At 41.5% G+C, this 72089-nt stretch overlaps 1 protein-coding gene across 1 annotated transcript; it reads left to right on the forward strand.

Moving 5' to 3' along the window:
* Positions 1 to 968: 968 nt before the first annotated feature.
* On the forward strand, positions 969 to 32308 carry LOC133562392 (SE-cephalotoxin-like). Its single transcript, XM_061916569.1, has 2 exons — positions 969 to 1130; positions 29008 to 32308. The coding sequence occupies exons 1-2, from the start codon at positions 990 to 992 to the stop codon at positions 30232 to 30234; spliced, it is 1368 nt and encodes a 455-aa protein (XP_061772553.1). The 5' UTR covers positions 969 to 989; the 3' UTR covers positions 30235 to 32308.
* The last annotated feature ends 39781 nt before the right edge of the window (positions 32309 to 72089 follow it).

Genomic DNA, 72089 nt, shown 5'->3' on the forward strand with positions numbered 1-72089 from the left:
ATTCCAATTGAATTTTCCTAAAATGACAACTTTTCCTCGTGATATTCCGACTTTATTCTCATTAAATTATGACTTTTATCATTGTGATATTCCAACTATATCCTTTATGACTTGATTTTGATTGTATTATGAATGTATGTTGATCAAATGTCGAGTCGTTGTTGTCGTCGTACGATGTAAATGCTGTAAATTGTTGACTTACAACATCATTTCAATTTTCCTGAAGGAACTCTCGTGAAGGAATCAATAAAGTTCTATCCATCTATCTATCAGGATGACATTGTGGTATAATATTTGTGCTGTAACAACTTCAATGGTGTAAAACCACCACTTCCTCTCAAAACAACTTAACAGTCCTAAAACTACATTTTTCCCCCAAAAATGTGTTTCTTTTCCTATTACAACACTTCTCATACAACCCCAACTTTCTCTTGTGACATTGCGACTCTGTTAGGAACTGACAAGCTGGCTCATGCAGATTGTGGCTTAATTGAGTCTGCTAACGACCTGACTTGACTCTCCCTTCTTTTCCTCCTCTATTGGTCCGGATCCTCCTTTGTCATTTCAAAATAAAAGCTGTACCATTTTAATGACATCAACGCAAGTCGATGAAGAAGCCCCGGTAGAGCGGACAAGAAGAAGGGATGCTTCCAGAAGGCTGCGACGACACAGGCGCTCTTTCATGGGGCGGCGCTGTGACCGACTGATTCTTTGCCCGCATCCGAGTCGTCAAAGCGTGACGCCGCCCACCAATAGCCGTCCATCCCTAATGGCTTCCAGTGAATTTGTTGTCGAAGTTGCTGAACAACAAGAAGTGAAGGCCGCCATGCATGCTGGGAAGTTGGAGCAGAGCCGGTGCGGTTGCCGTGGCGACCAGCTGCCAGCCACAACAAGGGGGTGTTTGTCTCGAGGGCGACCCGGCTGCAAGTGGCCCCCCACCTCCCTCTTTGACACGGCCACCGGCTTCTCCCCTGGAATGCTGGGAAAGGATGGAGGAGTTCCAGCCGAGGGGGAGTGACGAGACCCAGGGAGGGCGAGAGAGAGAGAGAGAGAGAGAGAGAATATATATCTACATCCCAAGGAGGCTGGCGCTCACATTCCCAGCTGGATTACTTGGGACAACACTTGAGGTGAGTTTTATTCCTTCTTTCCATCATTAACTCTTCAAAGCTTTCTTATTTCACAAAGTAGGAATAGAAAGAATAGAAGACTTCCTTTTCCCCTTTTATTTGCATTTGTGACCTTTTTGATGTGACAACCAAAAATGTCTAAACAGACATTAAAATAGCACCAACAGCATCGTGTGTCTCACTTAAGTTCCCTCAAATAGAGACTTAAAGACATTTTACCCTGGAGTTGTTGGAGACTTAAGGTGTGAGACCTCCTGTGATGACCACACCTAGGATTGGAAAGTCCACTTTCAGCAAGTGTCAAAGTCATACAAGTTGAAAAGAATGAGGAAGACTTGTTGAAGAGTCCTTGCAGATGTTGTTGAGGCGCTGGGAAGAGTAGATCTGAAGGCCACAGTCTGCTGGCTCACTCCTCAGGGATTTGATTGCATGTTTGAAAAGCACACAGAGAGCCTCGCCCTTTCTAGCTCGCATCAACAATTACCTTCAAAGGACTTTTTATGCTTCACTGCATTTCTGCCTGACACACAAAGTGCCCAAAATCCACACTAAAACCCTAATGGTAATCCTAAAACCCTAATCCATAAAAATAACCCTCACCTAAATTCTACACCCCAAAAAATGTGCTAACCCCAATGCCTAACCTTGATGCTAAACTTAACCCCGACTCCAAAGCTAACCCTCATGCTAAACCCACCCTTCTGATGACCCGAATCATACAGTTTTTCCTAACCCTAATCCTAATTTCTAATGCTAAACATAAACCTAATCTTCAACTTTACTGCAAACACTGATCCTTAACCCTAAAACTATCTTGAACCTAAACTCTAAACCCAACCCTTTTGCTAATCTTAAACCCAAACCCTTCTGTTAACCCTCATCAAAATCCTTAACCCTGATGCTAAAGCTAACCCCAACTCTAGACGTAACTCTAGCGCAGACCCGAGTGTTAAAGCTAACACTGACCCCAAACCCTAAATCTAAACCTAACCCCAGTTTGAAACTTAAGTCTAACCCAAACTTTAATGCTAAACATAACCCTCATGCAATTCTTAATTCCTAACCCTAATCTTAAACCCTAACCCTTTTGTGGGTTCTTCCGAGGATGTCGTAGTCGTAATGATTTGTGCAGTCCTTTGAGACATTTGTGATTTGGGGCTATATAAACAAACATTCATTGATTGATTGATTGATTGACTGAAAACCAAACTTATCCCCAACTATTTTGCTAATCTTAAACTCGAACCAAAATGCTAAACCTAACCTCGCAACTTTAAATGTTATTTTAAAAATAGCCATACTGCTAACCTTAATCCCCAGAAGTAGGATTAAAGCAACACCAAGTAACTTTTCAACCTTCATTAAAAATTGGGAAGATAGACAACCAGTTGAATGACACCTGTGTCGTGGCCTGAGCGGGTCTGTGTCGCTCTCACTGGCACTTAGAACTTGGAGCAGGAACCCGGCCACACAACAAACTACAAATGTGATGCCTTGCTTCACGGCTATGTCACTCTCCCTTTCCACATTTCTTACTATCATGCTCGAAGCTGCAAAATAACCAAAGAAATGAGAAGTTTTGCCCGAGGAGACAAACAAAGAGAAAAAGGGAGGCTACCCGGATAAAAGGACAATGAAGGATCAGCATTGGCCCGGCATTCTCCCGCTGGAGTGAGCTCAAACTTTCATGTCTTGCCATCATCTTTTCTTTACTTATGTTCTGTTACTTCAAGACTCCATTAGTTCCTGTTTTTGTGCACCCTTGTTTTTCGGGGGGTTTTTAGGACCAAGAGCTGTGCTGGTGGGGTGACTCAGCTGCACCCAGCCAGGCAGCAACCTCCGGCCCGGTCACCACCACCAGTTTTTCGGTCTAGGGCCATGAGCTTGGCGTGGTGGGGGTTGCTGCTTGGCAGGAGGAAAAACTGCTGCTGGTGGTGGTGACCGGGCCGGAGGTTGTTGTCCTGCTGGGTGCAGCTGAGTCACCCCACCAGCACAGCACGGGGCCCTGAAACCCCCCCAAAAAACAAGGAAGTGCAAACGGGAACTAACGGAGTCGTCATGGAAACTGAAGCAAACGAGGGTGCACAAAAACAGGAACTAATGGAGTCTTGAAGTAACAGAACATAACTCAAGAAAAGATGATCACAAGACATAACAAGTTTAAGAAAGAAGAAGAATCATGGGAAACATCGGGAGCTTCATTGATCAATGACATCATCGCATTGATCAATGACATCATCACATTGATCAATGACATCATCGCATTGATCAATGACATCATCGCATTGATCAATGACATCATCACATTGATCAATGACATCATTGCATTGATCAATGACATCATCGCATTGATAAATGACATCATCGCATTGATCAATGACATCATCGCATTGATCAATGACATCATCACATTGATAAATGACATCATCGCATTGATAAATGACATCATCACATTGATAAATGACATCATCACATTGATAAATGACATCATCACATTGATAAATGACATCATCACATTGATCAATGACATCATCACATTGATAAATGACATCATCACATTGATAAATGACATCATCGCATTGATAAATGACATCATCACATTGATAAATGACATCATCACATTGATAAATGACATCATCACATTGATAAATGACATCATCGCATTGATAAATGACATCATCACATTGATCAATGACATCATCACATTGATAAATGACATCGCATTGATAAATGACATCATCGCATTGATAAATGACATCATCGCATTGATAAATGACATCATCACATTGATAAATGACATCATCACATTGATAAATGACATCATCACATTGATAAATGACATCATCACATTGATCAATGACATCATCACATTCCTCTCAGTAAGTCAGCCACAAATGATGAACTATTTCATCAATCATTCTTCATGGATTTAAATTGTGTGCCAATTGACAACAGGAAGTAAATATAAATACAGACATCATCTAAATCAGGGGTCTCAAACATGCGGGCCAAGACGTTATTTTGCGGCCCCCACCTTGATATGAAAGTTTAATGTTAGTGCGGCCCACAAGTTTTATGTGAATGTGCTAGACAGCGTTGTGTTACTGGGCTCCAAAATGGCTCTTTCAACATTCTGGGTTGCCTACCCCTGCGTTAGTGGAAAAGCGGCAAATGAGTGAACGCAACAGAGACGTTGCCATGGCGACGAGGGTTTTCTTTCGTGCCTGGCTGCAGTCACACCGCGACACCTGTCTGTCGGTAATGACAGTCCTCGATAACCTGGACCAATTCAAACCGTTATTTGTAGAGATGTCCGACAATATCGAACTGCCAATATTATTATTACGGCTTTTCAGACACACAAGTGAATGCAAGGCATACTTGGTCAACAGCCATTCAGGTCACACTGAGGGTGGCCGTATAAACAACTTCAACACTGTTACAAATATGTGCCACACTTTGAAGCCACACCAAACAAGATTGACAAACACAATTCGGGACAACATCCGCACTGTAACACAACATAAACGCGACAGAACAAATACCCGGAACCCCTTGCAGCACTAACTCTTCCGGGACGCTACAATGTTTTCTTTTCTTGTGGCCCGGCCTCACCCAGACTCTGCACCCAGTGGCCCCCACGTCAATTGAGTTCCAGACCCCTGATCTAAATAGAAAAGGGGTAGGATTGAACCTGTTCTCTTGTACGTGGGCTTCGGCACAAAAGGTTTGTGCACTTCTGTTGTACAGTAGATGTACAGTAGATGTGCGATGTACAGTAGATGTACAGTAGATGTGTGATGTACAGTAAATGTACAGTAGATGTACAGTAGATGTGTGATGTACAGTAGATGTACAGTAGATGTGTGCGATACAGTGGATGTGTGATGTACAGTAGATTTACAGTAGATGTGTGCTGGAAAGACTGATTAAGGATCAAAGGCTACGTTTTATTATCAAGAGGTGTGTCTTCTCCTTCCTGATGTCATGAAATATAATGGTATGTACACTACCTGTTTGTCCTTTCACATAGCAAACTATGATGGTATGTACAGTACCTACAGTATTTGTCCTTTCACATAGCAAACTATGATGGTATGTACAGTACCTACAGTATTTGTCCTTTCACATAGCAAACTATGATGGTATGTACAGTACCTACAGTATTTGTCCTTTCACATAGCACACTATGATGGTATGTACAGTACCTACAGTATTTGTCCTTTCACATAGCACACTATGGTGGTATGTACAGTACCTGTTTGTCCTTTCACATAGCACACTATGATGGTATGTACAGTACCTACAGTATTTGTCCTTTCACATAGCACACTATGATGGTATGTACAGTACCTACAGTATTTGTCCTTTCACATAGCACACTATGGTGGTATGTACAGTACCTGTTTGTCCTTTCACATAGCACACTATGATGGTATGTACAGTACCTACAGTATTTGTCCTTTCACATAGCACACTATGATGGTATGTACAGTACCTACAGTATTTGTCCTTTCACATAGCACACTATGATGGTATGTACAGTACCTACAGTATTTGTCCTTTCACATAGCACACTATGATGGTATGTACAGTACCTACAGTATTTGTCCTTTCACATAGCAAACTATGATGGTATGTACAGTACCTACAGTATTTGTCCTTTCACATAGCACACTATGATGGTATGTACAGTACCTACAGTATTTGTCCTTTCACATAGCACACTATGATGGTATGTACAGTACCTACAGTATTTGTCCTTTCACATAGCAAAGCCCCAGCAGGGTGACGAGTGTGCTGCGGCCCGAGTGGCGACGTGACTTCCATGTTAGACAAGTGCAGCGCTGACTTTTGTCTTCTGTTGTTTTTGTATTATTCTGCCAGGCTTTTTGGGTGTGCCTTTTTTCCCTAAGACAATATTGACTCCCGCAGTGAAGCAGCAAGTTAGATCATGTCCCAGCGGAACTTCACATCCAGCAACTCCTCTGTGAACATCTGGCTTTGCTTTAGCCTTCGGGGGTGGACACTGACCAGAGAGAGCAGCCATTTTGGGTCACAACTCATGAGCTCCATGTTGATGTTTGCAGTGGGCGGACGGGATCACATGACAGCTTTATCAGTCATAGTCCACTTTCGTGTTCTGGTTGACGATTTGGTTGATAAGCATCAACTTTGTTTAGTTTGGAGGAAGCGTGAGTACATAAGACAAGAGCGAGGTCTTAAAGTGTCAGCAGTGCGGAACAACAAGTTGACTTCTTTTGCTTATTTAAGTTTCCTCGTGTGCATGAAAGTATATCCAACTGTATCTAAAAGGATATGAAAATACTATTTAAAAATCACAAATTTAGTCCGCTTTTTGGAATATTGCACTATGGCTATTTTTGGAGATTGACATCATTGTAGTAACGATTCTGCTCTCTAAACATATTATTGGATGAGTCATACAGGAAATACACACAAATGGTAAAGAAGTGTGCTGTTCATCATTAACAAACCTTATGTAAGATTACAACACATGTTTTTATTACGGCTGGGCAATGATTACAAATTTGAATCAAAGTTAATCGCACTATTTGTCCGATTAATCGCGATTAACTGCATTGTATACGCAAAGCCCAATAATGAATTCAAAAGTAGTGTGTAGTGCACCTTTATTGGAATATTCTCCCACATGAACAAAAGCGCCAAAACATTTGTGGTGCAAACACAATTTAAATCAGTCCTTGTTAAACAGTAGCAGTTAAATAGCATATTTGATGAAAATCAACTCCAAAAATGTAAATACAAACATTTAAGCTTATTGCCACTGCCAGGGTATTTAAGTTATCCTGTTTGTTATGGAAAATAAATATAATCTACATACAAATCTCTGAGCCACAATCATAACATCTGAACAGGCAATTTCTGAGGTAACAGCAGAAACATTTTTTTTATCAGGTATCTTATGTTTAAAAAACCTATATTATAGGTAGTGGGCTGTTTTAGGGAAGTTTTGATCAAATTATCCATAGTAGCAATATTAATAATGTTGTGTTTATTCTGCGTGGTGCACTTAAAATAATTATGACCATATCTAGGAATTGATATGATGGGAATTTTCCGATTGTTTGCTTGGTGCTTTGATAAACTGAAGGCATCATATACATGGTACTATATTGTGATGTTATGAGCCAGGGAAAAAAAGAACTACCCTACTCAGCATGCAACAGGAGTGAGGAGCATGTATAGGTTGTGTCGCCATGACGGCATCTTGTATGTTGTGATATGCACGCTCTGAAAGTAAAGGTTAAGAAGTCAGCCAACACTCCTGGTCTGCATTATTCATAAATAGACAGACAACACATATACTCCGCTGCTTGACAGGCCGCTGGATGTAGCCGGCAAAGTATTCCCATGCTAGCTAGCCGCTCTAGCAAGCACGCCTCATTCAGTCCAAAACGGCCCGATCTATCCACATCCAGAATTGTCTGGCGGTCGTAAGTGATCCCGGAGTGACCACGCTGTAAGCCAGCCAGGACATTTGCAGAATTGTCCGGTATTTTTGCCAAATGTTCCATCTTTACCAAGAGCCCCTCCATGCGGAAGCCCGTCCGGGCGCCACCATCTTGTTAAGAAAAGGCGTTAACAAAATAAAAGCATGTAAACAACATCCGCAAATGTGCGATAAAACAATTGTCGGCGTTAATAGTTTGATGAGTTAACTCGTAATTAACGCATTGATTTGCCCACCCCTAGTTTTTATGCATTCAAAATCCTAAATAAAAATCTAACAACTGAGTCAACGGACAGAAGCTCCTCCCATTTGACCAACAACAATACTCTGTTGACTGAAAAGGAAGCAAACATGAGTGATATTGTTATTAATAACATGAGTGATATTGTTATTACAAACATGAGTGATACTGTTATTACAAACATGAGTGATATTGTTATTACAAACATGAGTGATATTGTTATTACAAACATGAGTGATATTGTTATTACAAACATGAGTGATACTGTTATTAATAACATGAGTGATATTGTTATTACAAACATGAGTGATATTGTTATTACAAACATGAGTGATATTGTTATTACAAACATGACTGATATTGTTATTACAAACATGAGTGATATTGTTATTACAAACATGAGTGATATTGTTATTACAAACATGAGTGATATTGTTATTACAAACATGAGTGATATTGTTATTACAAACATGACTGATATTGTTATTACAAACATGAGTGATATTGTTATTACAAACATGAGTGATATTGTTATTACAAACATGAGTGATATTGTTATTACAAACATGAGTGATATTGTTATTACAAACATGAGTGATATTGTTATTACAAACATGAGTGATATTGTTATTACAAACATGAGTGATATTGTTATTACAAACATGAGTGATATTGTTATTACAAACATGAGTGATATTGTTATTACAAACATGAGTGATATTGTTATTACAAACATGAGTGATATTGTTATTACAAACATGAGTGATATTGTTATTACAAACATGAGTGATATTGTTATTACAAACATGAGTGATATTGTTATTAATAACATGAGTGATATTGTTATTACAAACATGAGTGATATTGTTATTACAAACATGAGTGATATTGTTATTACAAACATGAGTGATATTGTTATTACAAACATGAGTGATATTGTTATTACAAACATGAGTGATATTGTTATTACAAACATGAGTGATATTGTTATTACAAACATGAGTGATATTGTTATTACAAACATGAGTGATATTGTTATTACAAACATGAGTGATATTGTTATTACAAACATGAGTGATATTGTTATTACAAACATGAGTGATACTGTTATTACAAACATGAGTGATACTGTTATTACAAACATGAGTGATATTGTTATTAATAACATGAGTGATATTGTTATTACAAACATGAGTGATATTGTTATTACAAACATGAGTGATATTGTTATTACAAACATGAGTGATATTGTTATTACAAACATGAGTGATATTGTTATTACAAACATGAGTGATATTGTTATTACAAACATGAGTGATATTGTTATTACAAACATGAGTGATATTGTTATTACAAACATGAGTGATATTGTTATTACAAACATGAGTGATATTGTTATTACAAACATGAGTGATATTGTTATTACAAACATGAGTGATATTGTTATTACAAACATGAGTGATATTGTTATTACAAACATGAGTGATATTGTTATTACAAACATGAGTGATATTGTTATTACAAACATGAGTGATATTGTTATTACAAACATGAGTGATATTGTTATTACAAACATGAGTGATATTGTTATTACAAACATGAGTGATATTGTTATTACAAACATGAGTGATATTGTTATTACAAACATGAGTGATATTGTTATTACAAACATGAGTGATATTGTTATTACAAACATGAGTGATATTGTTATTACAAACATGAGTGATATTGTTATTACAAACATGAGTGATATTGTTATTACAAACATGAGTGATATTGTTATTACAAACATGAGTGATATTGTTATTACAAACATGAGTGATACTGTTATTACAAACATGAGTGATACTGTTATTACAAACATGAGTGATATTGTTATTACAAACATGAGTGATATTGTTATTACAAACATGAGTGATATTGTTATTACAAACATGAGTGATACTGTTATTACAAACATGAGTGATATTGTTATTACAAACATGAGTGATATTGTTATTACAAACATGAGTGATACTGTTATTACAAACATGAGTGATACTGTTATTACAAACATGAGTGATATTGTTATTAATAACATGAGTGATATTGTTATTACAAACATGAGTGATATTGTTATTACAAACATGAGTGATATTGTTATTACAAACATGAGTGATATTGTTATTACAAACATGAGTGATATTGTTATTACAAACATGAGTGATATTGTTATTACAAACATGAGTGATATTGTTATTACAAACATGAGTGATATTGTTATTACAAACATGAGTGATATTGTTATTACAAACATGAGTGATATTGTTATTACAAACATGAGTGATATTGTTATTACAAACATGAGTGATATTGTTATTACAAACATGAGTGATATTGTTATTAATAACATGAGTGATATTGTTATTACAAACATGAGTGATATTGTTATTACAAACATGAGTGATATTGTTATTACAAACATGAGTGATATTGTTATTACAAACATGAGTGATATTGTTATTACAAACATGAGTGATATTGTTATTACAAACATGAGTGATATTGTTATTACAAACATGAGTGATATTGTTATTACAAACATGAGTGATATTGTTATTACAAACATGAGTGATATTGTTATTACAAACATGAGTGATATTGTTATTACAAACATGAGTGATATTGTTATTACAAACATGAGTGATACTGTTATTACAAACATGAGTGATACTGTTATTACAAACATGAGTGATATTGTTATTAATAACATGAGTGATATTGTTATTACAAACATGAGTGATATTGTTATTACAAACATGAGTGATATTGTTATTACAAACATGAGTGATATTGTTATTACAAACATGAGTGATATTGTTATTACAAACATGAGTGATATTGTTATTACAAACATGAGTGATATTGTTATTACAAACATGAGTGATACTGTTATTACAAACATGAGTGATATTGTTATTACAAACATGACTGATATTGTTATTACAAACATGAGTGATATTGTTATTACAAACATGAGTGATATTGTTATTACAAACATGAGTGATATTGTTATTAATAACATGAGTGATATTGTTATTACAAACATGAGTGATATTGTTATTACAAACATGAGTGATATTGTTATTACAAACATGAGTGATATTGTTATTACAAACATGAGTGATATTGTTATTACAAACATGAGTGATATTGTTATTACAAACATGACTGATATTGTTATTACAAACATGAGTGATATTGTTATTACAAACATGAGTGATATTGTTATTACAAACATGAGTGATATTGTTATTACAAACATGAGTGATATTGTTATTACAAACATGAGTGATATTGTTATTACAAACATGAGTGATATTGTTATTACAAACATGAGTGATATTGTTATTACAAACATGAGTGATATTGTTATTACAAACATGAGTGATACTGTTATTACAAACATGAGTGATATTGTTATTACAAACATGAGTGATATTGTTATTACAAACATGAGTGATACTGTTATTACAAACATGAGTGATATTGTTATTACAAACATGACTGATATTGTTATTACAAACATGAGTGATATTGTTATTACAAACATGAGTGATATTGTTATTACAAACATGAGTGATATTGTTATTAATAACATGAGTGATATTGTTATTACAAACATGAGTGATATTGTTATTACAAACATGAGTGATATTGTTATTACAAACATGAGTGATATTGTTATTACAAACATGAGTGATATTGTTATTACAAACATGAGTGATATTGTTATTACAAACATGACTGATATTGTTATTACAAACATGAGTGATATTGTTATTACAAACATGAGTGATATTGTTATTACAAACATGAGTGATATTGTTATTACAAACATGAGTGATATTGTTATTACAAACATGAGTGATATTGTTATTACAAACATGAGTGATATTGTTATTACAAACATGAGTGATATTGTTATTACAAACATGAGTGATATTGTTATTACAAACATGAGTGATATTGTTATTACAAACATGAGTGATATTGTTATTACAAACATGAGTGATATTGTTATTACAAACATGAGTGATATTGTTATTACAAACATGAGTGATATTGTTATTACAAACATGAGTGATATTGTTATTACAAACATGAGTGATATTGTTATTACAAACATGAGTGATATTGTTATTACAAACATGAGTGATATTGTTATTACAAACATGAGTGATATTGTTATTACAAACATGAGTGATATTGTTATTACAAACATGAGTGATATTGTTATTACAAACATGAGTGATATTGTTATTACAAACATGAGTGATATTGTTATTACAAACATGAGTGATATTGTTATTACAAACATGAGTGATATTGTTATTACAAACATGAGTGATATTGTTATTACAAACATGAGTGATATTGTTATTACAAACATGAGTGATATTGTTATTACAAACATGAGTGATATTGTTATTACAAACATGAGTGATATTGTTATTACAAACATGAGTGATATTGTTATTACAAACATGAGTGATATTGTTATTAATAACATGAGTGATATTGTTATTACAAACATGAGTGATATTGTTATTACAAACATGAGTGATATTGTTATTACAAACATGAGTGATATTGTTATTACAAACATGAGTGATATTGTTATTAATAACATGAGTGATATTGTTATTACAAACATGAGTGATATTGTTATTACAAACATGAGTGATATTGTTATTACAAACATGAGTGATATTGTTATTAATAACATGAGTGATATTGTTATTACAAACATGAGTGATATTGTTATTACAAACATGAGTGATATTGTTATTACAAACATGAGTGATATTGTTATTACAAACATGAGTGATATTGTTATTACAAACATGAGTGATATTGTTATTACAAACATGAGTGATATTGTTATTACAAACATGAGTGATATTGTTATTACAAACATGAGTGATATTGTTATTACAAACATGAGTGATATTGTTATTACAAACATGAGTGATATTGTTATTACAAACATGAGTGATACTGTTATTACAAACATGAGTGATATTGTTATTACAAACATGAGTGATACTGTTATTACAAACATGAGTGATATTGTTATTACAAACATGAGTGATATTGTTATTACAAACATGAGTGATATTGTTATTACAAACATGAGTGATATTGTTATTACAAACATGAGTGATATTGTTATTACAAACATGAGTGATATTGTTATTACAAACATGAGTGATATTGTTATTACAAACATGAGTGATATTGTTATTACACACATGAGTGATATTGTTATTACAAACATGAGTGATATTGTTATTAATAACATGAGTGATATTGTTATCACAAACATGAGTGATATTGTTATTACAAACATGAGTGATATTGTTATTACAAACATGAGTGATATTGTTATTACAAACATGAGTGATATTGTTATTACAAACATGAGTGATATTGTTATTACAAACATGAGTGATATTGTTATTACAAACATGAGTGATATTGTTATTACAAACATGAGTGATATTGTTATTACAAACATGAGTGATATTGTTATTACAAACATGAGTGATATTGTTATTACAAACATGAGTGATATTGTTATTACAAACATGAGTGATATTGTTATTACAAACATGAGTGATATTGTTATTACAAACATGAGTGATATTGTTATTACAAACATGAGTGATATTGTTATTACAAACATGAGTGATATTGTTATTACAAACATGAGTGATATTGTTATTACAAACATGAGTGATATTGTTATTAATAACATGAGTGATATTGTTATTACAAACATGAGTGATATTGTTATTACAAACATGAGTGATATTGTTATTACAAACATGAGTGATATTGTTATTACAAACATGAGTGATATTGTTATTACAAACATGAGTGATATTGTTATTACAAACATGAGTGATATTGTTATTACAAACATGAGTGATATTGTTATTACAAACATGAGTGATATTGTTATTACAAACATGAGTGATATTGTTATTACAAACATGAGTGATATTGTTATTACAAGCGCTGACACAGACGGACTATTTTAGCCGTGCATTGATAGCAGTGAGCTAATGCTAGCTTAGCTGCTATTGTGGACCCCCTGAGCAGACAGCTGCTTCTGCTTGGTGTCAAAGTTGCTAAAAGTCCATTCTGGATGATAATTCCTGCATGTCTCACCTGCTAGTAGACACATGTGACCATGGACCGACAGGCTGGTCCACATCACCTCACCAGAAATGGTGAAAAAGACCCCAAAAGATACTTCTTGCGGGAACTCTTTTTTTAACCGTTCATGAGGATTGCGATGAATTCTTCATCTAAACAGAATTATATGAGCATCCTGTCGGTCGGCATCCCAGCGAGAGTGGAAATGTTACAGTGAGTGTTTGTTCACCGAGCAATGCTGCTAATGCTATGGTGTGTCATTAAAACTACATCCCCTCAACACTCAGTTTCTAAAACTTATTACTCATTCTCTTTGTGTTCGGGCTCAAAAATATAAGGTTTTGCATCATCATTTTTCCCAAAGTAATCGTTGCTGGCTCTCACAAAGTCTGCTTGATCAGCATTGATGAGGAGGGGCTCTGTGGTTCTGATCGTGACGTCACAAGATCATGTGACTGCCTTCCTCATTAACTCTCGAAATGGCTGGAGAATCTCCGTGAGATAGATACTATTCTGATTATATCATCTACATAACACATAAGGATGGTTCTTTGGTGAGTCATTTGTATTGATTTTGTTTTACAGACCTATTTGTCCGGTTATATGTTTGCTACACTTCAAAAGAGCTGGTTTTAAAGATGCAAATGAACCCCTCCTCACCACGCTGAGTCAGCATGTTTTGTCGTTTTTTTTTTCTTGCTTTTATCGTGCACTTTGGACATTGATGACCGACACCGGTTACGCTTTGAGTGACGTTCACCACGACACAACATCCCAGATGATTCAGCGACATCACCGTGTTTTACTGTGGACGCCATAAGGAAAGTAGACGGGAGGATGAGAGACAAGAAGCAGAGACCAGGATGCAAGTCTTCAACCACACAGGTTCAACTTCTCCAGAGTCGAAGAACCTGGACATGTTAAGTTCAAGTTAAAGTAGCAATGATTGTCACACACACACACACACACACACACACACACACACACACACACACACACACACACACACACACACACACACATACACACACACACACACACACACACACACACACACACACTGTGGCAAAATGATTCTCTGCATTTGACCCATCAGCCTTGATCACCCCCTGGGAGGTGAGGGGAGCAGTGAGCAGCAGCAATAATTGTTGGTGATTTAACCCCCAATTCCAAGCCTTGTTGCTGAGGGCCAAGCAGGGAGGCAATGGCTCCCATTTTTATAGTCTTTGGTATGACTGTGCCGGGGTTTGAACTCCCATCCATGAGTCCATTGAGAGTATAAGACTTCTGTGTTTTATATGACGTTAATACTTTCACTGAAGACTGGTAAAGGATGGGAGGCCGGGCTGCAGTAAACCAGGCGACACGTGACATCGCCAAAGTCATGTTTCCTGAGTTTTCCTCTCATTTTCTACACGCTACGCAATTTCAAAGAAATCTAACAAAGTCAGACAGAGGGCATTTTTCTAGTTGCTGTTTATTAAAATAAACAATCAAACTGAGCATTTGTTCTCTTGTTCGGAGGAAAGTTCAATATTTATGTAATGTAGCAAGCTACTTTTGCCGAGTTGATTGCTCCAGTTCTCTGGACATAGTTTCCCCTGTAGCTTAGCTACATTTAGCATGTAGCTTAACTTACTAAATGTTCCATGTCGCTTACACACTACTGGGTGTGTGACGACAACAACATGTAGTTAACATGTAGCTTAACTTACTAAATGTTCCATGTCACTTACACACTACTGGGTGTGTGACGACAACAACATGTAGTTAACATGTAGCTTAACTTACTAAATGTTCCATGTCGCTTACACACTACTGGGTGTGTGATGACAACAACATGTAGTTAACATGTAGCTTAACTTACTAAATGTTCCATGTCGCTTACACACTACTGGGTGTGTGATGACAACAACATGTAGTTAACATGTAGCTTAACTTACTAAATGTTCCATGTCGCTTACACACTACTGGGTGTGTGATGACAACAACATGTAGTTAACATGTAGCTTAACTTACTAAATGTTCCATGTCACTTACACACTACTGGGTGTGTGATGACAACAACATGTAGTTAACATGTAGCTTAACTTACTAAATGTTCCATGTCGCTTACACACTACTGGGTGTGTGATGACAACAACATGTAGTTAACATGTAGCTTAACTTACTAAATGTTCCATGTCACTTACACACTACTGGGTGTGTGACGACAACAACATGTAGTTAACATGTAGCTTAACTTACTAAATGTTCCATGTCGCTTACACACTACTGGGTGTGTGATGACAACAACATGTAGTTAACATGTAGCTTAACTTACTAAATGTTCCATGTCGCTTACACACTACTGGGTGTGTGATGACAACAACATGTAGTTAACATGTAGCTTAACTTACTAAATGTTCCATGTCACTTACACACTACTGGGTGTGTGATGACAACAACATGTAGTTAACATGTAGCTTAACTTACTAAATGTTCCATGTCGCTTACACACTACTGGGTGTGTGATGACAACAACATGTAGTTAACATGTAGCTTAACTTACTAAATGTTCCATGTCGCTTACACACTACTGGGTGTGTGATGACAACAACATGTAGTTAACATGTAGCTTAACTTACTAAATGTTCCATGTCGCTTACACACTACTGGGTGTGTGATGACAACAACATGTAGTTAACATGTAGCTTAACTTACTAAATGTTCCATGTCACTTACACACTACTGGGTGTGTGATGACAACAACATGTAGTTAACATGTAGCTTAACTTACTAAATGTTCCATGTCGCTTACACACTACTGGGTGTGTGATGACAACAACATGTAGTTAACATGTAGCTTAACTTACTAAATGTTCCATGTCGCTTACACACTACTGGGTGTGTGACGACAACAACATGTAGTTAACATGTAGCTTAACTTACTAAATGTTCCATGTCGCTTACACACTACTGGGTGTGTGACGACAACAACATGTAGTTAACATGTAGCTTAACTTACTAAATGTTCCATGTCGCTTACACACTACTGGGTGTGTGACGACAACAACATGTAGTTAACATGTAGCTTAACTTACTAAATGTTCCATGTCACTTACACACTACTGGGTGTGTGATGACAACAACATGTAGTTAACATGTAGCTTAACTTACTAAATGTTCCATGTCACTTACACACTACTGGGTGTGTGATGACAACAACATGTAGTTAACATGTAGCTTAACTTACTAAATGTTCCATGTCGCTTACACACTACTGGGTGTGTGACGACAACAACATGTAGTTAACATGTAGCTTAACTTACTAAATGTTCCATGTCGCTTACACACTACTGGGTGTGTGACGACAACAACATGTAGTTAACATGTAGCTTAACTTACTAAATGTTCCATGTCGCTTACACACTACTGGGTGTGTGACGACAACAACATGTAGTTAACATGTAGCTTAACTTACTAAATGTTCCATGTCACTTACACACTACTGGGTGTGTGATGACAACAACATGTAGTTAACATGTAGCTTAACTTACTAAATGTTCCATGTCACTTACACACTACTGGGTGTGTGATGACAACAACATGTAGTTAACATGTAGCTTAACTTACTAAATGTTCCATGTCACTTACACACTACTGGGTGTGTGATGACAACAACATGTAGTTAACATGTAGCTTAACTTACTAAATGTTCCATGTCACTTACACACTACTGGGTGTGTGACGACAACAACATGTAGTTAACATGTAGCTTAACTTACTAAATGTTCCATGTCGCTTACACACTACTGGGTGTGTGACGACAACAACATGTAGTTAACATGTAGCTTAACTTACTAAATGTTCCATGTCGCTTACACACTACTGGGTGTGTGACGACAACAACATGTAGTTAACATGTAGCTTAACTTACTAAATGTTCCATGTCGCTTACACACTACTGGGTGTGTGACGACAACAACATGTAGTTAACATGTAGCTTAACTTACTAAATGTTCCATGTCACTTACACACTACTGGGTGTGTGACGACAACAACATGTAGTTAACATGTAGCTTAACTTACTAAATGTTCCATGTCGCTTACACACTACTGGGTGTGTGACGACAACAACATGTAGTTAACATGTAGCTTAACTTACTAAATGTTCCATGTCGCTTACACACTACTGGGTGTGTGATGACAACAACATGTAGTTAACATGTAGCTTAACTTACTAAATGTTCCATGTCACTTACACACTACTGGGTGTGTGATGACAACAACATGTAGTTAACATGTAGCTTAACTTACTAAATGTTCCATGTCACTTACACACTACTGGGTGTGTGACGACAACAACATGTAGTTAACATGTAGCTTAACTTACTAAATGTTCCATGTCGCTTACACACTACTGGGTGTGTGATGACAACAACATGTAGTTAACATGTAGCTTAACTTACTAAATGTTCCATGTCGCTTACACACTACTGGGTGTGTGACGACAACAACATGTAGTTAACATGTAGCTTAACTTACTAAATGTTCCATGTCACTTACACACTACTGGGTGTGTGACGACAACAACATGTAGTTAACATGTAGCTTAACTTACTAAATGTTCCATGTCACTTACACACTACTGGGTGTGTGACGACAACAACATGTAGTTAACATGTAGCTTAACTTACTAAATGTTCCATGTCACTTACACACTACTGGGTGTGTGACGACAACAACATGTAGTTAACATGTAGCTTAACTTACTAAATGTTCCATGTCGCTTACACACTACTGGGTGTGTGACGACAACAACATGTAGTTAACATGTAGCTTAACTTACTAAATGTTCCATGTCGCTTACACACTACTGGGTGTGTGATGACAACAACATGTAGTTAACATGTAGCTTAACTTACTAAATGTTCCATGTCACTTACACACTACTGGGTGTGTGACGACAACAACATGTAGTTAACATGTAGCTTAACTTACTAAATGTTCCATGTCACTTACACACTACTGGGTGTGTGACGACAACAACATGTAGTTAACATGTAGCTTAACTTACTAAATGTTCCATGTCGCTTACACACTACTGGGTGTGTGACGACAACAACATGTAGTTAACATGTAGCTTAACTTACTAAATGTTCCATGTCGCTTACACACTACTGGGTGTGTGACGACAACAACATGTAGTTAACATGTAGCTTAACTTACTAAATGTTCCATGTCACTTACACACTACTGGGTGTGTGACGACAACAACATGTAGTTAACATGTAGCTTAACTTACTAAATGTTCCATGTCGCTTACACACTACTGGGTGTGTGACGACAACAACATGTAGTTAACATGTAGCTTAACTTACTAAATGTTCCATGTCACTTACACACTACTGGGTGTGTGATGACAACAACATGTAGTTAACATGTAGCTTAACTTACTAAATGTTCCATGTCACTTACACACTACTGGGTGTGTGATGACAACAACATGTAGTTAACATGTAGCTTAACTTACTAAATGTTCCATGTCACTTACACACTACTGGGTGTGTGACGACAACAACATGTAGTTAACATGTAGCTTAACTTACTAAATGTTCCATGTCACTTACACACTACTGGGTGTGTGATGACAACAACATGTAGTTAACATGTAGCTTAACTTACTAAATGTTCCATGTCACTTACACACTACTGGGTGTGTGACGACAACAACATGTAGTTAACATGTAGCTTAACTTACTAAATGTTCCATGTCGCTTACACACTACTGGGTGTGTGACGACAACAACATGTAGTTAACATGTAGCTTAACTTACTAAATGTTCCATGTCGCTTACACACTACTGGGTGTGTGACGACAACAACATGTAGTTAACATGTAGCTTAACTTACTAAATGTTCCATGTCGCTTACACACTACTGGGTGTGTGACGACAACAACATGTAGTTAACATGTAGCTTAACTTACTAAATGTTCCATGTCGCTTACACACTACTGGGTGTGTGATGACAACAACATGTAGTTAACATGTAGCTTAACTTACTAAATGTTCCATGTCGCTTACACACTACTGGGTGTGTGACGACAACAACATGTAGTTAACATGTAGCTTAACTTACTAAATGTTCCATGTCACTTACACACTACTGGGTGTGTGACGACAACAACATGTAGTTAACATGTAGCTTAACTTACTAAATGTTCCATGTCGCTTACACACTACTGGGTGTGTGATGACAACAACATGTAGTTAACATGTAGCTTAACTTACTAAATGTTCCATGTCACTTACACACTACTGGGTGTGTGATGACAACAACATGTAGTTAACATGTAGCTTAACTTACTAAATGTTCCATGTCACTTACACACTACTGGGTGTGTGACGACAACAACATGTAGTTAACATGTAGCTTAACTTACTAAATGTTCCATGTCACTTACACACTACTGGGTGTGTGACGACAACAACATGTAGTTAACATGTAGCTTAACTTACTAAATGTTCCATGTCACTTACACACTACTGGGTGTGTGACGACAACAACATGTAGTTAACATGTAGCTTAACTTACTAAATGTTCCATGTCGCTTACACACTACTGGGTGTGTGACGACAACAACATGTAGTTAACATGTAGCTTAACTTACTAAATGTTCCATGTCGCTTACACACTACTGGGTGTGTGACGACAACAACATGTAGTTAACATGTAGCTTAACTTACTAAATGTTCCATGTCGCTTACACACTACTGGGTGTGTGATGACAACAACATGTAGTTAACATGTAGCTTAACTTACTAAATGTTCCATGTCACTTACACACTACTGGGTGTGTGATGACAACAACATGTAGTTAACATGTAGCTTAACTTACTAAATGTTCCATGTCGCTTACACACTACTGGGTGTGTGATGACAACAACATGTAGTTAACATGTAGCTTAACTTACTAAATGTTCCATGTCACTTACACACTACTGGGTGTGTGATGACAACAACATGTAGTTAACATGTAGCTTAACTTACTAAATGTTCCATGTCACTTACACACTACTGGGTGTGTGATGACAACAACATGTAGTTAACATGTAGCTTAACTTACTAAATGTTCCATGTCACTTACACACTACTGGGTGTGTGATGACAACAACATGTAGTTAACATGTAGCTTAACTTACTAAATGTTCCATGTCACTTACACACTACTGGGTGTGTGATGACAACAACATGTAGTTAACATGTAGCTTAACTTACTAAATGTTCCATGTCACTTACACACTACTGGGTGTGTGATGACAACAACATGTAGTTAACATGTAGCTTAACTTACTAAATGTTCCATGTCGCTTACACACTACTGGGTGTGTGACGACAACAACATGTAGTTAACATGTAGCTTAACTTACTAAATGTTCCATGTCGCTTACACACTACTGGGTGTGTGATGACAACAACATGTAGTTAACATGTAGCTTAACTTACTAAATGTTCCATGTCACTTACACACTACTGGGTGTGTGATGACAACAACATGTAGTTAACATGTAGCTTAACTTACTAAATGTTCCATGTCACTTACACACTACTGGGTGTGTGATGACAACAACATGTAGTTAACATGTAGCTTAACTTACTAAATGTTCCATGTCACTTACACACTACTGGGTGTGTGATGACAACAACATGTAGTTAACATGTAGCTTAACTTACTAAATGTTCCATGTCACTTACACACTACTGGGTGTGTGACGACAACAACATGTAGTTAACATGTAGCTTAACTTACTAAATGTTCCATGTCACTTACACACTACTGGGTGTGTGATGACAACAACATGTAGTTAACATGTAGCTTAACTTACTAAATGTTCCATGTCACTTACACACTACTGGGTGTGTGACGACAACAACATGTAGTTAACATGTAGCTTAACTTACTAAATGTTCCATGTCGCTTACACACTACTGGGTGTGTGACGACAACAACATGTAGTTAACATGTAGCTTAACTTACTAAATGTTCCATGTCGCTTACACACTACTGGGTGTGTGACGACAACAACATGTAGTTAACATGTAGCTTAACTTACTAAATGTTCCATGTCGCTTACACACTACTGGGTGTGTGACGACAACAACATGTAGTTAACATGTAGCTTAACTTACTAAATGTTCCATGTCGCTTACACACTACTGGGTGTGTGATGACAACAACATGTAGTTAACATGTAGCTTAACTTACTAAATGTTCCATGTCACTTACACACTACTGGGTGTGTGACGACAACAACATGTAGTTAACATGTAGCTTAACTTACTAAATGTTCCATGTCGCTTACACACTACTGGGTGTGTGACGACAACAACATGTAGTTAACATGTAGCTTAACTTACTAAATGTTCCATGTCGCTTACACACTACTGGGTGTGTGACGACAACAACATGTAGTTAACATGTAGCTTAACTTACTAAATGTTCCATGTCGCTTACACACTACTGGGTGTGTGATGACAACAACATGTAGTTAACATGTAGCTTAACTTACTAAATGTTCCATGTCGCTTACACACTACTGGGTGTGTGATGACAACAACATGTAGTTAACATGTAGCTTAACTTACTAAATGTTCCATGTCACTTACACACTACTGGGTGTGTGACGACAACAACATGTAGTTAACATGTAGCTTAACTTACTAAATGTTCCATGTCGCTTACACACTACTGGGTGTGTGACGACAACAACATGTAGTTAACATGTAGCTTAACTTACTAAATGTTCCATGTCGCTTACACACTACTGGGTGTGTGATGACAACAACATGTAGTTAACATGTAGCTTAACTTACTAAATGTTCCATGTCGCTTACACACTACTGGGTGTGTGACGACAACAACATGTAGTTAACATGTAGCTTAACTTACTAAATGTTCCATGTCACTTACACACTACTGGGTGTGTGACGACAACAACATGTAGTTAACATGTAGCTTAACTTACTAAATGTTCCATGTCGCTTACACACTACTGGGTGTGTGATGACAACAACATGTAGTTAACATGTAGCTTAACTTACTAAATGTTCCATGTCACTTACACACTACTGGGTGTGTGACGACAACAACATGTAGTTAACATGTAGCTTAACTTACTAAATGTTCCATGTCGCTTACACACTACTGGGTGTGTGACGACAACAACATGTAGTTAACATGTAGCTTAACTTACTAAATGTTCCATGTCGCTTACACACTACTGGGTGTGTGATGACAACAACATGTAGTTAACATGTAGCTTAACTTACTAAATGTTCCATGTCGCTTACACACTACTGGGTGTGTGACGACAACAACATGTAGTTAACATGTAGCTTAACTTACTAAATGTTCCATGTCGCTTACACACTACTGGGTGTGTGATGACAACAACATGTAGTTAACATGTAGCTTAACTTACTAAATGTTCCATGTCACTTACACACTACTGGGTGTGTGATGACAACAACATGTAGTTAACATGTAGCTTAACTTACTAAATGTTCCATGTCACTTACACACTACTGGGTGTGTGATGACAACAACATGTAGTTAACATGTAGCTTAACTTACTAAATGTTCCATGTCACTTACACACTACTGGGTGTGTGACGACAACAACATGTAGTTAACATGTAGCTTAACTTACTAAATGTTCCATGTCACTTACACACTACTGGGTGTGTGATGACAACAACATGTAGTTAACATGTAGCTTAACTTACTAAATGTTCCATGTCGCTTACACACTACTGGGTGTGTGACGACAACAACATGTAGTTAACATGTAGCTTAACTTACTAAATGTTCCATGTCACTTACACACTACTGGGTGTGTGACGACAACAACATGTAGTTAACATGTAGCTTAACTTACTAAATGTTCCATGCCGCTTACACACTACTGGGTGTGTGACGACAACAACATGTAGTTAACATGTAGCTTAACTTACTAAATGTTCCATGTCGCTTACACACTACTGGGTGTGTGACGACAACAACATGTAGTTAACATGTAGCTTAACTTACTAAATGTTCCATGTCACTTACACACTACTGGGTGTGTGACGACAACAACATGTAGTTAACATGTAGCTTAACTTACTAAATGTTCCATGTCACTTACACACTACTGGGTGTGTGACGACAACAACATGTAGTTAACATGTAGCTTAACTTACTAAATGTTCCATGTCGCTTACACACTACTGGGTGTGTGACGACAACAACATGTAGTTAACATGTAGCTTAACTTACTAAATGTTCCATGTCGCTTACACACTACTGGGTGTGTGATGACAACAACATGTAGTTAACATGTAGCTTAACTTACTAAATGTTCCATGTCGCTTACACACTACTGGGTGTGTGATGACAACAACATGTAGTTAACATGTAGCTTAACTTACTAAATGTTCCATGTCACTTACACACTACTGGGTGTGTGATGACAACAACATGTAGTTAACATGTAGCTTAACTTACTAAATGTTCCATGTCACTTACACACTACTGGGTGTGTGACGACAACAACATGTAGTTAACATGTAGCTTAACTTACTAAATGTTCCATGTCGCTTACACACTACTGGGTGTGTGATGACAACAACATGTAGTTAACATGTAGCTTAACTTACTAAATGTTCCATGTCACTTACACACTACTGGGTGTGTGACGACAACAACATGTAGTTAACATGTAGCTTAACTTACTAAATGTTCCATGTCGCTTACACACTACTGGGGTGTGTGATGACAACAACATGTAGTTAACATGTAGCTTAACTTACTAAATGTTCCATGTCACTTACACACTACTGGGTGTGTGATGACAACAACATGTAGTTAACATGTAGCTTAACTTACTAAATGTTCCATGTCGCTTACACACTACTGGGCGTGTGATGACAACAACATGTAGTTAACATGTAGCTTAACTTACTAAATGTTCCATGTCGCTTACACACTACTGGGTGTGTGATGACAACAACATGTAGTTAACATGTAGCTTAACTTACTAAATGTTCCATGTCGCTTACACACTACTGGGTGTGTGACGACAACAACATGTAGTTAACATGTAGCTTAACTTACTAAATGTTCCATGTCGCTTACACACTACTGGGTGTGTGACGACAACAACATGTAGTTAACATGTAGCTTAACTTACTAAATGTTCCATGTCACTTACACACTACTGGGTGTGTGACGACAACAACATGTAGTTAACATGTAGCTTAACTTACTAAATGTTCCATGTCACTTACACACTACTGGGTGTGTGATGACAACAACATGTAGTTAACATGTAGCCTAACTTACTAAATGTTCCATGTCACTTACACACTACTGGGTGTGTGATGACAACAACATGTAGTTAACATGTAGCTTAACTTACTAAATGTTCCATGTCACTTACACACTACTGGGTGTGTGACGACAACAACATGTAGTTAACATGTAGCTTAACTTACTAAATGTTCCATGTCGCTTACACACTACTGGGTGTGTGATGACAACAACATGTAGTTAACATGTAGCTTAACTTACTAAATGTTCCATGTCGCTTACACACTACTGGGTGTGTGACGACAACAACATGTAGTTAACATGTAGCTTAACTTACTAAATGTTCCATGTGGCTTACACACTACTGGGTGTGTGATGACAACAACATGTAGTTAACATGTAGCTTAACTTACTAAATGTTCCATGTCACTTACACACTACTGGGTGTGTGATGACAACAACATGTAGTTAACATGTAGCTTAACTTACTAAATGTTCCATGTCGCTTACACACTACTGGGTGTGTGACGACAACAACATGTAGTTAACATGTAGCTTAACTTACTAAATGTTCCATGTCACTTACACACTACTGGGTGTGTGACGACAACAACATGTAGTTAACATGTAGCTTGACTTACTAAATGTTCCATGTCGCCTTACACACTACTGGGTGTGTGATGACAACAACATGTAGTTAACATGTAGCTTAACTTACTAAATGTTCCATGTCGCTTACACACTACTGGGTGTGTGACGACAACAACATGTAGTTAACATGTAGCTTAACTTACTAAATGTTCCATGTCACTTACACACTACTGGGTGTGTGATGACAACAACATGTAGTTAACATGTAGCTTAACTTACTAAATGTTCCATGTCACTTACACACTACTGGGTGTGTGATGACAACAACATGTAGTTAACATGTAGCTTAACTTACTAAATGTTCCATGTCGCTTACACACTACTGGGTGTGTGACGACAACAACATGTAGTTAACATGTAGCTTAACTTACTAAATGTTCCATGTCGCTTACACACTACTGGGTGTGTGACGACAACAACATGTAGTTAACATGTAGCTTAACTTACTAAATGTTCCATGTCACTTACACACTACTGGGTGTGTGACGACAACAACATGTAGTTAACATGTAGCTTAACTTACTAAATGTTCCATGTCGCTTACACACTACTGGGTGTGTGACGACAACAACATGTAGTTAACATGTAGCTTAACTTACTAAATGTTCCATGTCACTTACACACTACTGGGTGTGTGACGACAACAACATGTAGTTAACATGTAGCTTAACTTACTAAATGTTCCATGTCACTTACACACTACTGGGTGTGTGACGACAACAACATGTAGTTAACATGTAGCTTAACTTACTAAATGTTCCATGTCACTTACACACTACTGGGTGTGTGACGACAACAACATGTAGTTAACATGTAGCTTAACTTACTAAATGTTCCATGTCGCTTACACACTACTGGGTGTGTGATGACAACAACATGTAGTTAACATGTAGCTTAACTTACTAAATGTTCCATGTCGCTTACACACTACTGGGTGTGTGACGACAACAACATGTAGTTAACATGTAGCTTAACTTACTAAATGTTCCATGTCACTTACACACTACTGGGTGTGTGACGACAACAACATGTAGTTAACATGTAGCTTAACTTACTAAATGTTCCATGTCGCTTACACACTACTGGGTGTGTGACGACAACAACATGTAGTTAACATGTAGCTTAACTTACTAAATGTTCCATGTCACTTACACACTACTGGGTGTGTGACGACAACAACATGTAGTTAACATGTAGCTTAACTTACTAAATGTTCCATGTCGCTTACACACTACTGGGTGTGTGATGACAACAACATGTAGTTAACATGTAGTTTAACTTACTAAATGTTCCATGTCACTTACACACTACTGGGTGTGTGACGACAACAACATGTAGTTAACATGTAGCTTAACTTACTAAATGTTCCATGTCACTTACACACTACTGGGTGTGTGACGACAACAACATGTAGTTAACATGTAGCTTAACTTACTAAATGTTCCATGTCACTTACACACTACTGGGTGTGTGACGACAACAACATGTAGTTAACATGTAGCTTAACTTACTAAATGTTCCATGTCGCTTACACACTACTGGGTGTGTGATGACAACAACATGTAGTTAACATGTAGCTTAACTTACTAAATGTTCCATGTCGATTACACACTACTGGGTGTGTGATGACAACAACCATAAATTGTCCAGTTAGGCTAATGAGGGTTTTTTTTCAAACATTTTCTGCTGGGATTTTATCAATAAAAAAGGTGTGCCTTGGTAAATGGTGATTTTTATTTATGTAGCGGTTTGCTATACCTGGAATGGTACCGAATGCGCTCCACAATCACCCATTCACACATACACTCATTCACACACTGATGGCCGTGCGTCAAAAGGGGTTCAAAAACACTAATCTAGACCTCAATGAAGTGTTTTAAATGTAAGGAAAAAGTCCTAATCCGACCCCTTGAAAGTGGCCCCTGTGGTGCAGAACATACGTCCGACTTCTACAAAGCAGAGGCGTTCAAATCTCAGACAAATTAGATCTACAGACATGTATGTTTTAAAAATGCCAAAGTTGTTCATTTTCACGAAAAAATAATAGTTGGACAATTTATGTCCCATAATTGTGTTTCAGTACAACTCACACATCAAACTGGATTCAAGTTTGATGAAGAAAGTATGGAGAATGTTTCCAAATGTAATGAGGATGGACTCCAAGTACAATCCTGCTTCCCAAAGTGGTCCCGGGGCAGTGATGCAATACTTCCATGTTCACAGCCAACAACAGCAGGTTCTACATTGAGGAATGTTAGTCAGTTAGTTGATTACAACAAATAAGTTCTGGTCGCTGGTGGAGATTGACTTTTGTCTGGAAAGTAGAGATCATGTATTCAAAGTTATTACATTCTGGAAGCGCTAACGTTTCTCTATATTTGTAGTATTTCTTCTATTCTATTCTATTCTATTCTATTTCCTCCCTCTGATGAAATATGAGCGTTGCAATTGTTGTTAGCTGACTTGTTGTCACACTTCCTCACGAAAGACTCATGAGGCGCTTTGGTGCCCAGACATCAATAATGGAATGTCAACAAAAATGTCGAGTGATTCCGAGGATTTAAAAGACTGGGAGCCCGTTCTCAACTAGAACTGGTTTGCTCCTCCCATCCCCTAATGTGTGTGTGTGTGTGTGTGTGTGTGTGTGTGTGTGTGTGTGTGTGTGTGTGTGTGTGTGTGTGTGTGTGTGTGTGTGTGTGTGTGTGTGTGTGTGTGTGAGATTGTGAGGGTCACAAAAATGAAAGGGCAAGTGCAGACAGGACCTGTGTGTCAGGACAACGTCTCCCTCAAGCTTCTTGCTTTCCAAATTCTAACCCACGGCATGACGAGCAACTTTTCAGCGAGCCTCAGCTCACTTCTTTTAAATGTTGACCAACTTTAGGACTGCAAAGGTTGGGCCGGGGCGCAGCACCTCACCAATGACACCTTTCTCGCTTTGTCTCCTTTTTAGAAACATCTCCGGCTCAGAGTCATTGAGCAAGCAAGGTTCCCAACCATGGACAGTGTGGCAAACTGGCTGGTGGAGAACAAGGACAAGATCGAGAAAGGGGTGGACATCATGGGTCAAGCGGCCGAGGTGCTGGCCGCCACCGTGGGTCAGATCCACCCCATCCTGGAGGCCGTATTCTTGGCCTCGGCTGAGATCCTCAACAACCCCGAGAGCAAAGAGGCCATCTACCTGACGAAGAAGATAGAAGAGGTCAATGAGAAGGTGTTGGGCGTCCAGAATGAGATTGACAAAATTGCTCTGGAGCTGCAAAGGACGTCCATGAACAAGCAGAACTTTGACCGTGAGGCTCAGATGCTCGGCCAGTACGAAAAGTTCCAGGAGTTTCTCAACGCCAAGCCAGACTGGAAAATGAAAAAGAAGGAGAAGTTCCTCAAGTATTACGAGAACACAGACGGCGACTTGAACTTGGACGCTCTCTACAACGCCGTCATGGGAGAGAATATCTCAGGTGACCCCATGCTGGACACGGTGGTCGCCACAGAGCAGAGGAGCAGGAGGGCAGTGGAGGAATTCTGCGCTTCGCTGAAGAAGCTTTTCGTCGTCGGCCTCATCGCCATCATGGGCTACGCCGCCCTCAAGGAGGGCGTGGTGGAGAGGGACTTGGTGACCAAGTGGCAGACACGAATGGAGGCGGTGGAGAAACGGATGAAAACCGCAGTGGATCACTGCACAGAGACCTTTATGGACCAAGCCAAAATGGACCTGGAGAAAGAGCTGGAGGTGAACCCCGGCACAGTCAATGAGGACTTCACCCGAGCACTCCTGGACTCCCTGGTGAAGAAGTACGACTGGGTCAAGTGGTCGGTCCGAGCCTTCAACAGCAGGGAGCGCATCTTCTTCTACAACTGGCTGGCAGGGAAGAAGTTCCACGGCAGCGGCGGCGCCAGCTGGTTTGAAATGACCACCAGCAACAAGATCCAAGTGGTGGTGTCTTTCTGCGTGGACCCTCAGTCCATCGACAAACGCCAGATCAGGGAGCAGATCGAGAAGCAAAAACTGAAGGGAAACATGATGGCGGTGGCGCTGACTCTGAACCAATGCTTCCCCAACTGCCTGGTGCACGCCGTCAGCCACTACAAGGAGGTGGTGGAGTCCAACAACTTCAGCGTGGACACCTACTACTATGGCAAACACAAACCAGCCTTCTTGTGCATCCACCCGCAGTAGGCGGAGAAGACAGCATCGTCTCACTTCAAATCTTTAATGCATTCCTGTAATGAGATCTGCCGGGACTCTGTGTCACTTCACTCTTCTTAAGATCTGCCGGGACTCTGTCACTTCACTCTTCTTAAGATCTGCCGGGACTCTGTGTCACTTCACTCTTCTTAAGATCTGCCGGGACTCTGTGTCACTTCACTCTTCTTAAGATCTGCCGGGACTCTGTGTCACTTCACTCTTCTTAAGATCTGCCGGGACTCTGTGTCACTTCACTCTTCTTAAGATCTGCCGGGACTCTGTGTCACTTCACTCTTCTTAAGATCTGCCGGGACTCTGTGTCACTTCACTCTTCTTAAGACACGCTTTAGTGGACAACACTTATTTCTCATCAGCCCGCTCAGGAAAATGGGGGAAAAAATCATTCATTATTACTTGGGATAGGTAACAAATTCAGTAGTTTTGTAGGTACCAACCGAATTCTGGTAGCGATTGGCATAAAATCCGAATGTACCATATTTGAATAGCTTTGTTGAATCTGATGTCGCGTTTGGTTGCCAACTCAGCAGCAGCTCCAGCGCCGGGCAGGGAAATAAGCAGTTAAGCACTCCGAGCGGACTCAGAAGGACACATTCTACATGATAGTACAGTTTTTCCTGCCAACAAAGCAAAAAGAAGGCGCTTAAAAGTTCGTCAAGGCTCCACTTTTAAAAATGCGCTAGCTCAATGCTAGTTTACATGGGATATGCCATATGCATGCTACCGATTAGCATAAGCAATCTTACATGGCAATTTCAACACCATGTTTTCAATCAGAACTACAACTAAATGCACCTAACAATCAAATAGGAGTTTCACATTTATTAAGCCATAATCTCTCAAACGGGCCTACCTGTGCATCCTGCCTGGAACCTGGAACCTGGAACCTGGAACCTGGAACCTGGAACCTGGAACCTGGAACCTGGAACTTCCCTCTTGGTGATACAGTGGGACACGCTTCAGTTGACAACACTTATTTGTCAACAGCCCGCAATATGCACAAACAAAAAGGTTCAAAAAGTCTTTATTTTTACTTGGACAGGTACCAAATTTAGTACGTTTATCAGAACCAACCTAATTCTGTCAGTACTACCAGATACCGATTGACGTATCAAATCAAACGCTACCATATTTTGATAACTTTGTCATGTTAAATGAGGCCTTCAGAGTGGATTCTGACAAATTGCCGCTCAGTAAAGTGACAATTTTTGTTGTCAACAAAGCAAGAAGAAGGCGCTTGAAAGTACAGTGAGGCTCCACTTTTGAAAATGTGCTGGCTCGATGCTACTTTACATTGGATATGACATATTTCTGTTACTTATTAGCATGAACATGTTTGTCATGGAAAAAATATTCTAAATAACTACCGAAATGCACGTAAAAAAAAAGATTGTTTGTAATAAGTACAACAATACTTACAGTATAAACACTTTGTATGACTCAACACAAGACAAGACTGGCACATTCAACTTAATAGCAAAGAAGACTACTTCCTGACTATGACAAGACACAGAAGTCTATACACTGCATCTTCACATATATATATATATATATATATATATATATATATATATACTTAAGACTCAGAGGTGTTAAAAAGTAAGATATGCAGTTTTCCTTATCAAGTGTAATAAATATTAAATTTAGAACAAATAAGATTGTGTTAATTAAAAGTGATTATTTATTAAAAGATGAACACACACAAAACTATCAAAGTTTGCTGGTGTTGAATTTCTACCACATGGTTTGAAATGTAAGAGGAAGCCGTCCCTAATTGTCAGCCATCAATGTGCAAACCATGGTAAGTTTCTGTTATGTCAACAGCCGCTAATGTCAACAGTCTGAGTGGCGTCAACATAAACGGGTTCCACTGTATAACAGGTCTACACACAATTCACTCAAATGTTCAGCGAGGAACTTCCGAGCCATGAATGTCCAGTTGGTGTCATCCTGGAAGTTTGTATTGCGGTCAGATTGTACGTCAAATGTGAATGAGATGATGAAATGTAGATGAGCAAATCTTGCCAAATAAAGATCTGTCAGCCAAGTCCATTTTGTCATGAAGCAAGAAAACAAGCACTTATTGTGAATAACACAGTCAGCAATAATAACACAGTCAGCAATAATATTGTGAATAACACAGTCAGCAATAATAACACAGTCAGCAATAATAACACAGTCAGCAATAATAACACAGTCAGCAATAATAACACAGTCAGCAATAATAACACAGTCAGCAATAATAACACAGTCAACAATAATAACACAGTCAGCAATAATAACACAGTCAACAATAATAACACAGTCAACAATAATAACACAGTCAGCAATAATAACACAGTCAGCAATAATAACACAGTCAACAATAATGACACAGTCAGCAATAATAACACAGTCAGCAATAATAACACAGTCAGCAATAATAACACAGTCAGCAATAATAACACAGTCAGCAATAATAACACAGTCAACAATAATAACACAGTCAACAATAATAACACAGTCAGCAATAATAACACAGTCAGCAATAATAACACAGTCAGCAATAATAACACAGTCAGCAATAATAACACAGTCAACAATAATAACACAGTCAGCAATAATAACACAGTCAACAATAATAACACAGTCAACAATAATAACACAGTCAGCAATAATAACACAGTCAGCAATAATAACACAGTCAACAATAATGACACAGTCAGCAATAATAACACAGTCAACAATAATAACACAGTCAGCAATAATAACACAGTCAGCAATAATAACACAGTCAGCAATAATAACACAGTCAACAATAATAACACAGTCAGCAATAATAACACAGTCAACAATAATAACACAGTCAGCAATAATAACACAGTCAGCAATAATAACAGAGTCAGCAATAATAACACAGTCAACAATAATAACACAGTCAGCAATAATAACACAGTCAGCAATAATAACACAGTCAGCAATAATAACACAGTCAGCAATAATAACACAGTCAGCAATAATAACACAGTCAACAATAATAACACAGTCAACAATAATAACACAGTCAGCAATAATAACACAGTCAGCAATAATAACACAGTCAGCAATAATAACACAGTCAGCAATAATAACACAGTCAGCAATAATAACACAGTCAACAATAATGACACAGTCAGCAATAATAACACAGTCAACAATAATGACACAGTCAGCAATAATAACACAGTCAACAATAATAACACAGTCAGCAATAATAACACAGTCAGCAATAATAACACAGTCAACAATAATAACACAGTCAGCAATAATAACACAGTCAGCAATAATAACACAGTCAGCAATAATAACACAGTCAACAATAATAACACAGTCAGCAATAATAACACAGTCAGCAATAATAACACAGTCAGCAATAATAACACAGTCAGCAATAATAACACAGTCAGCAATAATAACACAGTCAACAATAATAACACAGTCAGCAATAATAACACAGTCAGCAATAATAACACAGTCAGCAATAATAACACAGTCAACAATAATAACACAGTCAGCAATAATAACACAGTCAGCAATAATAACACAGTCAACAATAATAACACAGTCAGCAATAATAACACAGTCAGCAATAATAACACAGTCAGCAATAATAACACAGTCAGCAATAATAACACAGTCAGCAATAATAACACAGTCAACAATAATAACACAGTCAACAATAATAACACAGTCAGCAATAATAACACAGTCAGCAATAATAACACAGTCAGCAATAATAACACAGTCAGCAATAATAACACAGTCAGCAATAATAACACAGTCAGCAATAATAACACAGTCAGCAATAATAACACAGTCAGCAATAATAACACAGTCAACAATAAGGCCAGACTTGTGATCTCCGCTGCTCTGTGGTTATCATCACACTTCTCCTTCACAGCAAGTGCTGACAAATAGTGGGGAACCTTAGCGAGATTTGAGGGTGTGTTGCTTGACTTTTCTGTAAAAGTGGCACATTTGGCCAGGTGTAGCTCAGGACATTTGGCCAGGTGTAGCTCAGGACATACTTCAATGATTTGGCCAGGTGTAGCTCAGGACATACTTCAATGATTTGGCCAGGTGTAGCTCAGGACATACTTCAAGGATTTGGCCAGGTGTAGCTCAGGACATACTTCAATGATTTGGCCAGGTGTAGCTCAGGACATACTTCAATGATTTGGCCAGGTGTAGCTCAGGACATACTTCAATGATTTGGCCAGGTGTAGCTCAGGACATACTTCAATGATTTGGCCAGGTGTAGCTCAGGACATACTTCAATGATTTGGCCAGGTGTAGCTCAGGACATACTTCAAGGATTTGGCCAGGTGTAGCTGAGGACATACTTCAATGATTTGGCCAGGTGTAGCTCAGGACATTTGGCCAGGTGTAGCTCAGGACATTTGGCCAGGTGTAGCTGAGGACATACTTCAATGATTTGGCCAGGTGTAGCTCAGGACATTTGGCCAGGTGTAGCTCAGGACATTTGGCCAGGTGTAGCTCAGGACATTTGTCCAGGTGTAGCTGAGGACATACTTCAATGATTTGGCCAGGTGTAGCTCAGGACATTTGGTCCAGGTGTAGCTGAGGACATACTTCTATGATTTGGCCAGGTGTAGCTCAGGACATTTGGCCAGGTGTAGCTCAGGACATTTGGCCAGGTGTAGCTCAGGACATTTGGTCCAGGTGTAGCTGAGGACATACTTCAATGATTTGGCCAGGTGTAGCTCAGGACATACTTCAATGATTTGGCCAGGTGTAGCTCAGGACATACTTCAATGATTTGGCCAGGTGTAGCTCAGGACATACTTCAATGATTTGGCCAGGTGTAGCTCAGGACATACTTCAAGGATTTGGCCAGGTGTAGCTCAGGACATTTGGCCAGGTGTAGCTCAGGACATTTGGCCAGGTGTAGCTGAGGACATACTTCAATGATTTGGCCAGGTGTAGCTCAGGACATTTGGCCAGGTGTAGCTCAGGACATTTGGCCAGGTGTAGCTCAGGACATTTGGCCAGGTGTAGCTCAGGACATTTGTCCAGGTGTAGCTGAGGACATACTTCAATGATTTGGCCAGGTGTAGCTCAGGACATTTGGTCCAGGTGTAGCTGAGGACATACTTCTATGATTTGGCCAGGTGTAGCTCAGGACATTTGGCCAGGTGTAGCTCAGGACATTTGGCCAGGTGTAGCTCAGGACATTTGGTCCAGGTGTAGCTGAGGACATTTGGTCCAGGTGTAGCTGAGGACATACTTCAATGATTTGGCCAGGTGTAGCTCAGGACATACTTCAATGATTTGGCCAGGTGTAGCTCAGGACATACTTCAAGGATTTGGCCAGGTGTAGCTCAGGACATTTGGCCAGGTGTAGCTCAGGACATTTGGCCAGGTGTAGCTGAGGACATACTTCAATGATTTGGCCAGGTGTAGCTCAGGACATTTGGCCAGGTGTAGCTCAGGACATTTGGCCAGGTGTAGCTCAGGACATTTGGCCAGGTGTAGCTCAGGACATTTGTCCAGGTGTAGCTGAGGACATACTTCAATGATTTGGCCAGGTGTAGCTCAGGACATTTGGTCCAGGTGTAGCTGAGGACATACTTCTATGATTTGGCCAGGTGTAGCTCAGGACATTTGGCCAGGTGTAGCTCAGGACATTTGGCCAGGTGTAGCTCAGGACATTTGGTCCAGGTGTAGCTGAGGACATTTGGTCCAGGTGTAGCTGAGGACATACTTCAATGATTTGGCCAGGACGCCCACGCCGGTGACCTTTGGGCTCGCCACAGCGGCTGATCCAACATGGCCGCCACCTCAACATGCTTTTGCCGCCACACTTGAAGCAGGTGAGCTACAAATCAGGTGAGCTACAAATCTAAACTTGGATTCTATTTTGTTATATTTCATGTTTTTTGACAATTAAAATATGATGGAAAATCATCTTAATGAATGGGTGTGTCTTGACACCTAATTAGCATATTTCCAAGATGGCGGCGATGTAAAAATGAGGTGTACCTTGACTTTTGATACCTTTGGCAAACTATTTTAGGTTTTTTGAGCATCAGAAACTTACTGGAATGATCAGATTTATGATCATTTATTTATTAGAGCATTTGAATTTCCATTTTAACAACACAGCCATTATCTACAACAATGTATTGCACACATATTTCAACACAAATAGAATGTAAAGCTAGAGATGTATTAAAATGTTACAATGTAATATAATATAGGGATCAGGAGTCTGGACACACGACTCTTGTGATAATAGTTTGGTCCCTGGACACACGACTCTTGTGATAATAGTTTGGTCCCTGGACACACGACTCTTGTGATAATAGTTTGGTCCCTGGACACACGACTCTTGTGATAATAGTTTGGTCCCTGGACACACGACTCTTGTGATAATAGTTTGGTCCCTGGACACACGACTCTTGTGATAATAGTTTGGTCCCTGGACACACGACTCTTGTGATAATAGTTTGGTCCCAGGACACACGACTCTTGTGATAATAGTTTGGTCCCTGGACACACGACTCTTGTGATAATAGTTTGGTCCCTGGACACACGACTCTTGTGATAATAGTTTGGTCCCTGGACACACGACTCTTGTGATAATAGTTTGGTCCCTGGACACACGACTCTTGTGATAATAGTTTGGTCCCTGGACACACGACTCTTGTGATAATAGTTTGGTCCCTGGACACACGACTCTTGTGATAATAGTTTGGTCCCTGGACACACGACTCTTGTGATAATAGTTTGGTCCCTGGACACACGACTCTTGTGATAATAGTTTGGTCCCTGGACACACGACTCTTGTGATAATAGTTTGGTCCCTGGACACACGACTCTTGTGATAATAGTTTGGTTGGCTATAAAAACAGCGTCTCAGTCCTTCACAAGAAAGGATGGGGCGAGGTACACCCCTTTGTCCACAACTGTGTGAGCAAATAGTCAAACAGTTTAAGAACAACGTTTCCGGACTGTTGAAGGACTGAAGCTCTACATAAAACAAGAATGGGAAAGAATTCCACTTTCAAAGCTCTAACAATTAGTTTCCTCAGTTCCCAAACGCTTAATGAGTGTTGTTGAAAGAAAAGGTGATGTAACACAGTGGTGAACATGCCCTTTCCCAACTACTTTGGCACGTGTTGCAGCCATGAAATTCTAAGTTAATTATTATTTGCAAAAAAACCCCATAAACTTTGAGTTTGAACATCAAATATGTTGTCTTTGTAGTGCATTCAACTGATGATGGTAAATGGGTTGTACTTGTATAGTGCTCTTCTAGCCCTTTTTAAGGAGCCCAAAGTCACGTGTACGCGGCGCACTTGTTGCGCGGAGTTGCCACTTCGTGGATGCACAACAACCAGTCAGCAGGAGTGCAGGTAAGAAACTGATTTTAATATAATTAAACAAAAGAACAATGGTACAAAATGGAAAATAAAGCGCGTGCCTACGCACAGGAAGCTAAAGCTAAACTTAGCATGATACAGAAAGTCCAAAAGGTGACGTGCCGAACGCACGCGAAGCTAAGACGGAACTTAGCACAACAAAAGCAGGGATAAGCAGAGAATACATACGTGTCGTGTTGCATAAAGCAAACAATGAGCCGAGGACGAACTGAGGAATCAGGTGGGCTTAAATACACAAGTAATAATCAAAAACAGGTGTGACAGGAGCCCGTGAGGAGGAGCACACTACGTTGCCATGGTGACTAAACAAACGGGGAAGTGCTCAAACACAAGGAATCGGCAGAGTCCAGAACTAAACATGAACAAAGACATATACGCGGTAAAACAATAAACGATTCGCATAGCGGATTGTGACACCCAAAGCGCTTTGACACTATTTCCACATTCACGCACACATTCACACACTGATGGTGGGAGCTGCCATGCAAGGCGCTCACCAGCACCCATCAGGAGCAAGGGTGAAGTGTCTTGCCCAAGGACACAATGGACGTGACTAGGATGCTAGAAGGTGGGGATTGAACCAGGAACCCTCAGATTGCTGGCACAGCTACTCTACCAACTTTTCCACGCCGTCCCCCTATGGGTTGAAAAGGATTTGCAAATCATTGTATTCTGTTTATGTTTACATTTAACACAATTTCCCAACTCATATGGAAACAGAGTTTGTCTAAATGTCAGAATTGATCAGTTGAATGCTGGTTGAGGTGTGGCATCAACACTTGAGTTAAATAAGGTTGACTACCACAAACGCTGCAGAAGTTCTGCTGTTAAAAGGGCTGGAAAGCTTGAGGATCATGTTGTCCCCTCCTCATTAAGTCCTAAAAAGCTTGGATCAAGTCCTCCCCAAAGCATTGGTATTCATGTGTGATATGTGAAGGGGAGGATATCAAAGATCTGCACAAGGTATCATCAAAAAATGTTGATTCCAAAATGAAAAGCTGGGCGGAATCTAGTAAAGATTTTGAACTTCTTGGGAGATGAAGGACTCAAGCGTCTGATGTGCACGTAGCAGATGTGGACTATCACACCAGATGTTACCTGAACTTGAGATATGCAGCACAAGTTGCACAACATCAAACATCTTCCAGCATATCAGAAGAAGAAGAAGCATCTACCAGTGAATCCAGAGAGACCTTGGACCCTCTGACTATAACGCCAAGTGTTGCCCGAGTTGAGGATTCAGATTTCTCCTTCACTATTTCAAATTGAAGGCAACTCTCTAGAACTCTAATGACTGAAGGCGGGCATGTCTGCTGTTAAAATGAAGCTCACACAAGAAGATTCAAGACACATCTCCTCTCCTTTCTGCCTGACTGGACTGAAGACCAGAAAGTGAGTGAGACGTACTTTGCCAGCAAGCAGAAAGTGTCAGAAAGTGTAGTTGGAGGCCATGGTTGACCAACAAGGATTGTTTGCACTCAGGACACAAGTTGGATGGCACTTTACCTTCCAACTGCTATCTGTTCCTGAACCTTTAAGAGTATTCAGTGACATTGTCCTTCAAGGACCAGGACTCCTTAAAGTCTGTGAGGATATAAACGGAATATTCCTTTAACCGGAAGTACAAGTGCTGTTCCACCTTCAATTAGTCCATACCATTTATTGTTGTATGTTTTTTATTGATCAATCCAAGCAACGTTTGTAAATTTTACAGAATAACTTAAACTACCGTATTTCCTTGTATATAGTATGCACCTGCCTAGAATTACTGCCGGGTCAAACTCGTCACGTCACGAGTGACACTTCACCTGTCATCATTTTCAAAATGGAGGAGGCTGATTTCAATCATTTGAAATCGCATAAAGGGAAGAAGATTAAGAGCTATTCAGTAGGATTTAAGGTTCAAGTTATTGAATATGCTAAAAAGAACAGTAAGCAGCTATGTTTTATTAATATACCGTAGCTGCGTGTGTCAAATATGAGTCATTAAATGACTCCCGCCTCCTGGTGGTAGAGGGCGCTAGTGATCCTTCTTGCGACTACTCGGCTGCAGAAGAAGTGACAACAAGCAGCAAGAGTGAGCAGCCATCCTTTATTTTTTCCTCTTGCTTGCACTTTTAACATGGAGGATTACATATGTAAAATAAAACCGTTTTCTAAACTGGACTTTCAATGGAAGCAGGAGGTAATAAAGGAAGATCTCCATCGAGACAGAGAGACTTTTAAAACTGAAGAAAGATAAGGAAGACTTCTATAAACAAGTTATCGATGCTTTTGATCAGAAGGAGCTGACATGGACTTCATTTATAAGTAAAGGTAAGACCATAATAACGTTTTTTTTTTATTAAATGTGCTTTTATGATGGTATCTTTACATCACACTCAAATTTATAAGCGCAGGCCTAAATTTACCACATGCCTTTGGTACAGTAAGTGCCGGAGTGAGAAGAGGTTTTAAATTAATTAGCGCCCCGGTGGCAATTCAAGGAACTACGATATTCATACATACTAAACTGTCTCAAGTGTTTTCATGCAATTTGTATCATATGGTAATCAAGCTAGCGTTGTTAGCATTAGCGTATACGAGTGTCTGTGTTACTATTATTAAATGACCATGGGATTCTTTTTGTATTTTTTCACTTTTACAAATTCCTCGGTAAATTCACCAAAACTTCAGCGTGGAGTTAGTGACTTTGTTTTGCTGATTGGAGAGCTAGCTTGCGGAGCTAGTGGGTCTATGACCATAACTTCTGTTTTGTTTGATCAGCCGTTTTACTGCCGCGTTAAAGAAACCGTTTGGAAAAAATAAAAGTATCTAAATAACATTTACAAGATCTTTCTGTGTAAATAACTAATTTCACAAGAAATATATATATATATATATATATATAGATTAGTTTTCTTCAATAATATAGGGTGTGTTCTATAGTCCAGAAAATCTAAACATTGAAGAGCACGGAGGTTGATGACAAATCAAATTTCCCAGAAGTAGCTTGACTTCAAATTTTTGGATCTGATTTCGAGAAATGCAAAACAATCAACATCTCAAGATCATAAAAAATTATACCTGAAAGTAAGTTGTAATATCTTTACTTATAGTTCTATAAGTGAAGATTTATCTGTCAACCTGAACATTTAATCATAGTTTTCATGCCAACTAAAAATGTCTGCCTGAAAATCCTCATCGATTGTGTAACATTTCCTGAAGAAAAAAACCTCTGCTATGGTTGAATAATATCATACCAACACACAATTATTCCCCCTGCTTGTCTTGCTGCACATCTTTGCTAAAAAGTCATCTGCGGTGTTAACTCGTTTGTTTATTTGCCTCTCTGGACTTAAGAGCTCGTCTACAAGAAAGATCGATGCCTTTCCCATCACGACTGCTCATTAACAGCCTTTCAGCGGCAACACTCCGCTGTGGCCATGTCTCTCATGTCTGATATTCATGTCTGATATTCATGTCTAATGTTTATTGTTTGATGCTCATCCTTTACTGCTTCAAAGTCATGTTGCATACAACTTGCATGCCTTTCAGCACTTGCAGTAGAATCAAGTGGCCACTGCATTAGGGACACCTCCCATCTTCACTCGGACACGCTCGGAAAGATTTGAGTTGAAGTACCAGAATGTTCTACTTGGTGCTGGGCGACCACTAGCAGTAAGAAGAAGGTTTGAGTTGAAGTACCAGAATGTTCTACTTGGTGCTGGGCGACCACTAGCAGTAAGAAGAAGGTTTGAGTTGAAGTACCAGAATGTTCTACTTGGTGCTGGGCGACCACTAGCAGTAAGAAGAGAAAATGGGTTCTTTTTGAGAACTGGTTCTCTCTACTCCATCATTCTAGGAGTTGTTTCTCATATTTTGACTCTCTCCTGGTGGGGGGGCTAAATAGGCACCACATGAATAAATATACCATTACAAAATGTTCTTTTTATTAAAAAAGGTCGTAATGTAGTTTTGTTTTTCAAACTGAAAAAATCTAAATGACCCCGAAAGGGACAAGCGGTAGGAAATGGATGGATGGGTGTACTTATTTGTCTGCACACTGACATTTGGCTGCTACATCCCCCGGAAAGGTTCATTGACATTGCCTTGTTGCCGTGGCAACCTGTTGAGTTGGACTGAAAAGCAGAGAGCCACATCTTCGCTGCCTTTAAACGCTCTCAGGAGAGGAAATGAATGCATGAACTGTTTAAAGTCACATTTTCTGTGTTTCCCAGATGTTCATTTGGCTTACTTATAAATGAACACATTATAATGGGACTGTCTGAATGGAGCTTGTGTACAGAAGTTTGCATGCTTCTTAACACTCCTCATATGCACCTGCTATGCCAGAGAATAAGAAGACGTAGCAGGGAGGATTGAGCAAGCAGACACACCCGTCTAGATTTTGACCCCACCTCCCCCAATACGACTCGCACTGAATCTATCACTTAAAAAAGACACAAAAGTGAAAGGAATATTCAGTAATATTCATTTTTGTCAGGTTTTCTATTCACTTTGTCTCTTTGATGAATGATGCAAATGAGAGGATGATCTCATCAACATTCACAAGCACAAACATGTGTGACTGCAGCAACATGTTCTGGCCTACTATCAATGACACCCATTTCTAGGACTACCAGGGAGCTGGGGAACCCCCTCCCTGCTCTTTAATGCTATTTAACAGGGTCTGGCAACCCAAAATGTTGAAAGAGCCATATTGGACCAAAAATACAAAAACAAATCTGTCTGGATCCGCAAAAAATTAAAAGCCATATTACATATAGATAGTGTGTCATGAGATATAAATTGAATTAAGAGGACTTAAATGAAATGAAATGAGCTCAAATATAGCTACAAACGAGGCATAATGATGCAATATATACATACAGCTAGCCTAAATAGCATGTTAGCATCGATTAGCTTGCAGTGAGCAAATATGTCTGATTAGCACTCCACACAAGTCAATAACACCAACAAAACTTTGTGCATTCATGCACAACGTTGATAGTTTGGTGGACAAAATGAGACAGAAAAAGACATGGCATAAATCACGTCTTAGAAAGTCGGAGAAAGTTATACATGTAAACAAACTAGGGTGAGTTCAAGGACCGTCAAAATGAGTAGGACAAAACGGCGCTCGCCAAATACTGGAATCAGTGAAGCATGTTTAATATAAACAGTGTGTTTTATAACAATTAGGGAGGTTTGTGTCACGTTCTTCCTCCTGCAGAAACTATATTAAAACATAAAAATGTACTTTTTCCCCCTCATTTTTTATCTATAATCATATATATACACATCTTGTAGAATCATATATATACTTATGTATAATCATATATATACTTATCTATAATCATATATATACTTATCTATAATCATATATATACTTATCTATAATCATATATATACTTATCTATAATCATATATATACTTATCTATAATCATATATATACTTATCTATAATCATATATAGACACATCATGTAGAATCATATATACACATCATCTACATCTACATCATCTACACACCTTCATCCATTCATTTACCATGAATGGATGAAGGTGGACCCCGACTTAAACAAGTTGAAAAACTTATTGGGGTCTTAGCATTTAGTGCTCAATTGTACACAATATGTACTGTACTGTACAATCTACTAATACTAAATGATAAATGAATAAATGGGTTGTACTTGTATAGCGCTTTTCTACCTTCAAGGTACTCAAAGCACTTTGACACTACTTCCACATTCACACATTCACACACACATTCACACGCCGATGGAGGGAGCTGCCATGCAAGGCGCTAACCAGCACCAATCAGGAGCAAGGGTGAAGTGTCTTGCTCAGGACACAACGGACGTGACGAGGTTGGTACTAGGTGGGAATTGAACCAGGGACCCTCGGGTTGGGCACGGCCACTCTACCACTGCGCCACGCTGTCCCTAATACAAGTCTCAATCAATCAATCAATCATGTCTAATGGTAAGTACACATCATCATATATGATCAGGTGGTCTTCTACCTTTGTCCCGGGAAGATGTAGAAGTCATGGAGACCACGAAGAAAAAAAGTGTATTGTAGAAATGAGCAGATGTGGTCTGATGGTGATGATTGATTGATTGATTGATTGATTGATTGATTGATTGATTGATTGATTGATGGAGACTTGTATTAGTAGATAGTACAGTACATATTCCCTACAATAGAGCACTAAATGCTAACACCCCAATAAGTTGTTCAACTTGTTAAAGTCGGGGTCCACCTTCATCCATTCCTGGTAAAAGGATCCTGCGTTGTCGGCAGCTGAAAGTATTTCATGACGCTCCAAACAGAAAACGATGAGAGGCGTTGGGAAGGCAGGAAGCAAAAAGGAAAGTGAAAGTGAAAGTGAGAAGTGCAAAGCCACAAAAGGGAATGGTGGAATGCAGCAAAAGGAAGAAGAAGAAGATCCTCTCCAAACATTCCACTGAAAGTCTTCATCTGCAACAGAAAGTGCTGGAAGGCGTGTGTCAAACACCAACACAACAGGAAGTGCCACCACAATAAGAGCACAGGACCGGAACAAGCACTCTACACAGAACACCGCCATCATAAAAGTGCTCTCTCTCTCTCTCTCTCTCTCTCTCTCTCTCTCTCTCTCTCTCTCTCTCTCTCTCTCTCTCTCTCTCTCGGCCTCCCGCTGCTCTGCCGACTTGATTGTTCACAAAAGTTTGCATGTTATTTAGTTGTTTTGACATTTCCACTAATCCTTGTCTCCATGGCGACAAATCAAGTAAGTTTCTTACAGGTATCATTATCACTGGAGGACGAGCCGTGAAACAACTGTCTCTGATGTTTCTCTAAATTATGCGAAGGAGCTACCAATCATGAATGAACTGACAAAAGTGCCTCCAATGGCAGAGCTTGAAAAAGCTATTGATTCACTTCCATCGGACAAAGCACCAGGTAAAGATAACATTCCACCTGAAACTATCAAGCAAGGGAAGCCTGCCCTACTTAAACCGCTACACGAATGACTGTGTCTTTGCTGGCAGGAAGAAGGAGTACCTCAGGACATGTTTGATGCCACCATTGTGACACTTTCTAAGAATTAAGTGACTGCAATAGCTACAGAGGAATTTCTCTCTTCAACATCGTTGGAAAGGTTTATGCACGCAGAATCCTAAACAGACTAGAGATTGAAGAGAAGAGTAGAGAAGGTCAAGCTCTGTACATGATGTTCATAGATCTAACTGAGGCTTGTCAGCAGGAAGGACCGATTCAAGCTTCTACAAAAGATTGGATGTCCTCCAGAACTACTCAGCATGTTCATCTCTTTCCATTCCAACATGAAGGTAACAGTCTTGTGAGATGGATCTTGTTCGGACTCCTTCTCCATCAACAGTGGTGTTAAGCTAGGCTGTGTCTTAGCACCAACCCTTTTTGGAATATTCTTCTCTCTACTCCTGTCCCACGCCTTTGACACATCCATTGAGGGTGTCTATCCTAACACACGCTCTGACGGCAAATTGTTCAATCTGGCAAGATTAGGTGCGAAGACCAAAAGGAGGTCCGTGTTAATCCGAGAGATGCTTTTTGGAGACGATGCTGCTCTTGTTACCAACACCAAAGAAGCCTTACAACGTCTACGTGATTGTTTAGTGAATGATTGTGAACAGTTCGGACTTACAGTTAGCCTGCAGAAAACCAATGTTAGCGTTCAAGCTGCTGCAAATCCTGTTATCGAGATGAATGGAGTCACTTTAGAAGTAGTAGATCATTTTATATACCTGGGCTTGACAATCAGCAATAAACTCTCGCTTGATGTTGAACTTGACAGGAGGCTTGGAAAGGCAAATACCATCATGGCTAAACTATGGGAAAATAAGCCACGCCCATAAAACATTGTGTCCAATCAAGGTAGCTGTCTCCATGGCAACACACTTTGGACAATTCTTGTGCTTGTGGGGACTCTTTGATGAGCAGCTTCTCTCAGGCCAAGTCCTTCCAGCAAGTTCTCTCAGGCCAAGTCCTTCCAGCAAGTTCTCTCAGGCCAAGTCCTTCCAGCAAGTTCTCTCAGGCCAAGTCCATCCAGCAAGTTCTCTCAGGCCAAGTCCATCCAGCAAGTTCTCTCAGGCCAAGTCCATCCAGCAAGTTCTCTCAGGCCAAGTCCTTCAAGACTTGCTGGGAGGAGTTGGCTGCGAAGAATGAACCCTGATTTACCTGCGCAAAGAGGTGACGTGCTGCCTTCCATCAGAGGCAATGAATGAATGAATGCTGGCGTGGTCCATTGAGGTCTGACCACATAGTCCTGCATTGAGGTCTGACCACACAGTCCTGCATTGAGGTCTGACCACACAGTCCTGCATTGAGGTCTGACCACACAGTCCTGCATTGAGGTCTGACCACACAGTCCTGCATTGAGGTCTGACCACATAGTCCTGCGTTGAGGTCTGACCACACAGTCCTGCATTGAGGTCTGACCACACAGTCCTGCGTTGAGGTCTGACCACATAGTCCTGCGTTGAGGTCTGACCACACAGTCCTGCATTGAGGTCTGACCACACAGTCCTGCATTGAGGTCTGACCACACAGTCCTGCATTGAGGTCTGACCACACAGTCCTGCATTGAGGTCTGACCACACAGTCCTGCATTGAGGTCTGACCACACAGTCCTGCATTGAGGTCTGACCACACAGTCCTGCATTGAGGTCTGACCACACAGTCCTGCATTGAGGTCTGACCACACAGTCCTGCATTGAGGTCTGACCACACAGTCCTGCATTGAGGTCTGACCACATAGTCCTGCATTGAGGTCTGACCACACAGTCCTGCATTGAGGTCTGACCACACAGTCCTGCATTGAGGTCTGACCACATAGTCCTGCGTTGAGGTCTGACCACACAGTCCTGCATTGAGGTCTGACCACACAGTCCTGCGTTGAGGTCTGACCACATAGTCCTGCGTTGAGGTCTGACCACACAGTCCTGCATTGAGGTCTGACCACACAGTCCTGCATTGAGGTCTGACCACATAGTCCTGCATTGAGGTCTGACCACACAGTCCTGCATTGAGGTCTGACCACATAGTCCTGCGTTGAGGTCTGACCACACAGTCCTGCATTGAGGTCTGACCACATAGTCCTGCATTGAGGTCTGACCAACACAGTCCTGCATTGAGGTCTGACCACATAGTCCAGCATTGAGGTCTGACCACATAGTCCTGCGTTGAGGTCTGACCACACAGTCCTGCATTGAGGTCTGACCACACAGTCCTGCATTGAGGTCTGACCACACAGTCCTGCATTGAGGTCTGACCACACAGTCCTGCATTGAGGTCTGACCACACAGTCCTGCATTGAGGTCTGACCACATAGTCCAGCATTGATGTCTGACCACACAGTCCTGCATTGAGGTCTGACCACATAGTCCTGCGTTGAGGTCTGACCACACAGTCCTGCATTGAGGTCTGACCACACAGTCCTGCATTGAGGTCTGACCACACAGTCCTGCATTGAGGTCTGACCACATAGTCCTGCATTGAGGTCTGACCACACAGTCCTGCATTGAGGTCTGACCACACAGTCCTGCATTGAGGTCTGACCACACAGTCCTGCATTGAGGTCTGACCACATAGTCCTGCATTGAGGTCTGACCACACAGTCCTGCATTGAGGTCTGACCACACAGTCCTGCATTGAGGTCTGACCACACAGTCCTGCATTGAGGTCTGACCACATAGTCCTGCATTGAGGCCTGACCACACAGTCCTGCATTGAGGTCTGACCACACAGTCCTGCATTGAGGTCTGACCACACAGTCCTGCATTGAGGTCTGACCACATAGTCCAGCATTGAGGTCTGACCACACAGTCCTGCATTGAGGTCTGACCACACAGTCCTGCGTTGAGGTCTGACCACACAGTCCTGCATTGAGGTCTGACCACATAGTCCTGCATTGAGGTCTGACCACACAGTCCTGCATTGAGGTCTGACCACACAGTCCTGCATTGAGGTCTGACCACACAGTCCTGCATTGAGGTCTGACCACATAGTCCTGCATTGAGGCCTGACCACACAGTCCTGCATTGAGGTCTGACCACACAGTCCTGCATTGAGGTCTGACCACACAGTCCTGCATTGAGGTCTGACCACATAGTCCTGCATTGAGGCCTGACCACACAGTCCAGCATTGAGGTCTGACCACATAGTCCTGCATTGAGGTCTGACCACACAGTCCTGCATTGAGGTCTGACCACACAGTCCTGCATTGAGGTCTGACCACATAGTCCTGCGTTGAGGTCTGACCACACAGTCCTGCATTGAGGTCTGACCACACAGTCCTGCGTTGAGGTCTGACCACATAGTCCTGCGTTGAGGTCTGACCACACAGTCCTGCATTGAGGTCTGACCACACAGTCCTGCATTTAGGTCTGACCACACAGTCCTGCATTGAGGTCTGACCACATAGTCCTGCATTGAGGTCTGACCACACAGTCCTGCATTGAGGTCTGACCACATAGTCATGCGTTGAGGTCTGACCACACAGTCCTGCATTGAGGTCTGACCACATAGTCCTGCATTGAGGTCTGACCAACACAGTCCTGCATTGAGGTCTGACCACATAGTCCAGCATTGAGGTCTGACCACATAGTCCTGCGTTGAGGTCTGACCACACAGTCCTGCATTGAGGTCTGACCACACAGTCCTGCATTGAGGTCTGACCACACAGTCCTGCATTGAGGTCTGACCACATAGTCCTGCATTGAGGCCTGACCACACAGTCCTGCATTGAGGTCTGACCACACAGTCCTGCATTGAGGTCTGACCACACAGTCCTGCATTGAGGTCTGACCACACAGTCCTGCATTGAGGTCTGACCACATAGTCCAGCATTGAGGTCTGACCACACAGTCCTGCATTGAGGTCTGACCACATAGTCCTGCATTGAGGTCTGACCACACAGTCCAGCATTGAGGTCTGACCACACAGTCCTGCATTGAGGTCTGACCACACAGTCCTGCATTGAGGTCTGACCACACAGTCCTGCATTGAGGTCTGACCACATAGTCCTGCATTGAGGTCTGACCACACAGTCCTGCATTGAGGTCTGACCACACAGTCCTGCATTGAGGTCTGACCACACAGTCCTGCATTGAGGTCTGACCACATAGTCCTGCATTGAGGTCTGACCACACAGTCCTGCATTGAGGTCTGACCACACAGTCCTGCATTGAGGTCTGACCACACAGTCCTGCATTGAGGTCTGACCACATAGTCCTGCATTGAGGCCTGACCACACAGTCCTGCATTGAGGTCTGACCACACAGTCCTGCATTGAGGTCTGACCACACAGTCCTGCATTGAGGTCTGACCACATAGTCCAGCATTGAGGTCTGACCACACAGTCCTGCATTGAGGTCTGACCACACAGTCCTGCATTGAGGTCTGACCACACAGTCCTGCATTGAGGTCTGACCACACAGTCCTGCATTGAGGTCTGACCACATAGTCCTGCATTGAGGCCTGACCACACAGTCCTGCATTGAGGTCTGACCACACAGTCCTGCATTGAGGTCTGACCACACAGTCCTGCATTGAGGTCTGACCACATAGTCCAGCATTGAGGTCTGACCACACAGTCCTGCATTGAGGTCTGACCACATAGTCCTGCATTGAGGTCTGACCACACAGTCCAGCATTGAGGTCTGACCACATAGTCCAGCATTGAGGTCTGACCACACAGTCCTGCGTTGAGGTCTGACCACACAGTCCTGCATTGAGGTCTGACCACATAGTCCTGCATTGAGGTCTGACCACATAGTCCTGCGTTGAGGTCTGACCACACAGTCCTGCGTTGAGGTCTGACCACATAGTCCTGCATTGAGGTCTGACCACACAGTCCTGCATTGAGGTCTGACCACACAGTCCTGCATTGAGGTCTGACCACATAGTCCTGCATTGAGGTCTGACCAACACAGTCCAACATTGAGGTCTGACCACATAGTCCTGCATTGAGGTCTGACCACATAGTCCTGCGTTGAGGTCTGACCACATAGTCCTGCGTTGAGGTCTGACCACATAGTCCTGCGTTGAGGTCTGACCACGTAGTCCTGCGTTGAGGTCTGACCACATAGTCCTGCATTGAGGTCTGACCAACACAGTCCAACATTGAGGTCTGACCACATAGTCCTGCATTGAGGTCTGACCACACAGTCCTGCATTGAGGTCTGACCACACAGTCCTGCATTGAGGTCTCACCACATAGTCCTGCATTGAGGTATGACCACACAGTCCAGCATTGAGGTCTGACCACATAGTCCTGCATTGAGGTCTGACCACACAGTCCTGCATTGAGGTCTGACCACACAGTCCTGCATTGAGGTCTGACCACACAGTCCTGCATTGAGGTCTGACCACACAGTCCTGCATTGAGGTCTGACCACATAGTCCTGCGTTGAGGTCTGACCACACAGTCCTGCATTGAGGTCTGACCACACAGTCCTGCGTTGAGGTCTGACCACATAGTCCTGCGTTGAGGTCTGACCACACAGTCCTGCATTGAGGTCTGACCACACAGTCCTGCATTGAGGTCTGACCACACAGTCCTGCATTGAGGTCTGACCACACAGTCCTGCATTGAGGTCTGACCACATAGTCCTGCATTGAGGTCTGACCACACAGTCCTGCATTGAGGTCTGACCACACAGTCCTGCATTGAGGTCTGACCACATAGTCCTGCGTTGAGGTCTGACCACACAGTCCTGCATTGAGGTCTGACCACACAGTCCTGCGTTGAGGTCTGACCACATAGTCCTGCGTTGAGGTCTGACCACACAGTCCTGCATTGAGGTCTGACCACACAGTCCTGCATTGAGGTCTGACCACATAGTCCTGCATTGAGGTCTGACCACACAGTCCTGCATTGAGGTCTGACCACATAGTCCTGCGTTGAGGTCTGACCACACAGTCCTGCATTGAGGTCTGACCACATAGTCCTGCATTGAGGTCTGACCAACACAGTCCTGCATTGAGGTCTGACCACATAGTCCAGCATTGAGGTCTGACCACATAGTCCTGCGTTGAGGTCTGACCACACAGTCCTGCATTGAGGTCTGACCACACAGTCCTGCATTGAGGTCTGACCACACAGTCCTGCATTGAGGTCTGACCACACAGTCCTGCATTGAGGTCTGACCACACAGTCCTGCATTGAGGTCTGACCACATAGTCCAGCATTGATGTCTGACCACACAGTCCTGCATTGAGGTCTGACCACATAGTCCTGCATTGAGGTCTGACCACACAGTCCAGCATTGAGGTCTGACCACACAGTCCTGCATTGAGGTCTGACCACACAGTCCTGCATTGAGGTCTGACCACACAGTCCTGCATTGAGGTCTGACCACATAGTCCTGCATTGAGGTCTGACCACACAGTCCTGCATTGAGGTCTGACCACACAGTCCTGCATTGAGGTCTGACCACACAGTCCTGCATTGAGGTCTGACCACATAGTCCTGCATTGAGGTCTGACCACACAGTCCTGCATTGAGGTCTGACCACACAGTCCTGCATTGAGGTCTGACCACACAGTCCTGCATTGAGGTCTGACCACATAGTCCTGCATTGAGGCCTGACCACACAGTCCTGCATTGAGGTCTGACCACACAGTCCTGCATTGAGGTCTGACCACACAGTCCTGCATTGAGGTCTGACCACATAGTCCAGCATTGAGGTCTGACCACACAGTCCTGCATTGAGGTCTGACCACACAGTCCTGCGTTGAGGTCTGACCACACAGTCCTGCATTGAGGTCTGACCACATAGTCCTGCATTGAGGTCTGACCACACAGTCCTGCATTGAGGTCTGACCACACAGTCCTGCATTGAGGTCTGACCACACAGTCCTGCATTGAGGTCTGACCACATAGTCCTGCATTGAGGCCTGACCACACAGTCCTGCATTGAGGTCTGACCACACAGTCCTGCATTGAGGTCTGACCACACAGTCCTGCATTGAGGTCTGACCACATAGTCCTGCATTGAGGCCTGACCACACAGTCCAGCATTGAGGTCTGACCACATAGTCCTGCATTGAGGTCTGACCACACAGTCCTGCATTGAGGTCTGACCACACAGTCCTGCATTGAGGTCTGACCACATAGTCCTGCGTTGAGGTCTGACCACACAGTCCTGCATTGAGGTCTGACCACACAGTCCTGCGTTGAGGTCTGACCACATAGTCCTGCGTTGAGGTCTGACCACACAGTCCTGCATTGAGGTCTGACCACACAGTCCTGCATTTAGGTCTGACCACACAGTCCTGCATTGAGGTCTGACCACATAGTCCTGCATTGAGGTCTGACCACACAGTCCTGCATTGAGGTCTGACCACATAGTCCTGCGTTGAGGTCTGACCACACAGTCCTGCATTGAGGTCTGACCACATAGTCCTGCATTGAGGTCTGACCAACACAGTCCTGCATTGAGGTCTGACCACATAGTCCAGCATTGAGGTCTGACCACATAGTCCTGCGTTGAGGTCTGACCACACAGTCCTGCATTGAGGTCTGACCACACAGTCCTGCATTGAGGTCTGACCACACAGTCCTGCATTGAGGTCTGACCACATAGTCCTGCATTGAGGCCTGACCACACAGTCCTGCATTGAGGTCTGACCACACAGTCCTGCATTGAGGTCTGACCACACAGTCCTGCATTGAGGTCTGACCACACAGTCCTGCATTGAGGTCTGACCACATAGTCCAGCATTGAGGTCTGACCACACAGTCCTGCATTGAGGTCTGACCACATAGTCCTGCATTGAGGTCTGACCACACAGTCCAGCATTGAGGTCTGACCACACAGTCCTGCATTGAGGTCTGACCACACAGTCCTGCATTGAGGTCTGACCACACAGTCCTGCATTGAGGTCTGACCACATAGTCCTGCATTGAGGTCTGACCACACAGTCCTGCATTGAGGTCTGACCACACAGTCCTGCATTGAGGTCTGACCACACAGTCCTGCATTGAGGTCTGACCACATAGTCCTGCATTGAGGTCTGACCACACAGTCCTGCATTGAGGTCTGACCACACAGTCCTGCATTGAGGTCTGACCACACAGTCCTGCATTGAGGTCTGACCACATAGTCCTGCATTGAGGCCTGACCACACAGTCCTGCATTGAGGTCTGACCACACAGTCCTGCATTGAGGTCTGACCACACAGTCCTGCATTGAGGTCTGACCACATAGTCCAGCATTGAGGTCTGACCACACAGTCCTGCATTGAGGTCTGACCACACAGTCCTGCATTGAGGTCTGACCACACAGTCCTGCATTGAGGTCTGACCACACAGTCCTGCATTGAGGTCTGACCACATAGTCCTGCATTGAGGCCTGACCACACAGTCCTGCATTGAGGTCTGACCACACAGTCCTGCATTGAGGTCTGACCACACAGTCCTGCATTGAGGTCTGACCACATAGTCCAGCATTGAGGTCTGACCACACAGTCCTGCATTGAGGTCTGACCACATAGTCCTGCATTGAGGTCTGACCACACAGTCCAGCATTGAGGTCTGACCACATAGTCCAGCATTGAGGTCTGACCACACAGTCCTGCGTTGAGGTCTGACCACACAGTCCTGCATTGAGGTCTGACCACACAGTCCAGCATTGAGGTCTGACCACACAGTCCTGCATTGAGGTCTGACCACATAGTCCTGCGTTGAGGTCTGACCACACAGTCCTGCGTTGAGGTCTGACCACATAGTCCTGCATTGAGGTCTGACCACACAGTCCTGCATTGAGGTCTGACCACACAGTCCTGCATTGAGGTCTGACCACATAGTCCTGCATTGAGGTCTGACCAACACAGTCCAACATTGAGGTCTGACCACATAGTCCTGCATTGAGGTCTGACCACATAGTCCTGCGTTGAGGTCTGACCACATAGTCCTGCGTTGAGGTCTGACCACATAGTCCTGCGTTGAGGTCTGACCACGTAGTCCTGCGTTGAGGTCTGACCACATAGTCCTGCATTGAGGTCTGACCAACACAGTCCAACATTGAGGTCTGACCACATAGTCCTGCATTGAGGTCTGACCACACAGTCCTGCATTGAGGTCTGACCACATAGTCCAGCATTGAGGTCTGACCACACAGTCCTGCATTGAGGTCTGACCACACAGTCCTGCATTGAGGTCTGACCACATAGTCCTGCATTGAGGTCTGACCAACACAGTCCAACATTGAGGTCTGACCACATAGTCCTGCATTGAGGTCTGACCACACAGTCCTGCATTGAGGTCTGACCACATAGTCCAGCATTGAGGTCTGACCACACAGTCCTGCATTGAGGTCTGACCACACAGTCCTGCATTGAGGTCTGACCACACAGTCCAGCATTGAGGTCTGACCACATAGTCCAGCATTGAGGTCTGACCACACAGTCCTGCATTGAGGTCTGACCACACAGTCTTGCATTGAGGTCTGACCACATAGTCCTGCATTGAGGTCTGACCACACAGTCCTGCATTGAGGTCTGACCACACAGTCCTGCATTGAGGTCTGACCACACAGTCCTGCATTGAGGTCTGACCACACAGTCCTGCATTGAGGTCTGACCACATAGTCCTGCATTGAGGTCTGACCACACAGTCCTGCATTGAGGTCTGACCACATAGTCCTGCATTGAGGTCTGACCACATAGTCTTGCATTGAGGTCTGACCACATAGTCCTGCATTGAGGTCTGACCACACAGTCCTGCATTGAGGTCTGACCACACAGTCCTGCATTGAGGTCTGACCACACAGTCCAGCATTGAGGTCTGACCACATAGTCCAGCATTGAGGTCTGACCACACAGTCCTGCATTGAGGTCTGACCACACAGTCTTGCATTGAGGTCTGACCACATAGTCCTGCATTGAGGTCTGACCACACAGTCCTGCATTGAGGTCTGACCACACAGTCCTGCATTGAGGTCTGACCACACAGTCCTGCATTGAGGTCTGACCACACAGTCCTGCATTGAGGTCTGACCACATAGTCCTGCATTGAGGTCTGACCACACAGTCCTGCATTGAGGTCTGACCACATAGTCCTGCATTGAGGTCTGACCACATAGTCTTGCATTGAGGTCTGACCACATAGTCCTGCATTGAGGTCTGACCACACAGTCCAGCATTGAGGTCTGACCACACAGTCCTGCATTGAGGTCTGACCACACAGTCCTGCATTGAGGTCTGACCACATAGTCCTGCATTGAGGTCTGACCACATAGTCCTGCATTGAGGTCTGACCACACAGTCCTGCATTGAGGTCTGACCACACAGTCCTGCATTGAGGTCTGACCACATAGTCCTGCATTGAGGTCTGACCACACAGTCCTGCATTGAGGTCTGACCACATAGTCCTGCATTGAGGTCTGACCACACAGTCCTGCATTGAGGTCTGACCACACAGTCCTGCATTGAGGTCTCACCACATAGTCCTGCATTGAGGTATGACCACACAGTCCAGCATTGAGGTCTGACCACATAGTCCTGCATTGAGGTCAGACCACACAGTCCTGCATTGAGGTCTGACCACATAGTCCTGCATTGAGGTCTGACCACATAGTCCTGCATTGAGGTCTGACCACATAGTCCTGCATTGAGGTCTGACCACACAGTCCTGCATTGAGGTCTGACCACATAGTCCTGCATTGAGGTCTGACCACACAGTCCTGCATTGAGGTCTGACCACACAGTCCTGCATTGAGGTCTGACCACATAGTCCTGCATTGAGGTCTGACCACATAGTCCTGCGTTGAGGTCTGACCACACAGTCCTGCATTGAGGTCTGACCACACAGTCCTGCATTGAGGTCTCACCACATAGTCCTGCATTGAGGTCTGACCACACAGTCCTGCATTGAGGTCTGACCACACAGTCCTGCGTTGAGGTCTGACCACACAGTCCTGCATTGAGGTCTGACCACACAGTCCTGCATTGAGGTCTGACCACACAGTCCTGCATTGAGGTCTGACCACACAGTCCTGCATTGAGGTCTCACCACATAGTCCTGCATTGAGGTATGACCACACAGTCCAGCATTGAGGTCTGACCACATAGTCCTGCATTGAGGTCTGACCACACAGTCCTGCATTGAGGTCTGACCACACAGTCCTGCATTGAGGTCTGACCACATAGTCCTGCATTGAGGTCTGACCACACAGTCCTGCATTGAGGTCTGACCACATAGTCCTGCATTGAGGTCTGACCACATAGTCCTGCATTGAGGTCTGACCACACAGTCCTGCATTGAGGTCTCACCACATAGTCCTGCATTGAGGTATGACCACACAGTCCAGCATTGAGGTCTGACCACATAGTCCTGCATTGAGGTCTGACCACACAGTCCTGCATTGAGGTCTGACCACACAGTCCTGCATTGAGGTCTGACCACATAGTCCTGCGTTGAGGTCTGACCACATAGTCCTGCATTGAGGTCTGACCACACAGTCCTGCATTGAGGTCTGACCACACAGTCCTGCATTGAGGTCTCACCACATAGTCCTGCATTGAGGTCTGACCACACAGTCCTGCATTGAGGTCTGACCACATAGTCCTGCGTTGAGGTCTGACCACATAGTCCTGCATTGAGGTCTGACCACACAGTCCTGCATTGAGGTCTGACCACACAGTCCTGCATTGAGGTCTCACCACATAGTCCTGCATTGAGGTCTGACCACACAGTCCTGCATTGAGGTCTCACCACATAGTCCTGCATTGAGGTCTGACCACACAGTCCTGCATTGAGGTCTGACCACACAGTCCTGCATTGAGGTCTGACCACATAGTCCTGCATTGAGGTCTGACCACACAGTCCTGCATTGAGGTCTGACCACACAGTCCTGCATTGAGGTCTCACCACATAGTCCTGCATTGAGGTATGACCACACAGTCCAGCATTGAGGTCTGACCACATAGTCCTGCATTGAGGTCTGACCACACAGTCCTGCATTGAGGTCTGACCACACAGTCCTGCATTGAGGTCTCACCACATAGTCCTGCATTGAGGTCTGACCACACAGTCCTGCATTGAGGTCTGACCACACAGTCCTGCATTGAGGTCTGACCACATAGTCCTGCATTGAGGTCTGACCACATAGTCCAGCATTGAGGTCTGACCACATAGTCCTGCATTGAGGTCTGACCACACAGTCCTGCATTGAGGTCTGACCACACAGTCCTGCATTGAGGTCTGACCACACAGTCCTGCATTGAGGTCTGACCACATAGTCCTGCATTGAGGTCTGACCACACAGTCCTGCATTGAGGTCTGACCACATAGTCCTGCATTGAGGTCTGACCACATAGTCCAGCATTGAGGTCTGACCACACAGTCCTGCATTGAGGTCTGACCACACAGTCCTGCATTGAGGTCTGACCACATAGTCCTGCATTGAGGTCTGACCACACAGTCCTGCATTGAGGTCTGACCACATAGTCCTGCATTGAGGTCTGACCACATAGTCCTGCATTGAGGTCTGACCACACAGTCCTGCATTGAGGTCTGACCACACAGTCCTGCATTGAGGTCTGACCACATAGTCCTGCATTGAGGTCTGACCACATAGTCCTGCATTGAGGTCTGACCAACACAGTCCTGCATTGAGGTCTGACCACATAGTCCTGCATTGAGGTCTGACCACACAGTCCTGCATTGAGGTCTGACCACATAGTCCTGCATTGAGGTCTGACCACATAGTCCTGCATTGAGGTCTGACCACACAGTCCTGCATTGAGGTCTGACCACATAGTCCTGCGTTGAGGTCTGACCACACATTCCTGCATTGAGGTCTGACCACACAGTCCTGCATTGAGGTCTGACCACACAGTCCTGCATTGAGGTCTGACCACACAGTCCTGCATTGAGGTCTCACCACATAGTCCTGCATTGAGGTATGACCACACAGTCCAGCATTGAGGTCTGACCACATAGTCCTGCATTGAGGTCTGACCACACAGTCCTGCATTGAGGTCTGACCACATAGTCCTGCATTGAGGTCTGACCACATAGTCCTGCATTGAGGTATGACCACACAGTCCAGCATTGAGGTCTGACCACACAGTCCTGCATTGAGGTCTGACCACACAGTCCTGCATTGAGGTCTCACCACATAGTCCTGCATTGAGGTATGACCACACAGTCCAGCATTGAGGTCTGACCACATAGTCCTGCATTGAGGTCTGACCACACAGTCCTGCATTGAGGTCTGACCACACAGTCCTGCATTGAGGTCTGACCACATAGTCCTGCGTTGAGGTCTGACCACACAGTCCTGCATTGAGGTCTGACCACACAGTCCTGCATTGAGGTCTCACCACATAGTCCTGCATTGAGGTCTGACCACACAGTCCTGCATTGAGGTCTGACCACACAGTCCTGCATTGAGGTCTGACCACACAGTCCTGCATTGAGGTCTGACCACACAGTCCTGCATTGAGGTCTGACCACACAGTCCTGCATTGAGGTCTGACCACATAGTCCTGCGTTGAGGTCTGACCACACAGTCCTGCATTGAGGTCTGACCACACAGTCCTGCATTGAGGTCTCACCACATAGTCCTGCATTGAGGTCTGACCACATAGTCCAGCATTGAGGTCTGACCACATAGTCCTGCATTGAGGTCTGACCACACAGTCCTGCATTGAGGTCTGACCACACAGTCCTGCATTGAGGTCTGACCACACAGTCCTGCATTGAGGTCTGACCACATAGTCCTGCATTGAGGTCTGACCACACAGTCCTGCATTGAGGTCTGACCACATAGTCCTGCATTGAGGTCTGACCACATAGTCCAGCATTGAGGTCTGACCACACAGTCCTGCATTGAGGTCTGACCACACAGTCCTGCATTGAGGTCTGACCACATAGTCCTGCATTGAGGTCTGACCACACAGTCCTGCATTGAGGTCTGACCACATAGTCCTGCATTGAGGTCTGACCACATAGTCCTGCATTGAGGTCTGACCACACAGTCCTGCATTGAGGTCTGACCACACAGTCCTGCATTGAGGTCTGACCACACAGTCCTGCATTGAGGTCTGACCACACAGTCCTGCATTGAGGTCTGACCACACAGTCCTGCATTGAGGTCTGACCACATAGTCCTGCATTGAGGTCTGACCACATAGTCCTGCGTTGAGGTCTGACCACACAGTCCTGCATTGAGGTCTGACCACACAGTCCAGCATTGAGGTCTGACCACACAGTCCTGCATTGAGGTCTGACCACACAGTCCTGCATTGAGGTCTGACCACACAGTCCTGCATTGAGGTCTGACCACACAGTCCTGCATTGAGGTCTGACCACACAGTCCTGCATTGAGGTCTGACCACACAGTCCTGCATTGAGGTCTGACCACACAGTCCTGCATTGAGGTCTGACCACACAGTCCTGCATTGAGGTCTGACCACATAGTCCTGCGTTGAGGTCTGACCACATAGTCCTGCATTGAGGTCTGACCACATAGTCCTGCATTGAGGTCTGACCACACAGTCCTGCATTGAGGCCGTCGCCCATCAGCTGACCTGAGGAACGCAGACAAATATCACGAGGCTTCGGAAAGATGCGCCGCCTCGCAGGAACGCCATTCTTCCTCTTCGCCGCTCGCAAGGTCAGCACGTCTTTGGGGAGGAACTAAATATTTGTGACTCTGTGATTGGTTGCCTGTGTTTGAAGGCCTCACTGGTGGGCGGGGCCAAAAGTTGGAAACAGCCACAACTAAGTATCGGTACAGTAGGTAAGTCTACTGTATGTACTGCATCCAGGTGTGCAGTAATAGTCTACTGTATGTACTGCATCCAGGTGTGCAGTAATAGTCTACTGTATGTACTGCATCCAGGTGTGCAGTAATAGTCTATGTACTGCATCCAGGTGTGCAGTAATAGTCTACTGTATGTACTGCATCCAGGTGTGCAGTAATAGTCTATGTACTGCATCCAGGTGTGCAGTAATAGTCTACTGTATGTACTGCATCCAGGTGTGCAGTAATAGTCTATGTACTGCATCCAGGTGTGCAGTAATAGTCTATGTACTGCATCCAGGTGTGCAGTAATAGTCTACTGTATGTACTGCATCCAGGTGTGCAGTAATAGTCTATGTACTGCATCCAGGTGTGCAGTAATAGTCTATGTACTGCATCCAGGTGTGCAGTAATAGGCTATGTACTGCATCCAGGTGTGCAGTAATAGTCTATGTACTGCATCCAGGTGTGCAGTAATAGTCTACTGTATGTACTGCATCCAGGTGTGCAGTAATAGTCTACTGTATGTACTGCATCCAGGTGTGCAGTAATAGTCTACTGTATGTACTGCATCCAGGTGTGCAGTAATAGTCTACTGTATGTACTGCATCCAGGTGTGCAGTAATAGTCTACTGTATGTACTGCATCCAGGTGTGCAGTAATAGTCTATGTACTGCATCCAGGTGTGCAGTAATAGTCTATGTACTGCTTCCAGGTGTGCAGTAATAGTCTACTGTATGTACTGCATCCAGGTGTGCAGTAATAGTCTATGTACTGCATCCAGGTGTGCAGTAATAGTCTACTGTTTGTACTGCATCCAGGTGTGCAGTAATAGTCTACTGTATGTACTGCATCCAGGTGTGCAGTAATAGTCTACGGTATGTACTGCATCCAGGTGTGCAGTAATAGTCTATGTACTGCATCCAGGTGTGCAGTAATAGTCTATGTACTGCATCCAGGTGTGCAGTAATAGTCTACTGTATGTACTGCATCCAGGTGTGCAGTAATAGTCTATGTACTGCATCCAGGTGTGCAGTAATAGTCTACTGTATGTACTCCATCCAGGTGTGCAGTAATAGTCTACTGTATGTACTGCATCCAGGTGTGCAGTAATAGTCTACTGTATGTACTGCATCCAGGTGTGCAGTATTAGTCTACTGTATGTACTGCATCCAGGTGTGCAGTAATAGTCTACTGTATGTACTGCATCCAGGTGTGCAGTAATAGTCTACTGTATGTACTGCATCCAGGTGTGCAGTAATAGTCTATGTACTGCATCCAGGTGTGCAGTATTAGTCTACTGTATGTACTGCATCCAGGTGTGCAGTAATAGTCTACTGTATGTACTGCATCCAGGTGTGCAGTAATAGTCTACTGTATGTACTGCATCCAGGTGTGCAGTAATAGTCTATGTACTGCATCCAGGTGTGCAGTAATAGTCTATGTACTGCATCCAGGTGTGCAGTAATAGTCTACTGTATGTACTGCATCCAGGTGTGCAGTAATAGTCTATGTACTGCATCCAGGTGTGCAGTAATAGTCTACTGTTTGTACTGCATCCAGGTGTGCAGTAATAGTCTACTCTATGTACTGCATCCAGGTGTGCAGTAATAGTCTACGGTATGTACTGCATCCAGGTGTGCAGTAATAGTCTATGTACTGCATCCAGGTGTGCAGTAATAGTCTATGTACTGCATCCAGGTGTGCAGTAATAGTCTACTGTATGTACTGCATCCAGGTGTGCAGTAATAGTCTATGTACTGCATCCAGGTGTGCAGTAATAGTCTACTGTATGTACTCCATCCAGGTGTGCAGTAATAGTCTATGTATGTACTGCATCCAGGTGTGCAGTAATAGTATACTGTATGTACTGCATCCAGGTGTGCAGTAATAGTCTACTGTATGTACTGCATCCAGGTGTGCAGTAATAGTCTATGTACTGCATCCAGGTGTGCAGTAATAGTCTATGTACTGCATCCAGGTGTGCAGTAATAGTCTATGTACTGCATCCAGGTGTGCAGTAATAGTCTACTGTATGTACTGCATCCAGGTGTGCAGTAATAGTCTACTGTATGTACTGCATCCAGGTGTGCAGTATTAGTCTACTGTATGTACTGCATCCAGGTGTGCAGTAATAGTCTATGTACTGCATCCAGGTGTGCAGTAATAGTCTACTGTATGTACTGCATCCAGGTGTGCAGTAATAGTCTACTGTATGTACTGCATCCAGGTGTGCAGTAATAGTCTACTGTAAGTACTGCATCCAGGTGTGCAGTATTAGTCTACTGTATGTACTGCATCCAGGTGTGCAGTAATAGTCTATGTACTGCATCCAGGTGTGCAGTAATAGTCTACTGTATGTACTGCATCCAGGTGTGCAGTAATAGTCTACTGTAAGTACTGCATCCAGGTGTGCAGTAATAGTCTACTGTATGTACTGCATCCAGGTGTGCAGTAATAGTCTACTGTATGTACTGCATCCAGGTGTGCAGTAATAGTCTATGTACTGCATCCAGGTGTGCAGTATTAGTCTACTGTATGTACTGCATCCAGGTGTGCAGTAATAGTCTACTGTATGTACTGCATCCAGGTGTGCAGTAATAGTCTACTGTATGTACTGCATCCAGGTGTGCAGTAATAGTCTATGTACTGCATCCAGGTGTGCAGTAATAGTCTATGTACTGCATCCAGGTGTGCAGTAATAGTCTACTGTATGTACTGCATCCAGGTGTGCAGTAATAGTCTATGTACTGCATCCAGGTGTGCAGTAATAGTCTACTGTTTGTACTGCATCCAGGTGTGCAGTAATAGTCTACTGTATGTACTGCATCCAGGTGTGCAGTAATAGTCTACGGTATGTACTGCATCCAGGTGTGCAGTAATAGTCTATGTACTGCATCCAGGTGTGCAGTAATAGTCTACTGTATGTACTGCATCCAGGTGTGCAGTAATAGTCTATGTACTGCATCCAGGTGTGCAGTAATAGTCTACTGTATGTACTGCATCCAGGTGTGCAGTAATAGTCTACTGTATGTACTGCATCCAGGTGTGCAGTAATAGTCTACTGTATGTACTGCATCCAGGTGTGCAGTAATAGTCTACGGTATGTACTGCATCCAGGTGTGCAGTAATAGTCTACTGTATGTACTGCATCCAGGTGTGCAGTAATAGTCTACGGTATGTACTGCATCCAGGTGTGCAGTAATAGTCTATGTACTGCATCCAGGTGTGCAGTAATAGTCTATGTACTGCATCCAGGTGTGCAGTAATAGTCTACTGTATGTACTGCATCCAGGTGTGCAGTAATAGTCTATGTACTGCATCCAGGTGTGCAGTAATAGTCTACTGTATGTACTCCATCCAGGTGTGCAGTAATAGTCTATGTATGTACTGCATCCAGGTGTGCAGTAATAGTATACTGTATGTACTGCATCCAGGTGTGCAGTAATAGTCTACTGTATGTACTGCATCCAGGTGTGCAGTAATAGTCTATGTACTGCATCCAGGTGTGCAGTAATAGTCTATGTACTGCATCCAGGTGTGCAGTAATAGTCTATGTACTGCATCCAGGTGTGCAGTAATAGTCTACTGTATGTACTGCATCCAGGTGTGCAGTAATAGTCTACTGTATGTACTGCATCCAGGTGTGCAGTATTAGTCTACTGTATGTACTGCATCCAGGTGTGCAGTAATAGTCTATGTACTGCATCCAGGTGTGCAGTAATAGTCTACTGTATGTACTGCATCCAGGTGTGCAGTAATAGTCTACTGTATGTACTGCATCCAGGTGTGCAGTAATAGTCTACTGTAAGTACTGCATCCAGGTGTGCAGTATTAGTCTACTGTATGTACTGCATCCAGGTGTGCAGTAATAGTCTATGTACTGCATCCAGGTGTGCAGTAATAGTCTATGTACTGCATCCAGGTGTGCAGTAATAGTCTACTGTATGTACTGCATCCAGGTGTGCAGTAATAGTCTACTGTATGTACTGCATCCAGGTGTGCAGTATTAGTCTACTGTATGTACTGCATCCAGGTGTGCAGTAATAGTCTATGTACTGCATCCAGGTGTGCAGTAATAGTCTACTGTATGTACTGCATCCAGGTGTGCAGTAATAGTCTACTGTATGTACTGCATCCAGGTGTGCAGTAATAGTCTACTGTATGTACTGCATCCAGGTGTGCAGTATTAGTCTACTGTATGTACTGCATCCAGGTGTGCAGTAATAGTCTATGTACTGCATCCAGGTGTGCAGTAATAGTCTACTGTATGTACTGCATCCAGGTGTGCAGTAATAGTCTATGTACTGCATCCAGGTGTGCAGTAATAGTCTACTGTTTGTACTGCATCCAGGTGTGCAGTAATAGTCTACTCTATGTACTGCATCCAGGTGTGCAGTAATAGTCTACTCTATGTACTGCATCCAGGTGTGCAGTAATAGTCTATGTACTGCATCCAGGTGTGCAGTAATAGTCTATGTACTGCATCCAGGTGTGCAGTAATAGTCTACTGTATGTACTGCATCCAGGTGTGCAGTAATAGTCTACTGTATGTACTGCATCCAGGTGTGCAGTATTAGTCTACTGTATGTACTGCATCCAGGTGTGCAGTAATAGTCTATGTACTGCATCCAGGTGTGCAGTAATAGTCTACTGTATGTACTGCATCCAGGTGTGCAGTAATAGTCTACTGTATGTACTGCATCCAGGTGTGCAGTAATAGTCTACTGTATGTACTGCATCCAGGTGTGCAGTATTAGTCTACTGTATGTACTGCATCCAGGTGTGCAGTAATAGTCTATGTACTGCATCCAGGTGTGCAGTAATAGTCTACTGTATGTACTGCATCCAGTAACTTACACTTACTTACAAGTTAGAACTTACAACTTACACTTACTTACAAGTTAGAACTTACAACTTACAACTTACTTACAAGTTAGAACTTACAACTTACACTTACTTACAAGTTAGAACTTACAACTTACACTTACTTACAAGTTAGAACTTACAACTTACACTTACTTACAAGTTAGAACTTACAACTTACACTTACTTACAAGATAGAACTTACAACTTACACTTACTTACAACTTACACTTACTTACAAGTTAGAACTTACAACTTACACTTACTTACAAGTTAGAACTTACAACTTACACTTACTTACAAGTTAGAACTTACAACTTACACTTACTTACAAGTTAGAACTTACAACTTCCACTTACTTACAAGTTAGAACTTACAACTTACACTTACTTACAAGTTAGAACTTACAACTTACACTTACTTACAAGTTAGAACTTACAACTTACACTTACTTACAAGTTAGAACTTACAACTTACACTTACTTACAAGTTAGAACTTACAACTTACACTTACTTACAAGTTATAACTTACAACTTACACTTACTTACAAGTTAGAACTTACAACTTCCACTTACTTACAAGTTAGAACTTACAACTTACACTTACTTACAAGTTAGAACTTACAACTTACACTTACTTACAAGTTAGAACTTACAACTTACACTTACTTACAAGTTAGAACTTACAACTTACACTTACTTACAAGTTAGAACTTACAACTTACACTTACTTACAACTTACACTTACTTACAAGTTATAACTTACAACTTACACTTACTTACAAGTTAGAACTTACAACTTCCACTTACTTACAAGTTAGAACTTACAACTTACACTTACTTACAACTTCCACTTACTTACAAGTTAGAACTTACAACTTACACTTACTTACAACTTACACTTACTTACAAGTTATAACTTACAACTTACACTTACTTACAACTTACACTTACTTACAAGTTAGAACTTACAACTTACACTTACTTACAACTTACACTTACTTACAAGTTATAACTTACAACTTACACTTACTTACAAGTTAGAACTTACAACTTCCACTTACTTACAAGTTAGAACTTACAACTTACACTTACTTACAACTTCCACTTACTTACAAGTTAGAACTTACAACTTACACTTACTTACAACTTACACTTACTTACAAGTTATAACTTACAACTTACACTTACTTACAACTTACAACTTACTTACAAGTTACAACTTACAACTTACTTACAACTTACAACTTCCACTGAGTTGCACTGCCTCTCGTACGTTCGCTAGCAACTAGCATGTAGGCTAGCTTTTCCAAGCAGAAGGAGTGACAGCGGGGACAGCCAATCACACTTAAGTTAGCGTGAAAGCGGCAACCAATCAGAGAGCCATATTTAGGTTAGAGGCGGGACTTCTAGCAGAGACCGACATTGAACTCTTTGTGTGCTATAATCATGGACTAAACATTACGGGCAGCGCTTGTGTTGATAGTGACTACACACTAGTGGCTGGACATTGGTGTCCATAGTGTCCCTAGTGTCCCTACCCAATTCTACACCCTTGACTACATGATATCAATACTTGCAGTGTGTATATTGTACATATTACATATTGTTATGAAGGTGTTATTACATGATATAAATACTTGCAGTGTGTATATTGTACATATTACATATTGTTATGAAGGTGTTATTACATGATATAAATACTTGCAGTGTGTATATTGTACATATTACATATTGTTATGAAGGTGTTATTACATGATATAAATACTTGCAGTGTGTATATTGTACATATTACATATTGTTATGAAAGTGTTATTACATGATATATATACTTGCAGTGTGTATATTGTACATATTACAAGTAGTTATGAGGGTATTATTACATGATATAAATACTTGCAGTGTGTATATTGTACATATTACATATAGTTATGAAGGTATTATTACATGATATAAATACTTGCAGTGTGTATATTGTACATATTACAAGTAGTTATGAAGGTATTATTACATGATATAAATACTTGCAGTGTGTATATTGTACATATTACAAGTAGTTATGAAGGTATTATTACATGATATAAATACTTGCAGTGTGTATATTGTACATATTACAAGTAGTTATGAGGGTATTATTACATGATATAAATACTTGCAGTGTGTATATTGTACATATTACAAGTAGTTATGAGGGTATTATTACATGAAATAAATACTTGCAGTGTGTATATTGTACAAATTACAAGTAGTTATGAGGGTATTATTACATGATATAAATACTTGCAGTGTGTATATTGTACATATTACATATTGTTATGAAAGTGTTATTACATGATATAAATACTTGCAGTGTGTATATTGTACATATTACAAGTAGTTATGAAGGTATTATTACATGATATAAATACTTGCAGTGTGTATATTGTACATATTACAAGTAGTTATGAGGGTATTATTACATGATATAAATACTTGCAGTGTGTATATTGTACATATTACATATAGTTATGAAGGTATTATTACATGATATAAATACTTGCAGTGTGTATATTGTACATATTACAAGTAGTTATGAAGGTATTATTACATGATATAAATACTTGCAGTGTGTATATTGTACATATTACAAGTAGTTATGAAGGTATTATTACATGATATAAATACTTGCAGTGTGTATATTGTACATATTACAAGTAGTTATGAGGGTATTATTACATGATATAAATACTTGCAGTGTGTATATTGTACATATTACAAGTAGTTATGAGGGTATTATTACATGAAATAAATACTTGCAGTGTGTATATTGTACAAATTACAAGTAGTTATGAGGGTATTATTACATGATATAAATACTTGCAGTGTGTATATTGTACATATTACATATAGTTATGAGGGTATTATTACATGATATAAATATTTGCAGTGTGTATATTGTACATATTACATATAGTTATGAGGGTATTATTACATGATATAAATACTTGCAGTGTGTATATTGTACATATTACAAGTAGTTATGAAGGTATTATTACATGATATAAATACTTGCAGCGGGCTCCAAAAGCATTGCAAACTCCTTCCAGATGTCAGCAAACAATGAGGCAATGAGGATGTGTTTCCTAAATGTGACGTAGCGCCGAAGCCTCAGTTTGGCAAGACGTACGCTGACATTTATTCTGCTATTGCAACTGCTCTGTCCAATCTATGGAATATGAATTATTTTAAAGATGAAGAGAGAAGGCTTTTGAAGACATTTATTGGTGGCCAGGATGTTCTTCCCAGCAGGTTTGTATTTCCCAGCGTGGCTCTCATCAGCGTCACTGCTTCAGTTCCATGTGAGTGCTTGAAGGAGCACCTCAGTCAACATGACGGACAAACGCTTTATCCAATCACATACAAGGATTTGTTTACAAGGCCCCGCCTTCTGAAATACATCTCCTATTGAGAAGTCCCACATCCTTGTGTGGAGCTCAGCCGCCTACAAGGATCTGGCCACAGTCAGGTTAAGACACCAGGGAACTTCATGCAAAATGGCGCCACCTGGCGGCTTTTATTGCCATCCTATCATAAACATCAAACTATGAGAAATGTCGCCACCTGGCTGCAGTTATTGCCATTACATCACAAAAGTGAAACTCATCCATCTATCCATTTTCTACCGCTTGTACCTATCGGGGTCGCTGGAGCCTATCTCAGCTGCATTCGAGCGGAAGGCGGCGTACACCCTGGACAAGTCGTCACCTCATCACAGGGCCAACACAGATAGACAACATTCACACTCACACACAAATGTCGCCCCCTGGCTGCAGTTACTGCCATTACATCACCAACATGAAACTTTATGGGAAATGTCGCCCCCTGGCTGCAGTTACTGCCATTGCATCAGCAGCATGCGCCTCCATGGCAAGAAAGAGGAAGATGTAGCAAATAATAAATACACAAGCTTATTTGCTTGTTTGCAGTGCATGATTCCATTTAATAGTCATTTGAAAATGTAATACAAGCTTTTCTACACAAGCGTCAGTGCAAACAAAGCAAGTAGAAGAGCAACAATCATTGCTTTTCAGCCGAAATGAATAAATGATTGACGGGGGAAAGGAGCACAACTTTTTGAAAAACAACATCACTAAAATCATGAACAATCACGTGGAAACACAAACTAAAACCAGCTCAACTCAAACCTGATTAAAAAACAAAAAGTGCTTGTCTGTTTGACTGTACGACTGTACTGTTTGACTGTACGACTGTACTGTTTGACTCTACTGTTTGACTGTACTGTTTGACTGTACGACTGTACTGTTTGACTGTTTGACTGTACTGTTTGACTGTACGACTGTACTGTTTGACTGTACTGTACGACTGTACTGTACGACTGTACTGTTTGACTGTACTGTTTGACTGTACTGTTTGACTGTTTGACTGTACTGTTTGACTGTTTGACTGTACTGTACGACTGTACTGTTTGACTGTACTGTTTGACTGTACTGTACGACTGTACTGTTTGACTGTACTGTTTGACTGTACTGTACGACTGTACTGTTTGACTGTACTGTACGACTGTACTGTTTGACTGTACTATTTCACTGTACTGTTTGACTGTACTATTTGACTGTTTGACTGTACTGTTTCACTGTACTGTTTCACTGTCCAACTGTACCGTTTCAATGTACTGTTTGACTGTACTTTTTGACTGTACTGTTTGACTGTTTGACTGTACCGTTTGACTGTACTGTTTCACTGTCCAACTGTACCGTTTCAATGTACTTTTTGACTGTACTTTTTGACTGTACTGTTTGACTGTTTGACTGTACCGTTTGACTGTACTGTTTGACTGTTTGACTGTACCGTTTGAATGTACTGTTTGACTGTACCGTTTGAATGTACTGTTTGACTGTACCGTTTGAATGTACTGTTTGACTGTACCATTTGAATGTACTGTTTGACTGTACCGTTTGAATGTACTGTTTGACTGTACCGTTTGACTGTACTGTTTCACTGTTTGACTGTTTGATTGTACTGTTTGAATGTACTGTTTGACTGTACCGTTTGACTGTACCGTTTGACTGTACTGTTTGACTGTACTGTTTGACTGTTTCACCGTACAACTGTACCGTTTGACTGTAGTGTTTGACTGTTTCACTGTAATGTTTCACTGTACAACTGTACCATTTGACTGTACTATTTAACTATACTGTTTGACTGTACTGCTTGACTGTTTGACTGTACCGTTTGACTGAACCGTTTGACTGTTTGACTGTATTGTTTGACTGTACTGTTTGACTGAACTGTTTGACTGTACCGTTTGACTGTACCGTTTGACTGTACTGTGTGACTTTACTGTTTCACTGTACTGTTTCACTGTACTGTTTCACTGTACTGTTTCACTGTACAACTGTACCGTTTGAATGTACTGTTTGACTGTACTGTACGACTGTACTGTTTGACTTTACTGTTTGACTGTTTGACTGTACTGTACGACTGTACTGTTTGACTGTACTATTTCACTGTACTGTTTGACTGTACTATTTGACTGTTTGACTGTACTGTTTGACTGTACTGTTTGACTGTACTATATCACTGTACTGTTTGACTGTACTGTTTCACTGCACTGTTTCACTGTCCAACTGTACCGTTTCAATGTACTTTTTGACTGTACTTTTTGACTGTACTGTTTGACTGTTTGACTGTACCGTTTGAATGTACTGTTTGACTGTACCGTTTGAATGTACTGTTTGACTGTACCGTTTGAATGTACTGTTTGACTGTACCGTTTGACTGTACTGTTTCACTGTTTGACTGTTTGATTGTACTGTTTGAATGTACTGTTTGACTGTACTATTTCACTGTACTGTTTGACTGTACTATTTGACTGTTTGACTGTACTGTTTGACTGTACTGTTTGACTGTACTATATCACTGTACTGTTTGACTGTACTGTTTCACTGCACTGTTTCACTGTCCAACTGTACCGTTTCAATGTACTTTTTGACTGTACTTTTTGACTGTACTGTTTGACTGTTTGACTGTACCGTTTGAATGTACTGTTTGACTGTACCGTTTGAATGTACTGTTTGACTGTACCGTTTGAATGTACTGTTTGACTGTACCGTTTGACTGTACTGTTTCACTGTTTGACTGTTTGATTGTACTGTTTGAATGTACTGTTTGACTGTACCGTTTGACTGTACCGTTTGACTGTACTGTTTGACTGTACTGTTTGATTGTACAACTGTACCGTTTGACTGTAGTGTTTGACTGTTTCACTGTAATGTTTCACTGTACAACTGTACCGTTTGACTGTACTGTTTAACTGTACTGTTTGACTGTACTGTTTGACTGTTTGACTGTAGTGTTTGACTGTTTCACTGTAATGTTTCACTGTACAACTGTACCGTTTGACTGTACTGTTTAACTGTACTGTTTGACTGTACTGCTTGACTGTTTGACTGTACCGTTTGACTGAACCGTTTGACTGTTTGACTGTATTGTTTGACTGTACTGTTTGACTGTACCGTTTGACTGTACTGTGTGACTTTACTGTTTGACTGTACTGTTTCACTGTACTGTTTGACTGTACAACTGTACCGTTTGAATGTACTGTTTGACTGTTTGACTGTACTGTTTGACTGACTACTGTGTGACTGTACCGTTTGACTGTACTGTTTGACTGTACTTTCAAACAATTCTATGCTTATAGCATAATTTTATGTCTTGTACAATAATAATCATTCCTGCATTTGAGTAATAGGAGTTGCACTGGAAGTAACAAGCATGCGTTTGAGCCAGGTCTATAGTAGGCAGGTGTGTAAAGCCAGGTCTATAGTAGGCAGGTGTGTAAAGCCAGGTCTATAGTAGGCAGGTGTGTAAAGCCAGGTCTATAGTAGGCAGGTGTGTAAAGCCAGGTCTATAGTAGGCAGGTGTGTAAAGCCAGGTCTATAGTAGGCAGGTGTGTAAAGCCAGGTCTATAGTAGGCAGGTGTGTAAAGCCAGGTCTATAGTAGGCAGGTGTGTAAAGCCAGGTCTATAGTAGGCAGGTGTGTAAAGCCAGGTCTATAGTAGGCAGGTGTGTAAAGCCAGGTCTATAGTAGGCAGGTGTGTAAAGCCAGGTCTATAGTAGGCAGGTGTGTAAAGCCAGGTCTATAGTAGGCAGGTGTGTAAAGCCAGGTCTATAGTAGGCAGGTGTGTAAAGCCAGGTCTATAGTAGGCAGGTGTGTAAAGCCAGGTCTATAGTAGGCAGGTGTGTAAAGCCAGGTCTATAGTAGGCAGGTGTGTAAAGCCAGGTCTATAGTAGGCAGGTGTGTAAAGCCAGGTCTATAGTAGGCAGGTGTGTAAAGCCAGGTCCATAGTAGGCAGGTGTGTAAAGCCAGGTCTATAGTAGGCAGGTGTGTAAAAAAGCATTCCAAAAATAATTTGGTGTCCCCTGGTTTGCACAATACAGTTTTTACCCAGCATGCATTTCACTTGTCTGCCACACTTTCAATGTCCACGTGGACGTCCTTCATCCCAGGATGCAATTCTTCCATGTCTTCATCATCTTCATCATCAGCCTGCAGGCACATGACATACAACACATTACTGTCATAGAGTATGATGTACATCACATAAAGTATGATGTACATCACAAAGTTTGATGTACATCACACACATTATAATGTACACAACACAGTATGATGTACATCACACACAGTTTGATGTACATCATACTGCGTGTGATTGATGTACATCACACGCAGTATGATTTACATCACACACAGTATGATGTACATCACACAC

Source organism: Nerophis ophidion, linkage group LG11 (assembly GCF_033978795.1).
Source record: "Nerophis ophidion isolate RoL-2023_Sa linkage group LG11, RoL_Noph_v1.0, whole genome shotgun sequence".
Lineage (NCBI taxonomy): Eukaryota > Metazoa > Chordata > Actinopteri > Syngnathiformes > Syngnathidae > Nerophis > Nerophis ophidion.

Excerpts from the sequence above, each read along its gene's own strand:
- LOC133562392 (XM_061916569.1), top strand. The coding sequence starts at position 990 with ATGGAGGAGTTCCAGCCGAGGGGGAGTGACGAGACCCAGGGAGGGCGA. Across the intron at positions 1,131-29,007 it reads TACTTGGGACAACACTTGAG|AAACATCTCCGGCTCAGAGT; the intron begins GTGAGTTTTATT and ends TCTCCTTTTTAG.